Source organism: Urocitellus parryii, chromosome 5 (genome assembly GCF_045843805.1).
Source record: "Urocitellus parryii isolate mUroPar1 chromosome 5, mUroPar1.hap1, whole genome shotgun sequence".
Classification (NCBI taxonomy): Eukaryota; Metazoa; Chordata; class Mammalia; order Rodentia; family Sciuridae; genus Urocitellus; species Urocitellus parryii.
Window position 1 is genome coordinate 74405132 of NC_135535.1, and position 72089 is coordinate 74477220.

Below are 72089 nucleotides of genomic sequence, written 5' to 3' on the forward strand. Positions count from 1 at the left end.
ACTAAAGACACTTCACAGAAGAAGAAATACAATCCATCAACAAATGTGTATAAAAATTTTCAACATCTCTAACAATTAGAAAAATGCAAATCATTTTATCTCACCCCAGTCAGAATGGCAATTATGAAGAATACAAACAATAATAAATGTTGGTAAAAATGTGGGGAAAAGGTACACTCATACACTGCTGGTGGGGCTGCAAATTGGTGCAACCACTGTAGAAAGTAGTATGGAGATTCCTCAAAATTTGGAATGGAACCACCATTTGACCCAGCTATCCCACACCTTGGTTTATACTCAAAGGACTTAAAATCAGCATATTACAGTGATGCAGTCACATCAATGTTTATAGAAGCTCAATTCAAAGTAGCCAAACTATGAAACCAACCTAGATGCCCTTCAACAGATGAATGGATAAAAAGAGAATGTGGTATATATACACAATGAAATATTACTGAGCCTTAAAGAAGAATGAAATTATGACATTTGCTGGTAAATGGATGAAACTGGAGAATATCATGCTAAGCCAAATAAGCCAATTACAAAAAACCAAAGGCTGAATGTTTTATCTTATATGCAGTTGCTAATTCACAATAAGGCAGAGCTAGGGAAAAATAGAGGTACTTTGCCTTAGGCAGAGGGGCGTGAAGGAAGGTGATGGGGAATGAGTCTAGGAAGGATACTAGAATGAATTGGACATTATTACCCTATGTACATATATGATTACATGACAGGTAAATCTACTTACAACCAGAAGAATGCAAAGTTGTGCTCCATTTATGTATATGTGTCAAAATGCATTCTTCTGGCATGTATAACTAATTACAACAAATTTTAAAAATTGCAAAGAAAAAAAGGTAATTGTGATTCTTATACTTCATTTATATGGTGAAGTACATTTATTGATTTTCATATCTTGAATGAACCTTACACATAGTGTACTATCTTTTTCATGTTTTTGAATGTGGCTTGCCAATATTTTATTTAGGATCTTTGCATCTATGCTCATTAGGAATATTGGTCTGAAATTTTCTTTCCTTGATGGGGTTTTGTCTGGTTTTAGTATCAGGGTGATACTGTCTTCGTGGAATAAATTAGACAATGTTCCTGACTTTTCTAGTTCATGGAATAATTTGAGAAGGATTGCCACTAGTTCCTTAAAGGACTGGTAAAACTGGGCTGAGAATCCATTTGATCCTGGAAATTTCTTTGTTGGAAGACTTTTAACTGCTGCTTCAATTTTATTGCTTGATATTTGTCTGCTTAAGTTTTCTATATCCTTATAGTTCAATTTGGGTAGGTTGTATGTGTCTAGAAATTTCTTGATGACTTGAGGGTTTTGTAGCTTATTGAAATGTAAATTTTTGAAAAGTTTCTAATGATCCTCTGGATTTCAGAAGGGTCTGGTGGTATCTCCTTTTTCATCTCTTTTGCTGATTTGGGTCTTCTCTTTTTTTGGTTACTTTAAGAGCTTATCAATTTTGTCTATGCAAAGAACCAACTCAATTTCACTATTCTTTGTATTTTTTATTCAAAATTTTATTAATTCTAGCTCTGATCTTATTTATTTCCTGTATTTTGCTGATTTGGGAATTTATTCTTTTTCTAGGGCCTTGAGGTGCAATGTTAAATTATTTATTTTGTATCTTTCTTTTTTTTCAGGTAGGAACTTGATAGTATAAACTTTCCTCTTAAAACTGCCTTCATGTGTTCCAGAGATTTTGATATGCTGTAAATCTATTTTAATTTGTGTCTAAAATTTTATTTTATTTCTCCTCTGATTTTTCTGTGATACATTTTTTAAGTTTATTATCTGATATTCAGGTTTAAAATTTTTTTAATTGTTAATTTCTGTTTTCATTCCATTGTAATCTGATAAGATACAAGGAATTATCTGTATTTTTTGGTATTTGCTAAGATTTGCTGTCTGCCCAAAATTATAATCTAGTGTAGAAAAAGTTCCATGTACCACTGAGAAGAAAGTAAATTTGGTTTTTGGTAGATGAAATAATCTATCAACATCTGTTAGGTCCATTTGATTAATAGTACTGTTTAGTTCGAAGAGTCTTAGGTTATGTCTTGATATGCTATCTAATTGGTGAGACAGGCATATGGAAATCACCCAGTATTATTGTATCGTGGTCTATTTTTTTCATATTGAAGGGTTTGTTTTAGGTACATGGATGCACCATTGTTTAGGGCATAATATTTACAATCATTATAACTTCTTGTTGGATGATTCCCTTAACCTATATAAAGGGACTTTGTCTCTGATTAATTTTGACTTGAATTCTACTTTATCAGATATTAGTAGCAACCTCTGCTTGCTTTCAGTTTTTATTTGAAAGGCACATCTTTTCTGATTCTTTCACCTTCAATCTGTGGTTTTCTTTCCTGTAAGATGTCTCTTATAAACAACATATGGTTGGATATTGTTTTTTAATCCAATCTGCCAATCTATGTTTGATTGGAGAGTTTAGACCATTGACATTAAATGTTATTATAGAAAAATGATTTTTATTTCCTGCTGTTTTGATTGATTTGAAAATGCTTAATTCAGACTTGATTCTTCTTTAACTAGTCTTCTAGTGCAATTCCTCTCTGTGACAGTTATCATTTTTATTTTTCATTTCTTTTGCATGAAATATTTCATTGTGTATGCTTTGTAGTGCAGTTTTGTGGTTATGAATTCTTTTTGTTCCTATATATCATGGAAGGATCTTATTTTCTCTTCATTTTCAAGTGATAGTTTTCTGGATATGGTAATCTTGGTTGGCATTCACTTTCTTTCAGGGAATGGAATATATTATTCAATGCACCCCTGTATTTCAGGGTCTGGATTAAGAAATCAGTTGAAATACAAATTTACTGACATCTAAATGTGAGCTGTAATTGTTCTCTTGTGGCTTTTAAAATTCTATTCTTATTTTGTATATTAGGCATTTTCATTGCCATGTGTTTTAGAATCTTGCTTGATCTTGCCTCTTTGGGATTTCATATGCCTCTTATATTTGGGTTTCTATCTCATTCCTAAGATTTAGAAATGTGTCTGATATTTCATTTAAAAAGTTGTATCTTCCTTAAGTTTGTATTTGAGTTTTCTCTGACAAAGGTTCTGATATTTGGTCTCTTAAGGTTATGCCACATTTCTTGAATATTCTTTCTCTTAATTATTAACTTTATTCTGAAGATTATATGCTTTCCTTCAAGGTCTGAGAATCTGTCTTAAAAGTGGTCTAATTGGAGATGTTTTCCATTAAATTTTAATTTGATTTATTGAGGTTTTTCATTTCTAGAATTTCCATTTGATTCTTTTTCAGAATTTCTTTGTATTGAAGTGATATTTTACTTCCTGCATTCTAAGTTCATTCCTTAAATCTGTTTTTTTTAGCTCACTGAACATTTTAATTATGAGATTTCCAAATTCTTTAACATTTTCTCCACTGTCATATCAATGGAATAATTTGCTGAAGTATTGTGAGCTCTTCAATGTGATTTTTTTTCTTTGCTTTTTTTATATTGCTTGTATGTCTACCAATCTGCTGGGTTGATTATTGCCTCTTCATTCAAGGAACTATTTAGTAAATTTATTGCTCTTAAGAGCCCTGGGCTGGGGCTGGAGTTGTGGCTCAGTGGTAGAGCACTTGCCTATCATGTGAGAGGCACTGGATTCAATTCTCAGCACCACATACAAATAAATAAAAATAAAGGGCCATTGACACCAATAAATAAATAAAATCCCTGGGCTGGGTGAATATCTGGATATTGCCACTTTCACTCAATGTATCTTCTGCTCTTCCCAGTATCCGCACCACTCTGAGAAAAGACATTAAGCCTTGCTTATTACCATCACTGGAGAGCAAAGCCACATAGTAATCAACCTTAGAAAAAACAAAAACGTGTTGGTAATGTTCTCCCAAGTTTCTCTAATCTAGGTATAAAATTATAGTAATATTCTGGAATACTTTGAGAATTTAGTTATAAAGATAGTAAAATCACTATTATATTATATAAGGACAGAAATGGGGAAGAGAAAAATTGAACAAAAGAAAAAGAAAATAGTACAAACCAAGTTAAAAAGAAGAAAAACGGGCTGGGGATGTGGCTCAAGCGGTAGCGCGCTCGCCTGGCATGCGTGAGGCCCGGGTTCGATCCTCAGCACCACAAGCAAACAAAGATGTTGTGTCCGCCGAAAGCTAAAAAAAATAGATAAATAAATTCATTCTCTCTCTCTCTCTCTCTCTCTCTCTCTCTCTCTCTCTCTCTCTCTCTCTCTCAAAAAAAAAAAAAAAAAAGAAAAAGAAAAAGATGGGGCCTGGGTGCAGTGGTGCACACCTGTAATTCCAGCTGCTCAGGAGGCTGAGACAGGAGGATTGCCAGTTCAAAGGCAGCCTAAGCAACAATGAGGCCCTAAGCAACTCGGTGAGACCCTGTCTAAATAAAATACAAAAAGGGATGGGGATGTGGATCAGTGGTTGAGTGCCCCTGAGTTCAATCCCTAGTACCAAAAGAAAAAGATGGGGGATTTAAGGCAGTAGCAGGTAATGTTAGCAGGAAAAAGGGCTAAGAGGAGCAAGTATAAACCTAAGCTAGGAAAACAAAGATGGAATGACTCCAATTAGTGCCTTAAAACAGCTGAAGAAACCCAATTAAATGGGTGGAGGACACAATATCCAATACTAGTGGAATAACTATCAAATAAAAATGAAGAGTAATACATGTATATTCAAAATTGACATTAGAGCTATTTATAGTAAGCCATGATAAGGTGGATAAAATTCTTATTGTGTTTGCCTGATATGGATCTCATCAGGTTTTGGGAACTTTAGAAAATGTCCATCACTTTTAAGCTCTGGATCCTTCTGGAGGTGCTCTGGTACAGGTGCTACTGATTGCTGTGGATTTCTCAGGAGCCAGTTCTTACTCATTAGCGCAGGGGCCTGAGACTGCCTTCTCAGAGGGTGCTGTGTTACATCTGCTGCCTGTTTCTATTGAGTGCAGAAACACAGGATTCAGGGCTCAGAGCTGTCATTCTGCTGCAGGATGCTGTGTACTTACTCCCTTCCACAGAGTCATCTTTAAAGTGGTAAAGAACCTAGTGGCTCTCTGCAAGCATGGGACCTGTGATTGCCAGCTGTTTGTGGGTGGTCTGTGGTGCAGAAGTATCTCTACTGACTGATATAGATCACCAGGGTACTATACCTGTGACTGGGAAAGAGTCAGTTGGCTTGCCTGTGTCTGCCCAATGTTGTGAATCATGGTTTCCATTCCCCTCTCCTGACTGGTATAGAGACAGTTGGCTTGCTAGCATCTGAGTTCTTACTGCCCCTGGTTGTGAATTGTGGGGACTGTCCATGGCCTGGGATAGGGGCCATTAACCCACTTGTGTCTGAACTCTTGGTGCCCTGGGCTGTGAATTGTGGATGTCCACTCCTGTGTTGCCTGACCTTCTACAGAGGCTGAGTTGATTCCTGTGTCAGAGCTATCATGCCCTGGAGTGATTAATCTTCAGGGACTGCTCCACCTCCACACACTTTGTCTGTGGTTAGGTCTAAGGAGTTTTGGTTAATTTTCAGCTCACAGCAATTCCTCTACATTTCCTTCTTGATGGATTGAGACATCCCATTGCATAAGTATTCCCTCTGGTTCTATCTATCTATCTATCTATCTATCTATCTATCTATCTATCTATCTATGTATCTATGTATCTATGTATCTAATCTATCTATCTATCTATCTATCTATCTATCTATCTATCTATCTATGTATCTATGTATCTAATCTATCTATCTAATCTATCTATCTATCTGGTATATGAAGGTGGGGAGAAGTTATATAGATTCAATTTCTCCTAGTGAGGCTGGTTAGCTGTGGCCTCTATGAAATGACCGCCATGCCGGCCATGGCTTTTAGTTCACAATTTGGGTTAAACTGCTTGATCCACCTCACCATATTTGCTGTTTCACCTGTGTTTTAATTTGGTCTGCTTTTCTTTCCAGCTGTTGTTAAGAAAGTGAGTTTATGTGCTTTTCTTCCTCCTCTGTCTCTGGGTTGGCCCTCACCCATAATTTCACCCTGGTCCAGGTTTGGAGTTAGGGAATTCTGTTCATATTATCTGTTCTGGTAACCAAACTCCAAGCCCCTCCAAGTCTCAGACTGTCCAGTATTGGGTTTTAGAGTTTTTATTCTGTGACCCACTTCTCTAGTTAGCTGTTCTTTCATTGCTTTCTTTCCAGGCTGTGGAAGGTTTGAGGTTTCCTGCCTAGATCTCCTCCACTGTCTTCCTATGTCTCTTTCTGCTTTCCTGGTATAGTCATTGATTGTTACGAACTTCTCTCTGACCACCGCTTTTCTGTATGTCATAGTTTTGAGCAGGCTGTGCGTGTCTCCATGTTCAATCATTTCAAGGAATGTTTTGGTTTCCTTCTTGATTTTCTCAATCTATTGGTTGTTCAAAGTTATTTCAATTTCATGTATTTTTATACTTTGTGACATTTTTCTTATTAATTTTCAGTGTATTGTGTTGTGGCAAAAAATATGCACAGTATGTTTTGTTTTTAAAAATTTGTTGAGACTTATAGCCGGTCACATGAGCTCTCCTGGAGAATGTTACATGTGTTGATGCAAAATATAGGAATTCTGTAGGTATTAGGTGGAATGTACTTTACATACCTACTAGTTCCATTGGGGTTTGGTGAAATTTAACTTTGCTCTTTCTTTGTTGATTTTCTGTCTGAATGATCTGTCCATTCCTAAAAGTGGGGTGTTTAACTTCCCAGTTATATTTTATTGGAAGCAAGGCTGCCTCTCCCTTTAGGTCTTTATGTATTTGGCTGCTCTGATATTGTGTTTAAATAGACTTAGAATTGTTATTTCCTCTTACTGAATTGACCTTATATTATGACCTTCATAGTCACCTTTTATTACTTTAGATTTAGAGTTCAATTTATCCGATATAATTGTGGGTATTCATGCTTTCATTGTATCTTTAGAAATGAAGTAAGTTTCTTATCAGCAACATATAGTGGGATCTTACATTCATTCATTCATTCTTTTTTTTTCCTCCATTCAATAATTCTTTGACTTTTACCTTGAATTAAGTGGATTGAATTCTCCAGTTAACTATAGACAGGTAAAGTCTTAGTACAGTCACTTTGTAACTTGTATTTTTATTGTAGTTTCTTTCTTTCTCCCACTCTTAATTTTCAGTTGTACTTTGATTCCATATTATTTTTGATTTGTCCATGATATATGTTTTCTTTGTGGTACAATGAGGCTCACACAAACCATGTTTTGATTATAGTAAGCTATTTTTATATTATAATAACTTATTATAAAGATGGAAAGAGAAAACTCAAAAATAAAGAGCAAAAGAAAATATACTTAGGAGACTTTATACTTAAACCGCATTGCTCCCTGTATTTTGAGTTGTTTAATATTCCATTTTATATTGCTCTCTATTAACTCTTTCAATATTATTTCACTTATTCTTAATTTTTTCAATCTTGATATTAAATATATGAATGATTATGCATCATGCTTACAATATTAGAGCCTTATTAAATCATTTGAATATCTTTTATCAGTGAGTTTGATACCTTCTGACTTTTTTAACTTATTAATGTTCTGCTTTTATTTTGTAACTGAAGATTATTTTAATAGCTTAGTAACATGTCATTCTAATTCTAGACTTTCTCCCTCTTTCGCCCAACCTCCCACCTGCACTCCAGTCCAACGTTACTGGATCAGTCTTCCCATGTCTCTGTATTTCATTTTGAAGAATGCTCTGTAGCTATTCTGTTAGGATAGGTCTAGCAGAGAATATCAGCTTTTGTTTATGTGTGAATGTTTATGTCTCCATTTCCAAATGATAATTTTGCTGGGTACAGTATTCTTGGTTTGCAGTTTTTTCTTTTCCTTCAGTACTATGGAAATCTCATGCTACTCCCACCTGGCCTGTAGGACTTCTGAGAAGTTTGCTGTGAGGTGAATTGGAACACCCTTGTGTTATTGAAACACCTTTATGTGTTATTGGTGTCTTTTCTCTTCCAGCCCTGAGAAGCTTTATCTTTTACCTTTGAGAGCTTGACTGTAAGATGTATTCAGTAGACTTGATTAAATCTGACTGGTGACCTTTGACCTTCCTGTATCTGGTTATCTATCTCTCTCTGGATTCAGTAAGTTTTCTGTTATCAAGTCTTTGAATAAGCTTTCTACTCCTTTGGCATTTACTAGTTTTTTCTTAATCCCTAAAGCCCCAAATATTTGATTTGTAATACTATCCCCCAATTCTTATCATTTCTATTCATTCTTTATTCTTCATCTTTTATCCCCTTTATTCTTCTGTTTTCTCCTCCAAATGGGCATTTTCAAATAGTCTATCTTTGAATTCACTGATTCTTTCTTTGGTTTGGTATATCTTACTATTGATACCATCTATAGTATTTTGAATTTTGCTGAGTGTATATTTCAACTCAAATATTTCCTATGGATTTTTAAATTTTTTTCTTTCATCTTTTTTTAACTAAGTTCTTCTGTTGTCTGCATTGTTTAATATCCTGTCCTACTCTTCACAAATATTGTTTTACTCCACACTATGCTGAGGTCCAGGTAGTATTGCTGAAAGCAATACCTTGGCCACCAAGGCTGAGGTGCACCCAAGTCTCATAGCTTCAAAAGATTGCAAATTCTCAGGGTTGTATACAGGCCCACAGTGCAGCTGGCAGTAATCCACACTGAAACTCAGGTTCACCCTACTGGCATACAAATCTCCTGATGCCTGGGCAGGTGGGTGTAGATGCTCCCTCTGTGAATACTGGCCTGGGGATAACCGTGCTGCACAAGGTTGGGATATACGTAGTGGAGATAATAGTTTCTTGACCACAAAGGATGACAGCAGGCTGTGTTGTACATGACTTTGACAGCTTCAAGAACCTGCACAATCTTAGAGTAGGGAGTGACCCAAGCCCATTCCAAGACAAAGTGTGTATTCTAGCTTTCATTCCCTGCATTCAATAGGTAGTAGTCTTATTCCCATCTTCTACCTGAGGTGAGAGGAGGGGTGGTGGAGTAGTCCCTTGGCTACCTGGATACCACTGTTCCTGTGTCTCACCCATGGGTTCTGGCCCACCTTCATGGATTGTGGGTTTCTTCCAGGTCCCTGGGTTTCACCATGGCAGGTGTGGTACTGGGTTTCAAGTCTAAGGCCTTGATTCAATTCCTTCTTCATCTCTCAAGTGGGCTGTATCTCTCTAGGCTTCTTGGAATAGGGGAATGGGTGATGCAGGCAATATTTTCCTTCTTAACTTCTTTGTCTTTTTAAATTAATATTATTATTATAAAACCAGGTACTATGGTCTCTCATCTGGTTTCCTTAGCTTTGTGAAGATTGTTTGTAGGTGAATGCCTGTTGAAATTGGTGTTAGTGAAGAGCCATTGCTGGAGGATCTTCAGCCCCATCTTTTGTATTTCCTTTTGTTTACTCAAGGATATAACTTTGTATTTAAGATTAAATGCATACCAATTTCCATGAATAATCTTTGAAGAATAGAACTTTTGTCATTAGGTATAGTTCATTCTTATCTCTGATAAGGATCTGGAGAGTATATATTTCATTGTAAAAATAAGTGTTCAAAGAATAAGATAAGAAATGATAAGAAATGAGTAATGTGTTGTCTTTGTTAGATTTCATCATTTAATACTCAACAAATGTTTATGGATTACCTACTATATACTAGGTCCTCTAATAGTATTAGGGATAGATCTCTTGACTAGAGATACAAACTTATTGCCTTCAGAAAACTTACATGTTAGAATATGAAGACATAGCTGTAATTAACATCATATGTAGGGTTACCAAGTATTCAGATGAAAATAATGAGAAGAAATTATTAATATATGGGAGGGGATGGATTATATGTGGAGAGAAGAAATATTGGAATTGTCAGTTATATTGAGATTTAAAGTTATTCTAACATATACTCAATTTTGAGTATTTTCCTTCCCTTCATTAATTTTATGCAGGATCACTTGTATGAAACTACTAAAATTGTATCCTTGACAAATATGAAACTATCTTTATGACATATAAGAAGTGAACAAATGAGAATGAGAGATGATAGTAGGGGAGGGTTCATCCATGTAGCTCATTTCAAAGCCACCATCAAAGACTTGAAAGACATAAGTAGCCTAATTTCTATATCCGTCCCATTCAATTCTCAGACTCAATTGCTATAGACAGTTGATGGGTTCTAGATAATGCTGCTAAATCTCCAACAATGAAGATTAGGTTTCCTTGGAGCAGACTCTTAGATGGAGATTTACAGGTAGCAAGTTTGTTATGGAATGCTCTTGGAATCCAAATTAATGGAAGGAAGCAAGACCGAGTAGGGTAAGGCAAGGCATTTTGTATCTTCTATGGAAGTCTCTGCCAAACTTGTAGGGAGTTCTTAGGCTCATCCCTCTCACCCCAATCTGAATCTCTCTACTAACCCACACCAATCACTAAATGTTCCTCTTTTCCTCAAGAAGAGGGACCTAACATCTGAGGATGTGGTCCTCTTTAGCTGAGGCAATTCCCTAAGAAAACTTATAGCTAAAAGTACTGTCCTTGCAGAACTCTCAACAGATGAGAAATAAGTTATTTCTTGAGGGATCTGTATAGTGCATACAGTATCCCTCCAAATAATCTAATTTGGTGATGACTTAAATTGCAGGTGCTTATCTGGATGTTTCTTTTACTAAATGAAACAATATGGCCCCTAGAACTTGGTTTGCAAATATTTGTTTGGCTACTGGATTTCTGATCTACTGAACTGGACTTTAAGCATGAAGTCTATAAATCTATAGTTTTACAAAGAATTCCAATGATTACTCTATAACCCATCCAAAGACTTACATTTTATAATCTTAGGTGTTCTATGGACAGCTATGGCTCTATTGTGGCCAGTGAAATGTTAATGGAAGTGTGTGTATAATTTGGGGATTTTCCCTCAAAAGGAAGGAGCATGCACTCCCCTTCTTCCATTCTTCATTCCAACTAACTTGAATAATGATGTTAGGGGATAGAGGGAACCATGAAAGGCCATCAAGATGGAAGATGAGAAATGTGTGTTTAGAATAGAAGAAAAAGAAGCTGCTAGGCATAGCCATACCTTTACTGGATCACCTAACCAGTCATATGTCTGGGAGACAAATTTTTATTTCAGGTTTTCTGTAAATAGCTTATCACCTCCCAGGTGAAGGGCAGGCTATTGTACTGTGTTCATCTACACTGAATTGGATTTTGGAAATATCAAGAAATCTATATGTATTTCTTATTTAAGTCTATTCACTGGATGGCCCAAGAACTGATAACTTTGGAAAGAAACCAAAACAAAACCTGTTCAAATGATCAAGCTTTCATTAAAATCTGATTTAACTTTCAATTTCATAATATATGGTGATCTAATGGTTCTGGAAGAATCTGCAGGAGAAAAATAATAATGGAGATAATGACAAGTTTTAATATAATCACAGCAATAAAGGCTTTGTAGGTTTTGGAGCAGAACCATGCCACTCTTTGGAGCAGCTGTTCTACTTCCCCAAACACTAGCTTTCTGGTAATATTGCAATGACAGAGCACCATGAACCAAAGTACATCTTCCTAGACTGAGCACTAGATTATCTACGTACTTATGAAGTTAAACATTTGGAAGACCAATCCATTAATCATAAGGCATGCATCTAGCATGGGGCCCATTCAGGTCTCAAAGACAAAAATTTGATCCATGAGATGGTTTCTTATTGCCTACAATGTGCTGGCCACCTTTCTCTGAAATTATAACTTTTGCTTGGAGAAGATGCTGTGGGTCAAATATGTTTCTCCATTCTACTCTGATACTAGCTGAGGGATACTACCCAGTGAGTTTGGTCTGCTGAAGGAAGAAGGTAACATTGGTGTGACAAGAAATTAATATGACACTATCTGTCAAGTTCTAACTAACTCCCAGCTAGCCACTTGTAGTTTCTCAAACTTCCTAAGCAGGAGAGGCAGTCATGATTGTCAGAATTGATCATCACAGACACTATCAAGAGAAAATAACTCCCACAGTAAGGACTGAAATGTAGGCATGTTGATGGCCCTATGTTCTACCATTTCCTGATGTAAAAGTTATTGAAAAACTCCTACAACCTCACCAATTTTGATTTTAAAGGGCTGAAACCCTCATAATTCTGCCAACTGATTAACTCTGGTATGTACTGAAAGGGGGAAAAAATCTAATACTTGAGACAAAGATGTGAGATCTGGAATAGCCACTTGTATGGATTTATTATTTGCCTGTGGTGGATACTCTAACAACCAATATTATCCCCAACATTTGATGGATAGATTTACCATTAGTCCAAATGATGTAGAAAGTAGATTTAAAATTATAAATTGGATTTGTATATATGTTGGGAAGGGGATAAATGTGAGTTGCACATTTTTAATATATGTAAAAACTGTTATACAAGATACACTTGGATATGTATGTGCAGAAAGAAGGATGTGTGTGTGAGGCATTAAAGGAGTAGACTATATCGAAGATGACTGTCATGTTAGCCTCAACTTGTTTTATCATGTCACTGGTATACAAACAGAGAAAAGGGTCACAGAAAATAGTTGTTTAGTTTTGGTTTCCAGCAGGAGATGTTAAATTCAAAGTGGTATGATGTGTGTACTCTTGGTGATATAGACTAGAAATCCTCAGTGTATAAACACCTGTATTTTTACTGATGCAATCTGTCAGAGCCTGAGTAAAATAAGAAGAGGAATGGAATACAATTGGAGAAGCAAAGCTATCCACACAAGGGGATTGTTAATTTAAAATGTTGTAAGAAAAGCTAGAGAAACCTTTCAAAAAAGGAAGTATAGAAATTTCAAACCATACAGAGAGAACTTTAAAGAGGTATGGTATCCTAGGGGAGGGAGCCAGGGGAGAAGGAGAAGTGGGAAAAGGCACCAAAAACTACATTTTCAGTAAATAGTGAGAGGAGGCAATCAAGGAGAATGGCCTAAAGAGATAATAGAAGAATCATGATAAGACTCAGTTTCCACTTGACTCACAGAATTCTTATTGCCTCAAAACAAATGCACATGCTCACTAATTGCTTGCAAAGTTATATTTATTCTTCAGACCCAGTCAATAAGAAAAAGATGAGAGTTCTTAGAAAATAAATAGCCTCTTACAACTGTCATGATTATCTGGCCATTGATTGAGCCGAAGTAGTCTTAGCCTGTTCACACATATCTAAACAAGAGCAGGTTGTGGTGTGCCTGTATCTGTAAGATAGTGTGCTTCCATCAGGACAGTCTAGATCAACATCTCTGAACTCATAGTTGTCTTCTCGGCAGCAGTGGCATGAATTTTCCAACTGAAAAAGATTATAATTGTACCTAAAAGAAAATAAAATTCAATAATAAATACATTTGAAATGTCATGACAGAAATTCAACATCAATGCTTAAATTGTAATTAATTGGTTGGAAGGCTTATTAAGTCACTTAAACAAAATACTCTTCTCTTAGACCTTGCATTCCTTATTGCTGTAACTTCTGATAATTGGTACTTAAGAACAAAAGAAAAGAACTCAAAGAGAAGATTTGTAATCATAGTATTAAGGTATAAAAAGCAAACAGATTTTAAATAACCTATTTAGGACCACATTAATCTATATATAAAACTTCACATAAAGGAATGCACTTTATTGCTTAAGGTACTGACTGTAATCACTGCAGAAAGATAAATATATTTGCACAAATGTGTTGAGCCTGTTTAGAAAACTTGAGAATTACTTATTACTATTTAAAAATGTTTGTTTGCTCTCGTGGGGGAAAAAAAAAATCTCCACGTTAATGTTTTAAAATCTCGATTTCCTCCACAAAGTCAATGCACAGTACACAAAGGAAAACTCACTTGAGAGTCCTTTTGCATTCACCCATACATTTTGCCATCTGGATTCTTTTCTTGCAACCATTGTACTTAACAGTCACGTTCACAGGAGAAGTTCTGCAATTATCCTTACCTAAAACAAAGAAGATAACAGGCAGGTGTGACATTTAATATTTTAACAATTGCTTATCTCTATGGTTAAGAAAATGGAGGCTAATTCCATTAGTTAATGGCCTCAAAAATAACTATTACTATCTCAGTAAAATGCAACTGGTTAGTATGAAGATAAATATTACCTCATTATTGCTCTTATCACAGATGAAAGAGAAAGGGACCAGTGGGGGAAAATAGGGAAATGGATTATTAGCAGTGAAACAATAGTTGTCAAAAATAATCCATCTGTGTGCTCTAATTCACCAATTTACAACACAGCTTGCTGATGTTAAGAGCTAATCTTCTATTTAAAATATCTTTCACTGTAAACATAACTGGTGTTCACAGGGAAGAATGTTACAGCCAAGAAGAATGAGTAAATACATTAAGTATAAATATTAATGGATAGTTTAGGTTGGATAATATGTTATTAAAAAACAGGTAACTTTCTATTAATGATCTTTCATTGTATTTTGAAAATCCTATCAACAGCTTATACTTTGTGTTGACGTTAACTTACATGTATAGCAACATTTTCTTGAGTCATAGATTCTGTCTTCCTGTAGGGGTGAGAGAAAAGAAAACAGATTGGAAAACTTTTTTCTCTAATATACAATTCCTAATTAAGGGGGAACAGAAAAGATGAACATGCTGATGGCAGGTCTGGAGCAGGGGCAAGGAAGGAGGTGAGCTTGGGAATAAAAATCAGGCAGTATTTAGACAGAATTCAAACTTTAAAAATAATTTAAAGGTAACAGCATGTAAAAACTTATTTCTTATTTTACATGAAAAATACTTCATCCCCAGACATGAAGCTTCTCAGTCAGGATCTATACCTGATCTTTGTTGTCATTACTACCCTACCAATGTGTCTCCAAATAAGCTCTCAGTTGAAAACCAGTATTGTAGTTTTTAATAAGTTTAAAATTTTGTAACTCCAGAAAGAAAAATGATTCAGAATCTATTCATAGAATACCTTCATTTTTAAATCATAGAAATGAAGATATTATGGCACAAGGGTATAAATAATACACATATATAATTATGGAAAATATTTCTATTTAATAACTGACATATTTTCTGTGTGGCAGAGGGAAGTGATCCTGGAAATTGAACACAGGGGCACTCTACCACTGTGCTTCATCCTCAGTCCTATTTTTTATTTTTGACATAGGGTCTTGCTGAGACTGACATCCAAATCACTATCCTCCTGTCTCGGCCTCCAAGTCACTGGGATTACAGGCAGGCACCACCACACCCAGTTTATGATCTACTTTTTCTAAGATAGCACTAAATTAAGTTTTATAGTGCCTGTAAAAGATAAGGACCTTCCTTGATACATCCACCTTTTTTAAGGACTTTTTATATCTGTAATCATCTGACTCTTGATTCAGTAAATTGTTTAAAGATCTATGCAATTGGGGTTGTGGCTCAGCGGTAGAGGGCTCTCCTAGCACATGCAAGGTGCTGGGTTCAATCCTCAGCACCACATAAAAATAAAGATATTGTGTCTATATTTTAAATAATCTTTTTAAAAAAGAGCTATGCAATTGATGAGATACATGTCTGTTGTCCAGATGCAAATTTATGATAAAGAAGACAGGTCTGTGTTTAACATGAGAAGTCATCTTGCTGATCACTAATTAAGAACAAGACTTACTTCTGCACACCAGCTCTGCTTGGGGCAGTCTTGGACCACCGCAACAAAGCCAGTACTGTTGCAGGAGTAGGAAACACAGGGGTTGCTGGGGTCATCAAATGAGGTACCGATCTGGAAGGAAAGGAGGGGGAGAATTATTATTTGCTTCAAGTTCTTTCTGGAGTTGACAGCTAAGCCAATAAGAACAAAAACAAAAAATTCACTGTTTAGTGACTGTCTAGAGGCACTTTTAGCCATTAGGTTAATAGTGAATAAAGAATGTCTTCTACTTTTGTGAATAAATCAAAATCCTTCATTGAGAGCATAAAGTGTCTCAATTTTTAAGAGAAAATTCACCGAATTTTCAAGAATTTTTCAAGAAAGCTTTTATACAGTGAGCAAGCAGTTCATCACAATTGTTATACTCTAAGTTTGAGGGGAAATAAATAAGATATCCAAGTAAGGGGAAAATGTCACAAAATCAATTTATTAGAACAGATGACAAGTCTCCTAAGATCTCTTCTCTCTTGACTATATTCCTGTATGTTTAAAACCCACTAGAGGTTGTTCTAAAGAGTTTATATTAAACATTCTAACTACAGTATGAGAAACTTTATTTTAGGGCTTCAGACCATAAGAAGAATTTTGATAAACTGAAATTTTATTATTTTGACTATTATGCATATACATGACTAGAAATGTTTCTTAAGTGTCATCTTTTGTTTAAAAACCATTATGGGTTCTAAAGTCAGATCAATGCTGAAAACTAAAAGTTTGAATATGGTAAGTAGGTTGTGAAAGTAAGACTCTCACAAGCTGTTTTATGTATTTCCTACTTTTTTATTTAGGAACTTACTTGTGGCAGAGGGGAGTGATCCTGGAAATTGAACCTTTATTTTTAGATTTTTAAAATATTTGATACCACCAGGTCAAGAATATAATTATCAATTTGAGAATCATCCAATTTTTATGTCTCTTTGACACTAATTTTCAAAAGTTAAATACTGTCCAAAGTATCAAATTAGTTGTCAAAACCAACCAGCCATGAATATAGTGTGTCACTAAGTCTACATCGTGGGGTTCTAGTCCTCTGGGTTTTCTTGTTTGATCTCTGACAGTTTGGCCATCTGATCTTTCTGGTTATAATTACAGTTTAACTCTGCTCGTTGATTTGAATGTTACAAAGTGTGTCTTCTCCATCTGGCAAGACCCATGGGAAATTTTGTTCAGAAGCTCTACTGCTGAGTACTTAATGATGAAGTATATTTTCCCCCTTTGATAAGAACCATGGGGAGTGTTACATTTGATGTTCTTCTGAAAATTAATACAGGGACAAAAGAACTCATTCCACTCCATAATTACCATTTTTTCATATTATAAACTGAAAGATCATTGGTGTAGTTTAGCATTGCATTTAGTTAGTTATTTTAGAGAAGAAAAGGCCTTACCTCATAATCCGTATTGTTAAATAAACACGTTTGGGGTTCTGAAAAAGATACAAGTTATTTCATTCCACAACAAATAATAGATTCTTTATCAACCAATTATGTTTCTCATCATACCAAAATATTCATATAACCAGTAGATGAATGGACAACTGTTAATTTTGGGTTTCCATAAGTTTTACCTATCACAAAATTCAATTCATTAAATGCATTATGTATACACACCACAGTGTCCAATTTCACAGCAGGTATCATTAAACGTTACAAGCTTCTCTCCGGTTCTGCATACAGGTGGAGAAGGGCACTCCTGAGGTTTACAGTCTACAGTCTTTGCATCAGTACAGGTACATTTGTGGCAATTAGAAGTCCATGTGTCTCCAGGCTGCAGGTATAAACCAAGTTTAGACCTCTATTCAAATGCAGGAATGAAAGCCAATTTGGATAAAAGTAGAGCAAAACTGTGCACTTACAGATTTCTCTTCTCCCAGTGGACCATGACACACTGTTAACACAAAATGATAAATGCTAATTAAATTTGGCAAAATACAACCATCTGTTATTTATAGATAACCAGCAGGTGGCCAATACTGTAATTGGCACTAGGATTTTAGAGTCACAGGATTATGTAGTGCCTTGAGGTAGATAAATCATATCTACCTACTTTAAGCAAACATTCCTTAAAAAGCATATATATCCTATTTTTATAATCCTCAGTAAAAAAAATAATCTCAATTTTTATTTTTCTGGCAGTAGTCAATAAATCTCATGGCTACCATCTGGTTTCCTGTTTTATAATCTGACACCTGCCTCCACAATCCTATAAGTCAGCAAGACCTCATAAGGTCACACACAAAGACCCTTTCTCAGCTAAAGTTCCTGATATAGTTGACCTTAACAACTTTCACGTTCATGAAAATGTCCTCCTTTCCTCAAATTTAACACTTGTAAATTCCTGTCTTTACTAGAAGAAGTGCTTATTCTTATTTTATCTCTATTCTGTCTCCTGGAACTTTGTCTCCACCAGGTCCTCTATAACATCAAGGGGAATGCCTGGTCCTCCATTATCCATCTGCAGTTCAGGCCTCTCCTGTGACTCCAGTTCTCATTCCACCTAACAGCATCCCAATGGACCTACAGGAACCTCAAACTTAATGTGCACACAGATTATATCATCTTGTTCCTAAAAATCAACTTTCTGGACTGTCTTTTTCCTATTAAGGACCAAACTATTCTTTCAATCATTCAATCTTAAAACTTATGAGCAATTTTGATTCCCTCCCTTTCTGTCTGTCATCCAAGCTACTGCAAGTCCTGTATCTCTTACCCTACCTTGTCATACTGGCTGCCAATCTACCCCAAGACTTTTCCCCAATACCTTACTATTTTGAATATCCTCCTGATCCAATCAGTTTTCTATACCATAGTTAAAACAATTGCCTTGGGAAAATTCTCCATGCTTCTTTGAAGAGCTTTCTTCTTCCAATTTTACCTTATGGTAAAGAATGATTCTTTTGTTTGTTTTTTGGAATTTTTCCTACTTGCCACAAAGCATACTTTATTATCTCAAGAATAGTGGGAACTTGGGCTGGGGTTGTGTAAATCAGTAGTAGAGTGCTTGCCTAGCACACATGATGCACGGGGTTAATCCTCAGAACCACATTAAAAATTTAAACTAAAAAGAATAATGAGAACTCATTGAAGTCCTTTAAAATTATTGAATCATTTCTTAAGATCAACCCTAAGAAACTTAACCACTCAATACTGGGCATTTAAAATGCCCACTAAGTTAAAAATATATTTCAATCAAAATACATAAAAAGTTGGCCTAGTAGTTATTTCAGGTAATGATGTCATATTTGTTTTGTTTGGCTGCACTAGTAGTGAGGATAAAACCCATTATTCGTGGTTTATTTGGTGATAGGAAGCTACATTCATCCACTTCAAGTTTGCTAATAACATTTCCATGGCTAGGGACTTTTGTTGGCTCTTGTGAATCACGTTTCAAAGCTATTGCCATTACTGCAGAATGATTCTGCAATGGAATTATTCTTACCTGGAGCTGGTGGAAGTGTTGCTGGGCATCCTACGCAAACATAGAAAACTCATTAGTATCTGAAGTTCAGGAATAGTGTTGGGGATAGTTACTTAATTCATTATTCTATTGCTGGGGGTAAATGGCTAGGTAGCTAGTCTTACAGCTGTATTCTCATCTATTCTATCATTACTTTCTGCTCCTCATGGTATTTGAAAGCCCACCATTACAAAGTGTTTCCTTTGCACTCCAAATTTTAATGGGACAGAAATATGAGAACAGAAAGGAGAAAACATGAAGATAAAATTTGCTTCAAAATTTTCTTGGAAAACAGTTCCAATGAATAAGACAATAAAATAAGAAAAATTCAGGTATAGAAAAATCTAATTATTACCTAATTTTAATTCTCTAGGAACTTCTCTTCTGGATCCTCTCTCCCTACCAAATGCTTTCTTTCTTTTCCTCCACCAAATGCTTTAAACTGGTTATATTTCTGTATCCTCTGGACCCTTCACATATCACTTATTTATATTAACCCAACAATCCACTCGTAAATCTTAAATTATATTTCAAAATCACCAAAACATAATTGGTAGGTACAATAAAAATAAGTCTGGACAGAAACAACAGAATACTTTAGAAGAACTTAAAAATGCTACATTTTTAGGTCAAGCAATTCCCACAACTAATAGCTACCAAAAATATAGATATGAGTAAAAGACGTGGAAGTTTCAGGTAGTAAATGTCTCTAGCTCTTTGACAAGGTAGACTATGCTAACTCCTAATCATAAATGTTTAGCAGAATAGAAACCAGTAATAGGAGAGAGATCAACAATTAGGCATAAGTACAGAAGAAAAGAACAATCTTCTAAACTGGGCATGGGGGCACAGGCCTATAATCCCAGCAGCTTGGGAAGCAGAGGCAGAAGGATGGCGAGTTCAAAGCCATCCTCAGAAATTTAGTGATGCTCTAAGCAACTCAGTGAGACCATGTCTCTAAATAAACTATAAAAAGGGATGGGAATGGGGTTCAGTGGTTTAGGGTCCCTGGGTTCAATCCTTAGTACCAAAAAAAAAAACAAAACAATCTTCTAATCTCCACATTGCTCTTAATTTCTCTAAAACCGTCTGATCATATCATTCTCTTGATAAAATTTGGAAAAGGATCTCATTACTTAAATAAGATTCTATCCTTTTAAGATTGAAAATAAAATCTTTCTACTTTCTAATCTCATTTCTTCCTTAGGCCTCCTTCCATCATTGCCAATAACTCCTTGATTTCTGAACTCACCTGTGTGGTGTTATGTCTGTTTTCATAGGCAATTGACAGGAATTCTCTCCCTGACCACCCAGTAAACAATCATCTCCTTTCTGAAGCCTTCATTCACAACTATAATAAGCAGACATGAACACTCTACTCTCACCCTGCTCTTCCGGAACCATGTTTTATACATATTTTAGGTTACCATTAAATAGACTATAATGATAAAGTCTATGCCCATAATAATCTCCCTCTTCCTTGACACACAAAAGATCATAAATGGCAAATACTATAATCTTCCTGATGGTTTTGCTCTTAAGTCTGCTACAGAGTCTAGCACATAGGGGGCACTAAATAAATATTAGCTGGATTAGTAGCACAGTAATTAGGTCTTCTCCCATACTGACCTGTTTTATTTTCAACTTCTTGATTCTCTGTTGCTACAACAGTGGTTTCTGAAGGGAGATAAAAGGATGGTATCATGATTTTTTAAAATTAGAATAAAAATCATACATATCAAATCTGTGTGTGTGCATGCCCAAACAATGGCACAAATTCATAACACAAGGCACAGTGCTTCATATGGAATAGATAATTCCTTCTAGTTCATTCGGGTCAGTCCATTTTACCTGGCTGAGATACTTGTGGGCCTGTTGTGACTCCAGCTGTAACTGAAGTGGAACCTGCCAGAGGAAATAAATAGAAAGTTTCATAACTAACACCCTTCGTAATCCCTTTCTCAGAAATCTCAAGCTTCATGAATGTCTTTAGGACAGGAGCCCTGAGAAAAAAGGCCACCCTAGCTGGACTTCAATGTTATGTCCTAATAGGAAGTTTAACTTCATCTTCCTGGCTCCTCTATCCCCACATTCACCTCCTAAAGTGTCATCAAAGCCATCCCAGTTAAGGAAAGGGTTGTGTAGCCAACATTCACCTGTTTGCACTGCAGTGCTTGAAGTTTCCTCGGCTCCGGTGGAAGCAGTGGCTGCTAATAGAGGAACAAGAGTGAGTGCCGAGGATTGAAGAAATGGGTTCACTTCAGATAATCTATCCTGTCATCAAGACGCCTCCAAGAAAAGTCCATGTGGGTGCATTTTACTTACCTGTGGTAGTAATTCCAGCAGTAGTTGTTTCAGATGATTCCTTGGGGGTACCTAAAATGAGCAAGGGAAGAACATGCAGGTTTTCTGATCTCCAAAGACCAAGTCTATTAAGACACCTCCACATGCAGGAAGAGTCTCCAAGCTGACGGAGTGCACTAATGCATTTCACGCGAGTTCAAGCCTTGGCCACAGAAACGTTAAGAGTTCTCCCTCTTAGTTGCTCACAGAGGTGGATCCAATGTTACTTTGATCCCAATAAGTTTTTTACTTGTAGGTCCCTCTTCTCTAAGTGGCAAGAGCTTTTCTCTCACTTAATTCTTTTACTTCATGTAACTTGGTTTCCTGGTTCTCTTATAGTAGTTTGGGGTGAGGGAGAGAGAAGGTATAAAAGAGTGAGAGAAAATAAAAAAAAAAAAAAAAAAAAAAAAAACCACATCTTGGTAGACCAAGATGACCTCATGTTCCTCTCGGCTTGATTAAACTTTAGGCATGTTTCTTCCTAGCAGCAGGCTCCAGACTTGGAAGAGGAGGGGACAATGCGAGGAATGTCTTTTTTCCCCTCCTTCAACAGAGACTGTAGTTTAGGACAGATCCATGTGTTTTTGTGAAACAAAGTATTCCTTCTCCAGGATTCCTTGTACCAAGCAGTGAAATGATGTGTTTTCCCTGTTTGGTTATATATATTTTTTTTTTGTAGTGAACTTTAGTTCTCTGGGATCCTTCTCTTTGAGTTCTTCCCCTGGAGATGGGAATCTTACCCCCAGCCTTACCTTTTTCAATTCCCCTTGTTGACCTGATTCGCTTCTGAACCTTGGAATCATATTGGTGACACACGAAAACTAAATACTGGGAAGGACTAAGAATCTTGATATTTTAATACTTTCAAGACGGTTTCTCCCTTTCAATTTTACTGCCATGAGACTAAGTACTCTAAAAAATGAATCTTATTTAAAAATGGGTCCTCAGAAAATTTTTATTGATCTTGTTTAATCTGAGATTCTGAAGCTCCAAATTAGAGGCAGCATGGTCTCCTAGTACATGCCAGCACTCCAACACTGTGAGATAATGGCAAAAGCACACTGGCAACTGTTAAGCAGAAACATGCGTGCTCCCCCCCACCCCCGGCACCTTTGCCTTGGCCATGATTTAGGTACTAGTGAACCCAAGAAACTGTTTTAAATAATCACATAGAATGAAAAAACAAAGTCATCAGCACCCATGGTTTCAAATATCATTTGATTCCTGTCCCCCATTGAGTATTTACTTCTGGGAAGCTAAGTCCTAACAAAGATGTGGTTAATGTAATCTTTAGTTCAGGAAATTCCACAGCATTATTATGACTAACCTTAATTGATTCAATAAAAAGTTATGTCCTATCAGATAGGACATGAGATTGAGAAAGTGAAATGGAAGGAAAGAAAGAGATCAATAGATCACAAGTCACAGTAGTGATTGTTTTGCCTTGAATAGCGTGGATTTAGACTAATTCAAATTGTTTCTTATAAGCAGTCTCTTAATGCAAGAGAAACAAACACCATGCTTTTTTTTTTTAAATCCCTCAAACCAATAGAGGGCAAAATTCTCAGCCATTTGCTATAGTTTAATACTTTGGAAATAAGTGCTTTATCTCTGCTCACCTGTGTTACTTCCTGTGACTTGCTTCTCTGGTGCTTCTGTAGAAACTCCTTGGATTTGGGGGAGGTAAAAACTTTTTAATTAAATTTGTTAGGACCTTAGTATTGAGGACAAATCCACAGGAAAGTATAAAAGCCATAAGAGAAGGCTAAATGGGTAACTACTAACCAGGACTGGAATTTTCTGGGCGCCTAGAAACTGTAGTTGAACCTGAAGTAGTACCTACAAAAGCAAGATGGATTAAGAGTAACAAGTTATATTTAGCTTCATATAATCACATTTAAAAGGCTGGTGAAAATCAGTGTAGAGAGCAAAAGAACCAAACCTGATTCACCTGACAGATCATCTTCAAGTGAAATACAAAACACTTCTCCAGCCCCTCACTCATCCATCATCTACCATAGTCTTAGAACCCAAAAGGCTGAAAGAACAAACCACTCACCAGTTTCCAATTTTACTCCAGTGGTAGTGATGACTTCTGTAGAAGTGGTAGCCCCTGAGAAGAAATAGGAGAAAGTGGTATAGAATATGGACATTTTGAGAAATCTGTAACTGTTACTTTATGTAATATGCCTTTGAAGTTCAGAGACAAACTTCTCCCAATTCTTTCATGACTCACGTGTGTTGGAACTCCTGGGAGCAACAGTTGTACCAGTAGTTATCCCGGTGGTGGTAACTGAAATCACAAAAGGAGAAGATCACCTTGTTAATTCCCTTTTACCTAAAATTAGGATTTGTTTCAGAATAAATTTGAGTTTTTCAAGTGAACTAAAACAAACTTTCTTGCCTTAAGTGGTATATCACATGTGGTCTCAATTATGCCACTTTATTTCAAACAGAAAGGGCAATTCACCTGGGGTAATGTCTTAACATTCTGATAATTTTTACTAAAAGACATCTTGAGTATAATACCTGCTGTATTCATTATAGCCAATATAATTCAAGATGAAGAAAATATTTGATGGTTAGTGCTTACCTATACTAACTTCAGCTTCTGTGGTTTTGTCATGTCTTAAAGTTATGGCCTCTAAGAATTGAAAGGAAAATCACAAAACTCAGAAAAGTTTGGTATCTCCAACTAGGAATGTGGATGTTTTAGGGGAGGGGTATCTTATTATTGAAGCTCCTTATATTCCTTGTTAGGTTATTGATTTACCTGTGTTGGAACTTTCAGATGGAATTGTGCCAGAGACCACTTCAGTGGTACCTAAAGTAGAAGAAAGGGAGAGAAGGAAAATCAATTTGGTTTACACTTACCATTCCAAGAATATGACCAACAATGACTAACTCAAAAGCAATAGAAAGCCTTTTTGGGGTTCACCTGTGATGCAAAGTACGTTCTGCATTTTTAAATTCAACGTCACAATGAACACATTAAAATGTGGTCTAGTCTTAAAGTTTTACTTCCCTGGGGTTAAATGTTAGAGGTCTCAGGGTCTTCCCTACATTTACCTGTTTCACTTTCAGAGCTTGGTCTCTCAGAGTTGCCAGTGGTAGCTCCTAATGACAAAAATATTTGTGTCAATGCATACAGCAATATTCAATGAATAAACTTATAACACCAAGAGTCATTCCCATCACCTCTGCTCCTCTAATAGAACTCGATGAATATGGATTGCCGCCATTTGGGACTTGGGTAATAGCTTGAATGTCAAAAGGGAAAATCTTTTTGGACTCTGAACCTCTTCAAAATTATAGTTTATGATCTGCCCCCAAAAGAAATAATTTTCACAAGCTTCATCTAACAAATGTATCCATGAAAAGGCTAAGGCCAAATATAAATCGGTGGGATCTCAAGAGTTGCCAATTCCATTTTCATTGGTTATGCTTCCTTCTACAGGAGTTGTGCCTTTGTGAGAGTCAACAGGAAGAAAGTAGGGAGGGCTAATGGAAAGTGATAAAAAGCTATAGTGCAATACTTGCTCCAGAGCCAGCCCCACAAAATAAATATGGCACCTGTTCTTCATTAACATTCCTGACTAACCTGTGTTGGAATTTCCAGGTGAGGTGTTGCTGCCAGAAACCGCTCCAGTAGTATCTAAATGTAAAATGGAAGGGTATCATTATGTCAATTTCATTCCTATCAGAAGGATGTATGCTAGAATAGGAGGGAAAAATTATAGCAGCTTTTATTATAGGGAAAGACCATTCTCAGGGAATGTTTGTTCCAAAGTTGTTTTGATAATGAAGCTTTAGGCAAAAACTCAAAATGAACTTGGTTGGTGGAGGATGCAGTAGGGGTGGTCTCTGTGTTAGGGAAATAAAGTAATCTTTCTTTCCTCTTCTGGCTGAATACCAATTCCTTGGCTACCAAAACTACTTTCAGTAGAAGCAGCAGCAAAGCAGGAATTGATTACCTACTGAGTTTGGGTATATTTGGGTAATATACTGCTGTTATAGAAATTTTAGCATTCTAGAAAAGTTGAGACAAGAAATATTAATGAGCAAGTTAGTTAATATCTCTGAGCCACAGGTTTTCTCATCTGTAAAACCTGACAAGAATCATATTCACCTCACAGTCAAATAACAATGGTGTAGAATAGTTGCAACTTGCGAATAATTTTGTTGTGCATCACTGTTGAAAGTGGGGAGGTTAAGAAGCTTTTATAATCACCTGTATTCTTTCCAATTCCTGTGGTTTTACTGACTCCTGAGGATGTTGTAACTTATAAGAGAGAAGAAAGGTAGAAAAATATAAGGTGACAAGGCTTTAGTATTTAAAGAATATACTTTTCTTGAGAGCTATACTATGAGAGAGACAGGTCATCCTGTGGAGATTCTTGCTAATTTGTTGGCTCACCTGTATTTGAACTCCCAGGTGCCAGTGTGGTGCCAGAAGTTGTCTTCGTGGGTTCTGCAACAAGAAAGAAAATGGCAAGTTTTTCTCAAGTTGGGGAGGGACAAATGTGGGAGGAAACTGGTTAATCTGGTAAGGTTTTTCAACTGGGAGTGAATTAGTTGTTTACTCATGCATAGCTTTTTTTAACAAGTCAAAGAAATATACAAATTTCTTAACACTGGGACCCACCTTTTCTGGAATTTAATGGCAGTAAAACAAGTGGCCCCTTTTCCTGCCATATTTACCTACTGTGCTTCCAGTTCCTTGGTTTACTGTTTCTTTGGTAGCTCCTGAAAAGATGAATGTGGGAAAACTTTTCAATATAAAGGTAGACTTGAGTTATAACCTCCACATATTTTAGTCACTATGTGCTTAGTGAAGAATCTACCATAATGAGGTAAATTTTTTGTGTTCAACTTGGGTTTCTATTTACCTGAAATAGTACTCTTTGAGACTGTATTTCCTTCAGGTGATACTGTGGTGACACCTGAGCGTACAAATGGAAAAGAAAAATTTCCACATAATTATTTCCACTCACATTTTCAGAGATCTATTTATGTCAGGCTGGGCCATTTCTGCAAAGACTTCAGAAAATCTTCCCAAATTGACTCAAAATCAAGTGACAAAAGAAAGCATCACTGATGTTAGATGAGAGTTCCTAAACATAACTCTTCCCCATGAAATTATTTCACCAAAAAGTAAAGAATAATTCTAATTTATCACCGAAAAATCACACACACATCATTAATTCTCATCTGTTTTCCATCCTAACAAAGTGGTTCTACTGACTCCTGTGGAAGCTATGGCTTCTGGAAGATAGAAGAAATGGGAACCGATAAGAATTTAGGAAGTGAATTACAGTAGATGGGGTAGAGAGAGAAGATGGGAGGGGAGAGCAGGGGGGATAGTAGAGGATAGGAAAGGTAACAGAATACAACAGTTACTAGTATGGCATTATGTGAAAATGTGGATGTGTAACCTAACCGATGTGATTCTGCAATCTTTGTAATGTTTTGAATAACCAATAAAGAAAAAAAGAATTTAGGAAACTGTATTGTTATGCTCTCACATGAGAAAAGCAATGCAAAAGATATTTCTGTGACCTTATTTCCAAAAAGGGAAGTGTCTTCTTGCCTTGTTAACCTACCTGTACTAGAACTTCCAGGTGCAACAGATGTGCTTAGGGTCACACCAGTAGTGCCTGAAACAAAAAGGCCATAAAATCAACATAAGAATCATCCACATTCAGGTAATCTTTTAATAAATGTTTCTTGGGCTGCATCATCCCGCAGTCCTGCACTGGACAGCTCTGGGAGACACCAGTGTTCTCTGAGAACACTTTGTCTATGTGGCAGTTCTAGGGGCATGTCCTTTCACTGATCTTTCTGCTCCTGGATTCAATCATGTATTTTGCCTGCATATCAATTATTCAATTTTTCCAGTAAATATTTACTGAGTCCTGTTTAGTAGTAGGCATCAGTGAACAAAATAAAAAAATAATTTTCTCAGGAACACCATCTTAGCGTAGGCTTGCTTAACATATATAAGGTACAATCCTCAAATGGGAGACAGAAGAATTTGTTTAACAAATTTACCTCTTTGACTTCCAGTGACTTGTTTGTCTGATGCTCCAGAGGTGGTTTCTGATGATTGAAAGAAAATGATTCAAGCATGTTTTGACCCTTAAGCAACATATTTAAAGAAGTCAAATGGGAGGCAATCAATTTTTTTATTTCACTTTAAGTCTCCTGTTTATCGGAGTCTGGACCTTCTAGACTAGCATTCACTCTTGCTAATACTGCAAAATAATACCTATAATTTCCAATGGGTTAACTGTCCAGCAAATCGCTTCTGCTACCCTCTCCAGAAACCTATACCAAAAGGCCAGGCACTGAAAATGACTAGTACAGAAACTGTCTTAGTGGTGTGTGTGTCAGCAGCATGGTTGGCCTGAGTATGGGCTGGGGCACCTGCCCTTCCTGTAAAATAATCTTTTGTATCCAGAAGCAAATTCCTGAATGTTTTCGATGATAGTGCTAACATCTGGGACCTCTAGTTCTCACTGATTTCATCACAGTAGCAATGATGGTTTCTAAGTAAACTTTGGCCTCTGGAGGAGGAAATGAAGAAGGCAGAAAGCGCATTTGGGGATGCATATTTCTCCTTGAGGTTAAATAATTGTTACTATTTTGAAAATATTTGTTTACCTGTAATGGAAGTCCCAGGTGCAACAGTTGTGTCAGAGACTACACCACTGGTACCTGGAATCACAAGGAAGAAGAGATTGTCATTTCCTTTATATTTTTTAATATATACTTTTAAGGCCTATTCTAGGATTCCTCATACGATTTCCAACAAGTGCATTTTTTTTTCACAAATGTAGGAGAGGTGCAAAAATCTAAGCTCTCACAAGAGAGGTCTCCTTATTCTGAAGTTTGGGAAATATTTGTAATTTTTCATGTTTGATTATCAGAAACTTGATCCCCACATACAGAGTTCTTGACTATTGAAGAAAAGATAATATGTTGAATGTTAATGTAAGGATTTGGGAACAGCACTGATATTCTGAAATTTGGAGACCCGAACAAAAGTTCCCTTAGGTTGAAATAAATACAGAATGATTTCTACCTTTAAAATTGTTAGAAGGAATTTACTAACTGCCTATTTTTACCTGGGACTGTTATTGCTTCACTAATTGCTAAGATAGTTGTGGCCTCTGAAAAAGGGAGGAAATAGTAGTGAGGACAAAGATTTGAAGTATCTGAGAAAAGTATGATAGGATCAACTGGTGAGACAACTTGCTGAGAAGCTACCCAAACAGTGGTCCTTCCCAGCTTGTTGACTTACCCGAGTTGGAGCTCTCATGAGCAACTGTTGTAGCAGAGGTTACTACATCAGTGCCTAAATAGGGAAAAAGAGAGAACAAGGTGACATTCTCCTAACTCTTAGGCATATTGTTGAGACATTCTTCTGTGCCTTGGAAGAGCAAAAGATACTTCCTGTACTCATAACTGACATGAGGAGACATCTTCCATGTCCACAAGCTGCTTTTTCAAGACCAAGGGTAATGTAGTGACTAACATCCCTACTGATTATTTCTTTTTCCTAAGCTTGAGGGTTATAGCAAAGGCATTTCCCATGTTTACCTGTCTTACTTCCTGGTGCTTTGGTGGTGGCTCCTAATTTAAAAAGAAAAAAAATGGTAAGAAAATGTATTTTGAATTTTAATTTTGTCTTTTTCTTTATAAACAATAGTATAAATGTCATTTCTGGATTTTTTTTTCCAGTGCTGAGGATCAAACCATTGGCTTTACATGACTGAGCTATACCCCTAGCTGAATTTTTATGATAACCGAATGATCTCTATGCTGAATAGAAGTCAGTAATGTTATATAGATAAAGCTCTTTTTAAAGGGGAAACCATTTCAGAGCCAGGACTATTGTAAATCTTCTCTCCAGTGATCTAGAACCCTGATGAGGTTAGTCTCCAAGAAGGTAAAGACTTTTAGTTATCTGTGCCCAAGTAGGTCCAAATTAAAAAAGAAATCCTGGTTCCCTTGAAATAACAGCCTTAAAAAACTCTTCTCCATGTTAAAGAAATTTTCTGTAATTTAAAATTATTAAAAAGATTTTAAAAAATACCAGCTTTCTCTAATAAATCTATCAATCTGGCATCACACTACAGCAAAATTAATGAAAACCCCATGATTTCACCTGACTTTATTTCTGCTCCAGTGATGTCACTTCTTCCAGAGAAAGTTGTGATCTCTTAAAAAAGTAGAGAATGCCAAATAAACTAGGTACTGAGGAAGAGGAATGAGCTAAGGTGATGTTACCAAAAGTGATGAGCACAATTGAAAATTCCTTGTCATAGGTGAAGTCAGAAAATGAAGCCCTTTTTATTGTAAAAGTGATGTCAAAACTCAATGCACAAGTTTAATTGTCTAAAATTGAGGATTAAATATTTTTGACTTAATAAAAATGTCTTTCAACAAATCATAACCAAAAGCAAATTGATAATTTTTCCAATTTGAGGTATTTCTGCATAGGATTTGATAGAAGGAATACTAAATGCTTTTCTTTAATGTTTCCCCAATTGGTGTAATGATCCTTACTGTACAATAGATAAGTATAAAAAAAGTTTAATAAGTGAGCTGAAAACTTTGAATATCAGAGCAAGTAAATTTTTATATATACACATGCATGTGTACTGGTTCCATGGGGTGTCTCCCCCTCTCTCACACCCACACTGAATTCTACAGTTTTCAGCTAAATACTGCTGATTGAGAGTTGTAGCACCTGCAGAGAAACTATCAGATTTGGAGCAGTCAAGCTTAATGCTTAGATTTTTCAAACTTATTTTGATTTACTTGAAGCAGCTCTAAATATAATACAAACTCTCTCAAGGATTAAGTTTAGAGAGTCCCAATGCCAATGATCTCAAATCACGGGCCATTGTATTCTCACCAGTTTTGAAACTAGTTCCAGTAGTTCCAGTCTCTTCTGTAGATGTTGTAGACTCTGAGGGAAGAAGTAAGAGAATGATAAATCTGGGACTGTGGAACACTAGGAGGAGCTAGTGCCATTTTATCATAGCAGCCCTAAAGGAAGTATCATGGCATCTGAGGTTCAATAAAAGGTATTTTCTTCTTGTTAACCTGTGTTAAAATTGCAGGTATAATCTTTTTTTTTTCCAGAAAATTTTCCAGTGATACTTAAAATGCAAAAAAAAAAAAAAAAGTAAACCATAAGGCATCACTTCTCCAATTAATCTTGGGAGCATCTGTGTGGCCTTAAAGCACCGGATGCCCTTTCCACAGAACAGTTTCTCTCAAAAAATAATGGAAAATAAACAACTGCCTAGTGTTCCATTCCCCAGGCCACCTGAGGGTAGATATACTGCTACTGGGTTTCCCTTTTACTATGCAGCAGGGGGAAGGATAGGACTTTAGATCATTGTTTCACTTCCAGGGATATATAGCCCTAGAATGCCAGAGGAGAAAATAAAGTATGGTTTTAATATTTGTAGGGGGTTTCTAATAGTTCCTTTGTGAAGCATTCTAGTAAGAAAAATAGAAAACAAACACAGAATAAATGAAAAAATGATAATGTGAAAAACTATGGAAGAAAAGTTAAATAGATGAGAACTGGAAGTCAAAGGAATATATACAACATGCTCTCATATTTTTTCAAAAGAAAAAGTCTCTAAGCCAGGATCCTGAGGACAGCCTGGCAGACACTCCCCAGGCCATGGAATTCCCGAGCAGAATAACTGCTCAGATTGTTGGGGCACAATGTGGCCCCAGAGAGAATTCTGGCCCCTCCGGCATACTATTCATTCACTACAACAACCCAAATATAGATGAGGAGAGCCCTAGACCTCAACCTGGAAAGCTTACCAGACAGATCTGCTTGAGTGGTCCTGTGGTCTCCTGCGAAAGTTGTGGCCTCTGAGAGAGAAAACAATGGAAGTTATAAAGACTGCACAGAATGTAATGGGGGTCTAATAGAATACATTCACCAAAAGGTTATGTTCAGGATTCCTGACCTGTGTTGGCACTTCCAGGTTCCAGAGTTTTGCCAGAGATTCCCTTTGTAGTGACTAAAATAAGAAGAGCATTGTGGTTATTTGGTCTATTCACGATCCTTCATAAAATGGGTATAAATTCTTGAAACAAAACTTTGTTTCTTCAAATATAGCAATACATTTTTATATTTGAGCTTTATATATTTAAGATGTAATTATACTTTTGTACACTATTCCCTTCCAAGTTTAGAGAGAAAGTCCTCCGCTACCAGTTCCTTTTGTACAGTTTCGTTATAGGGAGGTGAATTTAGACCCAAATCATATTCATACATGTCAGGAAATGAGCCCTATAATCCCCTTATGAACGGTCCTGAACAAAAGACATGAGAAGGAAATGTTAAACATTTCTGAGCTGTATTTATTGATATACAAATTTCCATTTGCCATATTAAAAATATCAGCCCAACATTTGATGTTTCAGGCAAGACTATTGGAACATCATTAGAAAGTATAGTTTGTGCCTCAACAGAGCTCACCTGTGATTAGTTCCTCTCTTGGTGTTTCACCTTCTCCTACGGAAGTTGTAGCTTCTAAGAAGGGGTAAAATGAGATAGATAATTGGGAAGCCATGGTAGTTCTCCCACACAGGGGAACATGGAAGGAAAAATCTCATTGAAGAGGGACTTGTGGAAGATTCTCTGGCACCTTAATGACTTACCTGTGTTGGAACTGCTAGGGGCTACAGTTGTAACAGGGGTTACCCCAGTGGTGGCTGTAAAACAAAGGGTCTGAAATCATCACACTGGTTCACTGTGTTTGTCTCCTTAAGAACTTTTTCTAGAAAGAAGCTTGGTATAGCGTTTGCAAAGAGCTTTTTCCTTGCCTCCTAGTCAGATGAGAACTCTGTGCATCTCCTATGACCCATATCATTAAAGCAATCAAAATAGGTAAATCTTCCTCCAAGGAATAGAGTATGCTTTAGCTCCCCTAATACCTTTGTAATGCATATATTATGGAAGACAGCCTTCATTCCAACTACACAACCAGCCAAGCTTAAGATACAGGTTTGAGGCTAGATGCTGATAATACGACCTTTTCCAGAATATGTTCTGTATAAGAAAATACCTAATGTAACTGAGAATCATTCTGCAGAAAAGTATATCTCCAAACAAGTGAGCCTATGGAGAGTCATAATTTATACTAAACCCCATACGGTAGTCTGTTCAGCTTCACCTGCTCTGGATCCGTTCTCAGAAGTACTGCTGCTTTCTGTTGAAGTTATTGCTTCTAAGGGATGAAATGATGAAAATGGTAAAGTTTGGGAATTGGGGATCCTGAGATAATAATTATACTAATATATCATCTGAGCAGGTCTACTAACTATGTTATAAAGTTAAATAAATATGATAGCCTTCTCATTAACCAACTTGTGTGGAAACTTACAAATATAAGGATCGGCCTAGAGAACTCCCCTATAGTACCCAACACACACACACACACAAATGGATCACCATAGCATTAAGTTCTTGATCAGTATCCTAAGTAGCTATATGAGCTGATACCATGGGAAGACCTTTCCTGAGAAGGTCTGCCTCTGAGAGAAGAGACACATGAATAACTACGATTTTATTTCCTAGCCTACCCATCAATCACTGTTACTCTCCAGGCTCTCTTTATACAGCCCACTAAACATGGAAGAGTATCTCATCTCCCCCTTACCTGTTTCAGTCCCAGGTTTCCCTGATGTGACTGAGGTAGCTTAAAATAAGAAAAAAGGTAGATGATGGATTCATCTTTCTTATTTTTATTTATCTACTACTTGCAGTATTTTGATATACTGGTATTTCAAAGAGAACTTCTAAACTCTAAAACTTTCAAATGATGATTTTATCTGGTCTAGCTTGGAACTCTGTGTACTACTGATGACTCCAGGTAAAAATCACAGTGGCATCCATTAAATAGATGGAAAAACTTTTAAAACTGTACATTTTTAACCATATCTTCTCTGCACTATTGATGTATCATTAAGCAAAATATTCAAATATCTCTTTCCTAATGTAGTTCACATTTTGCCAACCGGAGACAGCAAAGAACAATCATGCATTAGATGTTAGTAAATTCTGTGGGGGGAAAAGGCAAGTTGCATAAAGATGGGGGTCCTGATAGCCAAGGTATGACTAGCAGGTTGTTCTCCTCCCTGCTGTCCAGCAGATAGCTCTGCAAACTCTGGTTCCTGGAAATCCAGATGGAAAAGGACACTGCTGCTAACCCCAAGTGAAACTATGACAGTACCCATTGAAGTGAACAGTGTCACACTCAAACTAAATTTTTTAAGCATTTCCTTAGTGTCTTCTTGCATGGGGAAGAACAAACAGCTGTGTTTCATGTGATTTGTATTTGCAAAGGAAGGAACACAGAAAATAAACAAGCATAATATATGATAGATGGTAGTACATGATAAGTACACTATTCTGAGGAATCATAATGAGCAGAGTGGAGATAATGGGGAGTAGTGAGCAGCTTCTATAGGTTGGTGAGCCTCACCCAGGTGTCCAAAAAACTAGCTCAAATAGAACACAGAAGAAATACCAACTTGGATAACCATGTTTCTCAAGTTCCTTAGAAGAACTACCTGAGGTTGTCAGATGAAGATATCATGCTTCCTGACCTGATGTAACCCTCTTTCTTTAACCCACCTCCATATTTATTTAAGGACACAAAACAGGGAAATGATAAGCTTTGTTAGTACGAGACCTAAGAGTTCTTACCTGTTGGCCCTTCAGATTGGCTGGTCTCACCTCTTCCTGTGGAAGTTGTGGCCTCTGAAAAAAGAAGCATTATAAAGTCTGGAATATGGGGAAATACATAGTTATAGTACCTTAGGAACACATTACCTGATAAAGCACTTGTGGAACCTCTCACAATTGCTTTTGACTCACCTGTGTTGTCATTCCCAGGTTCCAGAGTTTTTCCAGAGACTACACTAGTAGTAGCTGTTACAGAAAAATATTCATGGGTCATTTCCTTCTCATCATAAGGTAGCAAGCAAATATATGAATAAAAATCTATGTAATTGTTTACTATTTCAATAAACTTGGCTTTAAATGACAGAAGATGATCTGTATGTTCTTCATATAATATTGTTCCCACCAAAAATCTACCAAAGGAATTTTTAATTATTGTATCCACTTCTGTAGTATTCAGTAACAGAGAGAGACACTCTCTGGATCATCTGTGTAACTGTCAAATAGTTGCATGATTTCATTCAGGGGGAGCGGGGAGGAGAGTCTGCTAAAACATCAGAAATAATGAAACTTTTAGTTCATGAACTTTAGTCAATGAACAGTGGTGATATTTTTATAATAAGTTTGAATAGGGGAGAAGTGAGTGATTTGGATACATTTCACCAGTTTTTGAGTATTGTTAGAAATGAATGCAATGTCCTACCAGTACTCACCTATGGCTGTTCCCCCTCTTGTTGCTCCAGTTCTTCCTAAAGAAGTTGTAGCTTCTGAAAGGCAGAAAACAGGGTAAACATTTGGAAAATATTCCAAGCCCATGAAAAAAATGATATTATTCCTATAAAGAATAACACCAGAGGAGAAATCTCATTATGGGAGGATGACTGAAGAGCTCCCTGACAACCTGAGACTCACCTGTACTGGAACTGCCAGGGGCAACAGTTGTGCCAGGAACCACCCCAGTTGTGGCTGAAACACAAAGAGGACCATGGTTACCATGGCACTCAGTGTTTTGTTCCTAAAGCTCTGCCTCTAGAAAGAGGTTAAGCTTGTCTTCATCATGGCTAGTTGGTTTAGTCCTGGGTTCTTGCCTGATATATTTTCTCATTAATCATTATAATAAGAAAAACAATGAGAGTGACAATTTTCTCAACCTTCCAGGCATTCCGAGTCAGGGAGACAAGGAGGGTTTCTCCCACACACCCGTGTTATTCCTAGTGACTTGGCACTCTGATGTCACAGTGGTACTTGCTGTGGCGGGGACACAATGGAAGGTTTCAATGTGCTGAGAACTCCAGACATTGTGAACATATCTGGCTCTTCATTTATGAAAATCAAACATTTGTACAGTGTAGTTGTGTTTCTTGGGTTCTTGTAGCTCCTATATTTCTCAGGAATAGGAAATTTCATCACCCTTTCCCTCTCAAAAGGTTGTGATATTTGTGATTCCACAACATAAATCACTCAGAACAATTAGTGTGACCATCATATCTGATCATAAGAATTATAACTGTTATTCTGGACTCATATTGAAAGCTTTTCAGGAAAATTTTCAAAATAGAAAAGGAATTAGTTGACCAAAATCTTCAGTAATTAGTAAATATATCTCCAGAAACTTCTCTTTGCATGCTCTTCTAGGATTGCTGTGATTCACGATAACCACAAAGACATGAGTTTCTGCCCCTCACCTGTTTTGAATCCAACTCTGGTGGTGCCAATACCTTCTGTGGAGGTTGTGGCCTCTGGAGGAGGAAGTGGGACAACACTAAGTTCTGGGGATTTGGGATAATGGGACAAGTTATTTTATACTATTTTTATTAGAGTAGCCCTACAAAAATACATAATTTCCTGTGAATGTCTGTAGAGATGATTTCTTGTTATTTCAACTCTGTTAGACATTTCTAATTGAACAGATGTCTCAGAGCCTACTCCAGTGATATTTAAAAACAAGACAAAATAAATACAGCAATCTGTCCCAATCCATCATGGAAGCATAATGGCCTTACAATGTAAGATCATCCATGAGGATTTAATGCTCCAAATGACAAATCAAGAATGTCACATTCTCATGTCATCTCAGCTGAAAATTCATAGCTGCCTTTAAAATGAACATCTCTAGACTCTAGATGTTATGCATTTTTTACTTCTTGTTTCATGTTTCTCTGGAGTATCCAGAGTGACTGTAGAGGGAGGAAAATCGGAGATGAATATTTTTTCTAAATATCACTTGTGATACTTTGGATATTTAACATGAAATATACATCTTGGGTTCTTATAACATGCACACATAACACACGACATGCCCAAAACATTCATTGAAGAGTAAAATCCAGATTGGACTTCACTTATGTAACATTACCTGTGTTGGAAACTTCCGAAGTGCTTTTGACTTCAGGAAACACAATGGTGGTATCTGTGAAAAGAAATTTCATGAACTAAGCATAGTGAGAAATTCAACTCTGGCTACCAGGATCGGGACTCAGGAATACTGGGCTGAAGCACCCGAATGCAGGCAGATCCAGAGGGATTAACACTCGAGTTTGGCCTAGCATGGGGTGTCCTTGAGAAAATGTCATCAGTCCCAAATAATGGAACCCACAGTCTCAGAACAATGCTTACCTCCTGGCAGTTCTGTTCTAGTGGTCCCTATGCCAGTTGTGGCCCCTAAGAGATAAAGGAAGGAAAGGAGTTAAGAACTAACATAACTGAGCTACTATATCATTTAAATGACCGCCTCCTGGATTCCTCAGTATGTGGTGATTTACTTGTGATGTAATGTCCAGGTTCCCAAGTTTTACCTGAGACATTACCAGAAGTTACTAAAATAATGAAGAAATGGTACTCATGCCAAGCTTGAGCATTGCTATTTAAAATTCTATATTTCCTACCTGTATTAAGGAGTTCCTTTGAGCTTTTATAAAATTTTATGTGACAGCAGAATGCAATACAATTCATATTACACATATAGAACAACTTTTCATATCTCTGATTATATACAAAGTAGAGTCACACCATTCATGTCTTTGTACATGTACTTAGGATAATGATGTCCATCTCATTCCACTGTCTTTTCTACCCCCATGCTCCCTCCATGACCCTCCCTTCCCTTTGCCCTATCAAGAGTTCATCTATCTTCCCCTCCTAATCACATTATGAATCAACATCCTTATATCAGAGAAAACATTTGGCATTTGGTTTTTTGGGATTGGCTAACTTCACTTAGCATCATATTCTGCAACTCCATCCTTTTACCTGCAAATGCCATAATTTTATTCTCTCAATGCTGAATAACATTCCATTGTGTATATATACCACATTTTCTTTATCCATTCATCTATTGAAGGGCATCTAGGTTGGTTCCACACTTTAGATATTGTGAATTGTGCTACTAAAAACATTGATGTAACTATGTCCCTGTAGTAATGCTGTATTTAAGACCTTTGGGTATAGACCAAGGAGTGGAATACCTGGGTCCAATGGTGGTTCCATTTCCAATTTTACAAAGAAACTCCATACTGCTTTCTATATTGGCTGCACCTGTTTTCAGAATTAATGCATATGTTTCCTATTTAGCATTTCTTTCCCATAGCAAATTTTCTGATAAAGTTCTAGACTCTTGATCTCTTTAAGCTTTAGTTCCAGGAAACAAGTTTCTCAGTGTTGTTTAATAATATTTTGTAGGAGGCCTTGGCTTCTAACTGAGCGCTTTTATTGGGCCCAACAGAGTAAACCAACGAAGAGTTTAATCACAGTAACCAGTAATGAAATTCTGGTTGGTTGCAGAAGCTTGGTAGTCATAAACAGTTGACTGGTTAAAACAGAAAACAAAGTTATTTACTATTTCTTTCATTTTTCCATAAATCTTTCCGATTATGTTGTTAGAGTTCTTAGAGTCTGCTCTGGATCAGGGAGCTGATTGATTCACTAATCATGTCTTTTGTTTTGCTCAAATAAATTTTACTAAGTATATTTGGTCAAGGAACTTTTCCTTTTCACAGTACCCCTGTATCTATCTGTCTGCTAGAGACATCATTGCCTAGTACCTTTATGGATTCTCTGGGGTAGAACAAAATTTCAGGGTCTTAATTCTTGTTAACTATTATTCAGTAGCTGTTTGTCATTTACAAAAGTACTTAAGATGGAGGAATAAGATGGTGTGGCTACATTCTAGAAAATACTATTTAATGGGGAAAAGTGCAGTTAATGACTTTACAGTCTCAGTTGGGACTATTCCATTTCCTTGGAGGGGTGTGGTAGCCTCCGAGACAGGAAAAGAAAGATATGGTTGGAAAAATGTCAAGTATTCTGGATTAGTATAGGTATGATCTGGTCTAGAAATGAAATCTAAGGAAGTATCTCCTTCAGAGAAGTCCCCAAAGAAAAAATCCACCCAGCTTTTCCTCACCTGTGTTCAAACTTCCAGGGGCTAGAGTTGTGCCAGTAACACCTGAAACAAGAGCCCAGTGGTCACTTCAGTGAATCATTCTGCCATGAGAAGAACCCCATCTACATTCCATGTATGTTTTCCTTTGTTACAACAGATAGCCTTTTGGAGGCACTTTGCAGATACATGATCCTCTGAGTTTTTCCCTTTGGACTGTTCCATCCCTCAAACGTATAGAGTGACTTTGTCAGGAGATACAGAAAAGGACATCTAGAACAAAGATTAAAGATGATTTTCTCTCACGTTTACCTGGTTTATTATCAGGCTTATTCTTAGTTCCTTAGCTCTCTGCTTCAAAAGGGATTTTGCATGTGCTGACTACTACTCCTGGTTAGTGGAATCAAGGAATCTGAACAAGATCTTTACTAATGGTTGGGATTTGTCTGTTAGAAATCTAGGAAAAGTCACATCAAGGAGAAGCAAGGTTTGGGTAAATACAGAAAAATGTTGCATAAATATAGAATAAAAATAGCTGTAAAGTTAGCTTGAATTACAAGCTAAATTTGAGAAAATAAATTTCAAATGACTAGTTGGTAAAATAAATTCTTAGAAACTTTATAACACTATCAACAAATAATTCGGTGATGCCAAATATTGGTATGAATATGTGAAAGAACATAATGAGAAATAAGTTTGGGAAGTAGATTAGTACTCAAATGATGGACTAAGGGATTTAGAATTTATTTGAAGGACAGTGGGTAGCTACTAAAATATACTGATGTCGGGAATGACATTAGCAGAGATAATAATATAGAAACACTGAACACTACTGCACCTGACAATAGAGAAAACTTGCCTCAATACTCCAGACTAAAGGTTAGTGTGGGTATGGATGCAGTAACTCCTTCAACCATGGAAACAGCAAATAGAAAGAATTCAGATCTTGAAATCAAGAAGACTTCACTGGTTTAAAGCAGGTTGAAATCTCTGAACCTCAGTTTCTTCACCACAAATTAGGAAAGATAATACCCACATGATTCACACAAGATATTGAAACAAGACACCCAAATGAAATTCAGATATATTGTGTGCTTCTGATCTACAAAGTTCACTTGATTGATACATAATAGATGACGCATGGTCTTTCAACAAAGGCAGAATCCAGTAGATCAAGTGGACAAGTATGACAGCTGAACACCTCATCAGATAAGGTTCATAATTGTAAAAAAAAAAAAAAAAAGACAAAACTCTGCTTTCAAAGAGCTTATATTCTAATGTAAATGCTAAAAGAACTAGGAAGGCATAATAATTAAGAAAAAGTGAGATGTTCTGAAGAATGAACTTCTATTGCTTATCTTTTAAAACTGTTAAGTTTAATAAGAGACATTAGAATGCAGAAAAGGTAAATAATTTTCATGATACTAAAGTGCCAAGGTCTCTAATAGTGCTGCTCTTAAGTTAGGGGGACATTCTTGGTGTTATTTTTGTTTGAACTTGTATACTTATGTACAATAAGTATAGAATTTAATAATTATGTAAGGGAACCAATACACATTTATTATGTTTTAAGACAGAGGAACAGAAAAAGCAAAAGCCCTATGCTACCAAAACCTAAGTTGGTATTCTTGTTTAGTTAATATGATAAATTCAGATTTCTGTTACCATGTTTTCTATTCTAGTTAATGTGACCATTTTTCCCCAAATATACATTTATAATCTCATATTATCTCACCTTCTGTAGCCTGATTCGATGGCTCTAAAATTTAAAAACAAAAATATATTTATAAATGTCCATTTTATCTATTTAAATTCAAAATGATCACTTTATGAGGGAAATACAGAAAAATTTATTATAATCTGTTAATAATGTCATATTCCCTTATATATTTTCAACATTTCAGTTGGCAGAAACTTATTTTTACGTGACTTTCATTTCAGTTTACCTTGAATGTATATACCGGGAATATCACGATCACCTAATTGAAAGATTAGATTCACGTTTCCATTAGAAAATATACTTGAATTTTATATTTAAAATTCACTTCAGTGCTTTAAATGTTATATAAAATTTATATTAAAAAACACATACATTACTTCTCTAGTAGACTATCTTAGAAATTTAAGTAGGAATGAGAGATCTTTGGGGGAGATAAACTGCAAAGTGTTTTAAGGAATCATCTATGATTAGAAATTATCAAACTGAAATAATTGTTTTTTTTCCCAGGTAAAATGCTTGCACACATTTAAATTTTATTTGTTTCAATTCAGCTAAACATTAAATCTTGAATTTAGAAAATGCTTAAAGTGATGAAATACATTCTGTTCCCCAATAGTCACTCACTTGTAGCTATGGCATTGTATTAAGATGACCAATATATAATACAAATCATGCCAATTCATTTACATTGATATAAATATGGCTTGAATAAGGAATTATTATTAATCTAGTTCAAAGTAAATGATCAAATTAACTATTTTCTAGAGATCAGTTAGCAATAAGATCAAATTACCGAAGTGGACTTAATAACAGTAGTTATAAATACAGAATAATTCTTGGCTAGGAAAATGTGTGATCAATCTATTCCTTAAACTAATAATTAAAAAATTAGTCCCTAAAGCTTACCTTCTATTTGATACAAATTGAGAAATGACTATGATACTGAGTATATTATTCTACAAGTTTAGATAATTACTGAAGACTTGCAAAAATAATTTAGTCCATTTATTTAGTGTTAGAAGAAACAAACTGCCCTCTAAGTGTCTGCAATTTTTATGTGAGGTCGAAGTAATGTAAAAAGCTATTTTTGATTTATAAAACAATAGTATTACAGTTTTGTCAAATACAATGCTCCAAATCTTGTTTGCTGAGAAACTGGCATTTGTTATTCTCATATTTTAAAACTTAAATTTCTTTTTATTGCCTGCTTCTGAAGTTCTAGTAGTTAGAAATGGGAAACATTTATGCCTTGCTATTTTAAAAGCTAGATTAATGGATTATTAAAGATAATTGTGCATTTTGCTTTAGAGGATGATGGTATCACACTGAAAAGCCCAGTTTTTGGAGTTAGTACAAAAGTGAAACTATTGTTCCACCATTTTACTTGCTATAGAACCTAAACCAAATTAGGCGATGTCTTTGGTAAGTTCCTCATGATAAAAATTAGGTAACAATTTAAAGAATTAAATGAGGTAATGTCATCAAGGCCATAGGTTATTCAACTAATTTGAATTAGCCAATGAGCATGAAAACAAGTTAAAAAAAATACATCTGACATCCCCTACTGACTTACCAATAGTGGTACTTCCTAGTGCAATTGTTGAGTGAGGGAAATTTCCTGTGGAACCTGAGATTCAGAGTGGAAAGTGGTTAGCAGCACTCTTATTTTACTACAACACCACCCAGATGTTTAGAAACAGAACAACCCTGAATGGAGGTGCTGTGGTTCTAGTACCTGATGTGAAAGGAGTGCTTCTGCCCCTCACACCTATAGAAGTTGTAGCCAACACTCCAGTTGTACCTGAAATTAAAACAAATTAAAAAGGATTTTAGTAGCACAGATAATTTTCCATTTAGACCTCTCCTTGATATCTCAAATTGAATTAATTCAAACCTGAACTTGGGATCGTCCTACCATAAACTGCTATTCCTTTAACACTCCCTATTTCAATAATGATATCATCCTAAAAACTGAATGGGTCAGCTTGAAAATTACTGTTAACCAAATCCCCAATTCAAATCATTACCAAATCCTTTGGCCGGTACCTCCAAATTGTGAGGGTCTTTCCATTTCCTTGCACCAGCCACCTTAGTTTATTTGAAACTAGGGTCTCTATGGTGACTCAGCAGTACCCTCCTAACAAATCTCTGCTTCCGTTCTCACCTTAAGCCATCCTACTTCACACTGTATTCTGATTAAAAAAAAATGTGTTCCTGGAGTCACTCTTCAATCTCAGACCTTTTGATGGCTTCCCTTAGCTCTTAGGAACAAGTCTAAGATCCTTCACTAGGCCTGCAAGGATCTCATGATCAAGTTCCTTCTTTCTTCCATCATCCATCTTTTTCCTGCTTCCTAGATGGCCACATGAGGCATCAACCATCCTGGCTGCCTTCTGCCATCAACTCTCCAACAGCCTGTGGTTTCCACCTGGAACTTCATTTCCATTTCCCTCTCTGCTTAACCTCTTTATCAGACTGGGGCCTACTCATTCTTTGGGACACTAGGTGGAATGCCAATTTTTAACATACTCACCGTATTCTCAGCAATTTTCCTAATTCTAATCCTAGTGCTGATGTACTTCTTTTCTTATTGCTAATCTTTCTCAAGAGAAGGGACCTTATCAAACTCGTTCACCTCTGTATCCACCCACCTATGATGGTACCTGGCACATAGCTGGCAAATAATAATTAAATGAAAAAATATGATGAATGTGATTATTTGAGAGAATACTATTATGAAAAATATCAAATTTTGTCCTTATGTATAGTTCTGGTATGGTAGCCTTTTTCAAATACCAAATTTTCTTTTAGAGTTTGAATTTGGTGTATCTAAGGATCCTCTGGGACTGTCCTTCGGGGAACACCTTTCTCTTCTGCACTAGTTGGCATCCATCACCACAGGAGGGAGTATGGTGCAGTAGGTAAGGAAGAGGTCTGGTGCCAGACCTCGTAGCTTCACTTCTTCCTAACTTGCACCTGGTAAACCACTCCTTGACTTCCTCATTTGAAATGTTAACAAAAGCACTTATTTCACTGGTTGGTGTGAAAATGAATTACATGTTGTATAACTTAGTAATTGATTATGATTTTTACATGGTTAACTTTTATAAAAATAATAAAACTTTCTGGTATTTAATTGTAAATTTAAAAGTTGATGAATCTAGATCATCTCTTGATCATTTTGCCTAAAATTGAAGTCCTTGGTAAAAATACTTATTATCACAGTTTGGGTCTCAGCCACGCTTCTGTTGGGTCACCACCAGAGCACCATGTATGCTTTGTTCCTGAAGTAGTAGCCCCAGAGCTTGGTGCTCCAACTGTGATTCTTGGGGCTGGACCTGTGGTAACACTACCCTGCCCCACAACTTCTGGTTATACCTTTTATTTTAAAGGAGCAGGATGAAAACAAACTTCTCAAGAAGTCTGAGAAATCCATTTAAAATCATAATGTTCTGAAAAGCTCCCATCAATATTCATCAATTTCGGTTCTCAATACCTTTTTAAATGGTTGTCAATATTTATACAGATTCAAGTACTGGGACTCTGACCAAATACTAAGTTATCCAATCTAATCAAACAAAGCCTTACTTTCTGGTTCTCTTGTAGTTCTTCCTGCCTCATAGGTGGTACCAGCTGATGATGCAGTTGTCCCTGTTCCTTCAGATGATGCACCAGTTAGCTCTGTCACTCCAGGTGACAGCGTGATCCTTTCTGTAACTCCAGCAGATGGTGAAATTGTCCCTGATGGACCAGATGTCTCTGTCACTCCAACAGACTGTACTGTTTGCCTAGATGCTGTGACTGATGGGCTACTTCTGACGGATCCTCTAGATGAGGATCCAGTTGTCTCTGATCCTGTAAAGGAAGGTCTGGTTGTTTCTGACCCTATAGTAGATGATTCAGTTGTCTCTAATGGTCCACTTGTTCCTGATCCTGTAGCAGACAATCCTGTGGTCCCAGTCACCCCAAGTGATTGTGCAGTTGTTGGTGTCACTTTAACTGATGTTTCAGTTGTCTCTGTTACTCCTGATGATGATGCAGTTGTCTGTGATCCTTCAGATGATGATGCAGTTGTCTCTGTTACTCCAGTTCTTATCACTCCAGATGACTGTCCAGATGTTCTTGTATGTCCAACTGATGATCCAGTTGTACCAGATTCTTCAACTAATGGTCTTGTTGGACCTGATTCACCAGCTGATGATCTAGTTGTCACTCTTACTCCAGATGATTTTCCAGAACTCACTTCAACTGTGGTTGTTCCTGTCACTCCAGTTGATAGTATAGTTGTTTCTGATTCTCTGACTGATGGTTCAGTTGTCCTTGTCACTTCTGATGATAATCCAGAAGTCCCAGTCACTCTAGCTGATGATACTGTTGTTCCTGTAACTCCAGATGATTGTGAAGAACTCTCTGTCACTTTAGGCGATGGTCTTACTGTCTCTAATCCTGTAACAGATGGTTGAGTTGTCCCCGTCTCTCCAGCTGATGGTAGAGTTGTCTGGGTCACACCTGATGATTGTCCAGAGGTTCCTGTCACTCCAGCTGATGTTCCAATGATCTCTGTAAACAAGTAGTAAAAGTAATATGATGTCAACAGTTTGTTTGGTCTTTGGTGAATCGTAGTAAGGATTCATGTTGCTTTCTTTCATACCTCATCTCCATAGCCACCACCTCCTCTCATACTTTTCATTTTGCTACACTTAACATGTTCCTGTTTGGTTATTCCTTTATCTTAAAGGAATTAATTATTCAATATCTAATGTATATCAAAGAAATTCTCAGAGACTTAGAAATATGCCTTCATTTTATCATCAGCACAATCCTGAGAGGTATGTAAAATTCCTTGTACTGAAATACTAAAATTTATTTCCTAACTTCACTCAAGTACCAGGTCAGTATTCCTCCAAGTTCTGACTGTAGTCTCCATTCAACAGTGTTGCCTTTTGCACACACGTGCATATATAATGTGTACACTGTAAAACATATGCATATATGTACATATACTCCTTTTCATAAGGCTACAAATTATATGCATGACTGTTGCTTGCTTTTTGTCACTTAATAAATTTTAGAAATAGAGCATCATGTAGATTTCTTTCTTACTCTTTTATTAGGATGACCCAATACTACTTTATAACATTTTATTCAGTGTGTCGTCTTTGATTGGAAGTGTTGTCTCTAATCTTTTAAAAAACAATGCTAATATGTATAGCTGGTCCATGTGTCATTTTGTACTTTGGTTGTACAACTTCACCATAGAGCCCTGGAAGTGAGATTTCTGAGTCAAAGTGTAAATGAATCTGTAATTCTGTTAGATTTTGCCAATCGGCCCTCCTTGGGGTTATAACATTTTGTGCTCCCACCTTCATCATACAGAGCACCACCTGTTTCATTCCAGACCTGTCAACAGGGCTATTGTCAAACTTTTGGATTTCTGCCAATCTAAAAAGTAAGAAATGATTTCTCAGTGTAGTTTAAATTCGCACTTTGTATTTATGTAAAGTTGATCATCTATTTCAAATTTCATGGTTATAATTACTATCTAATCCAGCTTCTTCATAACTTCAAAAAATGTTGAACAATGATAGTATCTATCCTTACTCTATGTCTACTATCAGTAGAATGGGAATCATAATTCCGTTCATTCCAATGTTCTTAAGTGGGTATTTTTTTATGCAAATAGTTTCTGAATGTTTTCCAAGTGCCATTTTAGCTTCTGTTTAGATTTTTTTCATTTCTCTTAGGTGTATTAATATGAGCTACATTAATGAATTTCCTAATTTTAAAAAATCTTCACTAATATTAGAAATTACTATTAAACATTATTTTCCTCCTGTTTGCTCATTTTTTCTTGTTTATCTAGTTATTCATTCACTGATGTGTCAATATTACTTTTGTTCTAGCTTTAGAGCTACAGTGAAAAATAGTGCTACAATCTTTTTGTTAAAAGTTTTTGAAACATCTTTTGTTTAACACTCATCCTCCATTGAATTTATTAGGAGGGCCTCATGGGTACACAATTCTCCAAATTCCTTCATGTTTTAACCTTCATGGAAAAGAGTATGGGAGTCCTCAAAAACTAGAAATAGAATTACTTTATGATCCATCAGTTTCATTATTTGCTATATACTTAAGAGATGAAATCATTGTACCTAAAAGATATTTGCACTCCCATGATTATTATAGCACTATTCACAATAGTTAAATATGAAATAAACCCAGATGCCCATCAGTAGGTGAATGTAAATTACATTGTATTTGAGGGAATTTTTGTGTATTTGAATATTTAATGAGCTTATCAAATAATTACAACAGATATAATATTTAAGAGCTTGGATCAAGAAAACTTCTCCACAAATACAGCTGTGAACCCTTTACCCTAACTGCATCATTCCCACAGGTGAATATAGTATGTGCTTCAAGTTGTACTGCGAAGTCCTGTTACTTAAGAGCTATTATTAGTTGCACTGAAAACATGAATGAAAGGGGCTATATCAGCTTGGCTCTACAAGAGTGAGATTCTCTGTTTTTTCTATCCCTTAGCAGGCTGTGATAGCACTTCCTGGTTTATGCTTACCCAATAATAAGCCCATTTTTTATTCTCTTCTTTGTGGAGAGAGTTTCTGGGTTTGGAGATATTTTTAAAAAAAATTCTAATCCCCAACAACGAAAATATTGACAGTCCTTTATTCCACAGAAATTGACTATATCCCTAAAAATTTACCCGGCTTTCCTGGATTGTGAGGTTTTACTCAAAGTTAAGGCATTTTGGTTCATATTACACAAAGCATAATAGGTACTTTTCAAAATACAATTATTCTATTGTTTAAATCCCACCTAATCAGCTCCCTTATTAGAACTGATCTCAGTTGCTATTTCAACACTTGTCATCGAATGATTCCTCGACTTTTGAGTATCTTCTGCTTTGCCTGGTTTCTGTCTTTGGTATATTATAAATATCAATTCCTCCTACTCAGAAATAAAGTTCTGTGAGATTTAGTGTCTTTGTCTATTCCTCTCTGGAGCACCTAGTACCTACACAACAAATATTTCTGATATTCTACAGTTTGACATTGTACAAATTACAATGACTAAACTCCCCAGAAATTTGTCTTGGACAAAATATTAAGAAACCACATTTCCTCTGTCTGAATTTACGCTGATATTGCTCTTTGCCTACCTGATGTTCCAGAAGGGTTGCCACCAGCAGTAGTGGAGATTATACTTTTTCCTCCTGTTGTTACTATTAGAAAAAAAAATGGTACTTAGAAAAGTCCACAGAATTAGCAAATAAAAATACAGACCACCCAGTTAAAAGCAAACCTCAGATAAACAAACCACCATGTTCCAAATATTGCATGGAACATATTTATGTTGAAAAATTATTCCTTACTTAGGTGAAATTCAAATTTAACTGATATCCAGTTTTGTTTTAACACTGGGAATCAAAACTAGGGCATCCAGCTTGCTAAGCACATAATTTACTACTGAACCACATGCTCACCCTATATTTTTTTCTGCCAACCCTAATCTATATAGATGTTTTTGATAAATTGCTCTTGGAAGGAATTTCAGACGTTTTCATTCTAAGGGGGACTCCAGGATTTAACTCTCTATGGTCATCTATTCTAAATCATAGACATGCTTAAATTTGCTTCAATATATGAGAAGTTGGGGTCCCAACTAAACTCACAATATACCGTGACTAAAGTGACAAGAGGGCCTAGGTGTGCCCTGCTGAGTTCCAAGGTGAGCTAGATGCTCTAGCAGTGAGGCCACTGCAGGTTCCAGTGGCATTTCCAAAAGACTCATGTATGACATTATTGAGATAACTCAGCACTGTAGCGTATGTGAAGGGGAGATGTGGAGGAATCAGAAAAATAGAAAATTTCTTAATAATGTTAGTCACTTATATACCATTCTACATCTTTTATTGGATCTCATTTGATAATAAATATCAAGCGAAATCAGCAGGTTTCTGTTGAAAGTATCTTTTTCTGCAAAAGCTATGGCCTCTGATTGGCATCCACTACTCCCCTGAGTTCCCTGCAGGTAGCCTCTCTGGTTGTTTTAATAACTAATGCTCCAGTGCTCTCTTTCAAAGTGAAAAATGAATGTATCATGCTCTTTGATTAAGGGGAATAAATTATACTATTTTCTGCTCTCAAAATATCTTAACACATATTTGTTTAGAATTTGTCATTTCAGGGTCAGTCTTTATAAATGCTGATCTTAAGAATCCTATGATTCTTAGAATCCCTGAGTATTTATTTACTTTTGTTCATTAATAGGATTGTTAATCATCTACTTGTGTAATATTCACATATTTGAAGCTAGGCTAACCCAGCTAAGAGAAAAGCAACATTCAAACCAAACTGCATGTACAAGACCAATGGTGAGGCTTAAAAAATTATGTATGCTTAGGAGCTTCTTCCAGGGGACATATTTGATGGATCTGTGAAGGACTCTTCAACAGTTATATTTAAAAATTCTCTCACTTCTCCTTTGCAGCTAGGATTGAAAACCAAAACCCCACGTTACACTCACACCCTCAGAAGTTAAAGGACAGAAGTTCTGGAACCAGTCTAGTTGTCCAGTAACAGATGAATAAAGAAAATGTAATCTGAATGAAGTTTTATTCAGCTATAAAGAAGAATGAAATGTCACTTTCAGGGAAATGAATGGATCTTGAGAGCATTATTTCAAGTGAAATAAGACTCAGAAATTCAAGGGTTTTATGTTTTCTCTCATATGTGAAAGCTAGAAAGGAAAAAGGAGGGGGAAAGGTTGTGAAGTCAGAAAGGAGACCAGTCAAGTAGAGGGGATGGGAAGAAACTGGGGAGTGAAATTAACCAAATTATATTATGTGCATGTACAAGTATGTCATAATTTATCCCACTATCGTGTGTAATTACAATGAAATAACAATTAATTGGAAAAAAGAGGTTTAAAGGGATTGCTGAAATCATTATAGCCATAAATATACTCAGAGGGTTACTATGAATTATACATGATTATAGATACACCTTCTAATCAAGCTTTCCCATTGCTATCTGTGAACAGTCAGGAATGGATTTTCCTACTCTAATCTTAAACTAGTCCAACATTCTTTACCACATTCCAAATAAAGGGAAAGAGGATAGACAAAATATTCCATTTGCCCTCTCACACTCATGGATTCCTCCCTTTACCTTACCTGATTTGCTGCTAGCAGTTGTTGTGACTGGTCCAACTGAGGTCCCATGGCCAGAAGTAATGGAGCCTGTAGATACTCTTGTTGTCCCTAATAACAAGAATAGGTTTGGAGCGTATATTGAATATGCCTATTACTCTTGAGATTTCCAAACAAAGAAAATGAAGGACACTATCCTTCCAACTTTTCTTAGGCCAACAATATAATTTATTTTTCTTTTTGGTATCAGGATTGGAACCCAAGGGCACTCGACCACTGAGTCACATCCCTAGCCCTTTTTATTTTTTATTTGGAGACAGGGTCTCACTAGGTTGCTTATAGCCTCCCTAAATAGCTAAGGCTGGCTTTGAACCTGCAATCTTCCTACCTCAGCCTCCTGAGCTGCTGGGATTACAGGTGTATACCACCAGACCTGGCTTCTAATTGCATTCGAGTCTGATATTTTAAACCAGCATGTTCTGTGATTGTAGGGCAGGCAAATATTGGAGCTGCTGAGGCATCATGTCCAGTCTGGTTTAGCTTATCAGAAGCTGGAGCTCCAGTGCCTGTTTCTCCAGGGGTACTGTCAGGGGTTGCTTTAGATGATACCCTAGCTATACCTGATATTTATCAGGGATAAAAAGCTATCAGACTAAAAAAATATAAAGCCAGAATGTTCTTTTGAAAATGTCCTGACTTCCATTTGTCATTTTCCTTTAAAAAAAAGTGGATGTACCTATGCTTTAAACTTCACTGACATGTTAAATCCTTGGTCATGGTAAGTTAGTTAAATCAGGAAACTATGTATACTGATGCCATTTTTTAAATAAAATGCAATAATCATACACTTATGATCCAATTCGCATATTTCCCCTACTTTATCTTGTCTTGATGATTATTTTTTTTTCAAAACAAAATTGAGGGTAAAAATGTATATTGCCTTGTTCTTGTCCCGAATTCTACAGAGCAGGAAAGAAAATAATGGGTATATTCAAATGTTTGTTTGGCATATTACTGATTCTTTGAATATTTAGCATCACATAACAAGGTTTAGGTTCCCCCAGAAAACCCTGTCTCTGATTAGCAAACAGCTCATATCTACTGCCTGGATTTCATCTGCTTAAGTTCCATCAGTACCTGTCCTTCCAGATGTGTTTTCACCAGCAGAGACAGTGGTGGCTGTGTCAGTTCCTCCTCTCGTTGCTAAGAAGAAGAATGGTACTTCAGACATATGGATAGTTATGAAGAAAACATTCCTTCAGGACATTTTGTGGTTTAATTCATGTCATTAGGTCCTACAACATTGTATTACCATTCCTTAATCTCACTCAATATTATGCCCTGAAGCTGCTGAAGTTGGTATTGGACCCTAGCACAACCAGTAAGGAGGCTCTGTCTTATCTGCGGGGCTTCCAGCACTGGTGGCCCCTGTGCCTGATGGTCCAGGTGTGCTGCCTCTGACTGCTTCTGAGGTTGCTCCCAGGGACAGTCCTATTGTACCTGACAGACACAGTAGCAGTGCTTGAAACATATGCTAGTTCTTCTGAAGGAGGAGATTGCTTCCAGTCAAGATAAAATTTTAATCTTGTGCATTTTCTAAGCCTACTGTTTTGATATTTGTACACAATAATCAGGACTCAGTGCACATCCTGACTTACTTGAACTTCCTGGGCTCGTTGCTCCAGTGCTGGGTTCTCTGGATGTGCTGCCCTCCTCTTTGCTAGGTGTTGGTGCAGTAGGGCCTCCTGTTCCAACTGATAAAAAATTAACTTTTTTTTCAAATTTCCCTGGAAAAATCAACTTATTTAACTTTACAAAAGCCCTCTGAGATGGGTAATATTATTCTTCCCATTTATCAGACAAGGTTTAATGATTTCTCCAGCTCCATGCAATGGTTGACAGCAATCCTGGTGCCAAACTCAGTCTAGTGCCAGAAAATATTCTCTGCTTCTCAAATAACCTGTGACAAAGATGGATTTGTAAAATTTCCAGTCTGTCCTAGTGCATGCTTTGAAAAATGCAATTAAATTAATTGAGTTATAAAATTTTCAAAAATACGACCATATAAAACACAAACCTTTATTCAATGGACGTAAGATCACTGTGCCAAATTGTTGTTTATAAATGCTTGATCTCTATTTCACTTCTTTCACAAAGGGTACCAAGGTTTGAACCCAGCAGCACTTTGCCACTGAGCAACATCTTTAGTCTCTTATTTTGAGACAAGGGCTTACTAAATTGCTGAGGCTAACTTGCAATCCTCCTTCCTTAGCCTCCTGAGGCTGGGATTACAAGCATGTGCCACCATGCCTGGCTATTTTATTTCACTAGTGATTGAAAATCAAAAGGCAGCTGATTTACTTATCTCCCAAGTACTTCTGATTTGGTAATCAATTCATACTAGATTATTACCCTAACATTTGTATCAGTTTAATGGTCTAATTAAAATTAAGCAGTTTCTTAACTTTGCTGCTTCATGTAGATTTTATCTTTCCACATGGTAATTTTAATGTAAACAATCTTATTCCAAAAATATGTTGTAAATGTTAAATTTAGAAAATTGCTAAGTTTGAAGGTATATCTCAGTGGTAGATGTGTGCTTAACATGAGCACATATTAGCACAAACATAACATGAGCATTCAATCCCCAGAATTAAAAAAAAAAAATTACTAAACAAAAATAAGTATAGGAAAAAAAATCAGTCAGTCCATGGAATACTTAATAAATGTATGAAGAGAAGTTGATGCTTATATTAAAGAAATGGCTTTAATGGTATATAAAGGAATCTCTACCTATATTAAGCAATCAAACTACAGAAAACTTTTAAGTAGAGACAGGATGACTGTTATGGGGTTTTTGTGTTTGTTGTTATTGTTGTTGTTCTGGCATGGTATTAACTAAAGTATAATGGAGGGAAGTTGGGAAAGAGAAGAAATAGTGCTCATTAAAGTAGAGAATCACCCCCAGCAGCCTGCAGCAGGGCCCCGGAGATCCAGGCCAACTGATTCGCGTGGCCTGCCCTGCGGCTACAGAAGGCGTGGCGCCTCAGTGAAGCCATTAATTGGCAAGCAGGGAGGTTAGGGAAGGCCATTAGGTGGAATCCCACCAGCCGAGCCCACACGGACCCTTGGGCCGAGCACGGGATCTCAGAAGGGGTAGGAAGCGGTACAGTCCCATCCCCCACAGCGGACACTCCACCGAGGCAGTCAGCGGCCACCATCCGGGAAAGCTGAAGGATACACCGCCACTCTCCTTCAGAGTGCAACATCAAAACAGCGGACACTCCATCCAGGCAGTCAGCGGCCACCATCCGGGAAAGCTGAAGAATACACCACCACTCTCCAACAGCTTGCAACATCAAAACAGCCAGCAGCAGGACCCCAGAGATCCAGGCCAACTGATTCGCGCGGTCTGCCCCGCAGCTACAGAAGGCGTGGTGCCTCAGAGAAGCCATTAATTAGCAAGCAGGGAGGTTAGAGACTGCCATTAGGTGGAATCCCGCCAGCCAAGCCCACCGCCCACGCCCGGAACAGGCCCAGCGACCTGCCAGCATTGTAGTCACGACACCCCAATTGGAATAGGGACAGAGCAGAGCTGCCTTCCACTCCCGGAACAGGCCCAGAGAGCCGCCAGCGTGGTAGACACGTCACCCCAATTGGAGTAGGGGCACAGCCGCCGCCCGCACCTGCAAGGGAGACTTTTCAAGTATACAAGAGCAACATAAATAAATAGGGGGTAAATTTCAAAACACAACAGTTGCACCAAGCAGAAAGAAACGCGAGCAATATGAAAAGACAAGGAAAGAAAGGACCACAAGCAATGCAGGTCAACTCAACTTTAGAAGAGGTAATAGCTGCAACAGATGGAATATCAGATAAAGAGTTCAGGATATATATGCTTCAGATGATCTGGAGTCTCAAGGAAGACATGAGACAGCAAAATCAGACAATGAAAGATCACATTGACAAACAAATCCAGGAAGTAAAAGATCAATTTCACAGGGAGATAGAGGTAATAAAAAACAAACAAATTGAAATTCTAGAAATGCAGGAAACAATAAACCAACTTAAAAACTCAATTGAGAATACTACCAGCAGAGTAGATCACTTAGAAGAGAGAACATCAGACAATGAAGACAAAGTATTTCAACTGGAAAAGAACATAGACAGCTCAGCAAGTCTGCTAAGAAACCATGAGCAGAACATCCAAGAATTATGGGACAATATCAAAAGACCAAATTTAAGAGTCATTGGGATACAGGAAGGCACAGAGCTCCATTCCAAAGGAATAAACAGTCTATTCAGTGAAATAATATGAGAAAACTTCCCAGAATTGAAGATTGAGACAGAATCCCAAATCCTAGAAGCCTACAGGACGCCGAATGTGCAAAATCATAAGAGATCCACACCTAGACACATTATAATGAAGATGTCCAACATACAGAATAAGGAGAGAATTTTAAAAGCTGCAAGAGAAAGAAAGCAGATTACATTTAGGGGTAAACCAATCAGGATAACAGCTGATCTCTCAACACAGACTCTGAAAGCTAGAAGATCCTGGAATAACATATTTCAAACACTGAAAGACAATGGGCTCCAACCAAGAATCGTGTATCCGGCGAAATTAAGCTTCAGGTTAGAAGATGAAATTAAAACCTTCCACAATAAACAAAAGTTAAAAGAATTCGCAGCTAGAAAACCATCTCTTCAAAAAATCCTTGGCAAAACATTACAGGAAGAGGAAATGGAAAACAACATTGAAAACCAACAATGGGAGGTAGGACAGTAAAGGGGGGAAAGTAGTCAAAGAGGATAACAAATCAGGTTTAGTAACATCAATAAACAAATATGGATAGAAGAACAAACCATATCTCAATAATAACCCTAAATGTTAATGGCTTAAACTCACCAATTAAGAGACACAGGCTAGTAGAATGGATCAAAAAACAAGACCCAACAATATGCTGTCTACAGGAGACGCATTTGATAGGAAAAGATATACATAGACTGAAGGTGAAAGGTTGGGAAAAATCATATCACTCATATGGACCGCGGAAACAAGCAGGAGTGTCCATACTCATATCTAATAAAATAGATTTCAAGCCAAAGCTAATCAAAAGGGATATAGAAGGACACTTCATACTGCTCAAGGGAACCATACACCAACAAGACATAACAATCATAAATATATATGCCCCAAATAATGGTGCAGCTGTATTCATCAAGCAAACTCTTCTCAAGTTCAAGAGTCTAATAGACCAACATACAATAATCATGGGAGACTTCAACACACCTCTCTCACCACTGGACAGATCTTCCAAACAAAAGTTAAATAAGGAAACTATAGAACTCAATAACACAATTAACAACCTAGACTTAATTGACATATATAGACTATACCACCCAACATCAAGTAGCTACACTTTTTTCTCAGCAGCACATGGAACCTTCTCAAAAATAGACCATATACTATGTCACAGGGCAACTCTTAGACAATACAAAGGGGTAGAGATAATACCATGCATCTTATCTGATCATAATGGAATGAAACTGAAAATCAATGATAAAAGAAGAAAGGAAAAAGCAAGCATCACCTGGAGAATGAACAATAGGTTGCTGAGTGATCAATGGGTTTTAGAAGACATCAAGGAGGAAATTAAAAAATTCCTAGAGTTAAATGAAAACACAGACACAACATATCGGAATCTATGGGACACATTGAAAGCAGTTCTAAGAGGAAAATTCATTGCTTGGAGTTCATTCCTCAAAAAAAGAAAAAACCAACAAATAAATGATCTCATACTTCATCTCAAAATCCTAGAAAAAGAAGAGCAAAACAACAGCAAAAGAAGTAGAAGGCAAGAAATAATTAAAATCAGAGCTGAAATTAATGAAATTGAAACAAAAGAAACAATTGAAAAAATTGACAAAACTAAAAGCTGGTTCTTTGAAAAAATAAATAAAATTGACAGACCCTTAGCCATGCTAACGAAGAGAAGAAGAGAGAGAACCCAAATTACTAGCATACGGGATGAAAAAGGCAATATCACAACAGACACTTCAGAAATACAGAAGATAATCAGGAATTACTTTGAATCCTTATACTCCAATAAAATAGAAGATAGTGAAGGCATAGATAAATTCCTTGAGTCCTATGATCTGCCCAGATTGAGCCAGGAGGATATAGACAACCTAAACAGACCAATAACAATAGAGGAAATAGAAGAAACCATCAAAAGACTACCAACTAAGAAAAGCCCAGGACCGGATGGGTATACAGCAGAGTTTTACAAAACCTTTAAAGAGGAACTAACACCAATACTTTTCAAGCTATTTCAGGAAATAGAAAAAGAGGGAGAACTTCCAAATTCATTCTACGAGGCCAACATCACCCTGATTCCAAAACCAGACAAAGACACATCAAAGAAGGAAAACTACAGACCAATATCTCTAATGAACCTTGACGCAAAAATCCTCAATAAAATTCTGGCGAATCGGATTCAAATACATATCAAAAAAATTATACATCATGATCAAGTAGGATTCATCCCTGGGATGCAAGGCTGGTTTAATATACGGAAATCAATAAATGTTATTCACCACATCAATAGACTTAAAAATAAGAACCATATGATCATCTCAATAGATGCAGAAAAAGCATTCGACAAAGTACAGCATCCCTTTATGTTCAAAACGCTAGAAAAATTAGGGATAACAGGATCATACCTCAACATTGTAAAAGCAATCTATGATAAGCCACAGGCCAGCATCATTCTGAATGGAGAAAAATTGAAGGCATTCCCTCTAAGATCTGGAACAAGACAGGGATGCCCTCTCTCACCACTTCTGTTCAACATAGTCCTCGAAACACTGGCCAGAGCAATTAGACAGTCAAAAGAAATTAAAGGCATAAAAATAGGAAAAGAAGAACTTAAATTATCACTATTTGCAGATGATATGATTCTATACCTAGCAGACCCAAAAGGGTCTACAAAGAAGCTATTAGAGCTAATAAATGAATTCAGCAAAGTGGCAGGATATAAGATCAACACGCATAAATCAAAGGCATTCCTGTATATCAGCGACAAATCCTCTGAAACGGAAATGAGGACAACTACTCCATTCACAATATCCCCCCAAAAAATAAAATACTTGGGAATCAACCTAACAAAAGAGGTGAAAGATTTATACAATGAAAATTACAGAACCTTAAAGAAAGATATAGAAGAAGACCTTAGAAGATGGAAAAATATACCCTGCTCATGGATAGGCAGAACTAACATCATCAAAATGGCGATGTTACCAAAAGTTCTCTATAAGTTCAATGCAATGCCAATCAAAATCCCAACAGCATATCTTGTAGAATTAGATAAAAGAATCATGAAATTCATATGGAATAATAAAAGACCCAGAATAGCAAAAACAATACTAAGCAGGAAGTGTGAATCAGGCGGTATAGCGATACCAGACTTCAAACTATACTACAGAGCAATAGTAACAAAAACAGCATGGTACTGGTACCAAAACAGGCGGGTGGACCAATGGTACAGAATAGAGGACACAGTAACCAATCCACAAAACTACAACTATCTTATTTTTGATAAAGGGGCTAAAAGCATGCAATGGAGGAAGGATAGCATCTTCAACAAATGGTGCTGGGAAAACTGGAAATCCATTTGCACCAAAATGAATCTGAATCCCTATCTCTCGCCGTGCACAAAAGTTAACTCAAAATGGATCAAGGAGCTTGATATTAAATCAGAGACACGGCATCTGATAGAAGAAAAAGTTGGTTATGATCTACACGCTGTGGGATCGGGCTCCAAATTCCTCAATAGGACACCCATAGCGCTAGAGTTAACAAATAGAATCAACAAATGGGACTTACTCAAACTAAAAAGTTTTTTCTCAGCAAAAGAAACAATAAGAGAGATAAACAGGGAGCCTACATCCTGGGAACAAATCTTTACTCCACACACTTCAGATAGAGCCCTAATAACCAGAATATACAAAGAACTCAAAAAATTAGACAATAAGATAACAAATAACCCAATCAATAAATGGGCCAAGGACCTGAACAGACACTTCTCAGAGGAGGACATACAATCAATCAACAAGTACATGAAAAAATGCTCACCATCGCTAGCAGTCAGAGAAATGCAAATCAAAACTACCCTAAGATACCATCTCACTCCAGTAAGACTGGCAGCCATTAGGAAGTCAAACAACAATAAGTGCTGGAGAGGATGCGGGGAAAAGGGCACTCTTGTTCATTGCTGGTGGGACTGCAAATTGGTGCAGCCAATTTGGAAAGCAGTATGGAGATTTCTTGGAAAGCTGGGAATGGAACCACCATTTGACCCAGCTATTCCCCTTCTCGGTCTATTCCCTAAAGCCCTAACAAGAGCATGCTACAGGGACACTGCTACATGGATGTTCATAGCAGCTCAATTCACGATAGCAAGACTGTGGAACCAGCCTAGATGCCCTTCAATAGATGAATGGATTAAAAAAAATGTGGCATTTATACACTATGGAGTATTACTCTGCATTAAAAAATGACAAAATTATAGAATTTGGAGGGAAATGGATGGCATTAGAGCAGATTATGCTAAGTGAAGCTAGTCAATCTTTAAAAAACAAATACCAAATGACTCCTTTGATATAAGGGGTGTAAACAAGGACAGGGTAGGGACGAAGAGCTTGAGAAGAATATTTACAGTAAACAGGGATGAGAGGTGGGAGGGAAAGGGAGTGAGAAGGGAAATTGCATGGAAATGGAAGGCGATCCTCAGGGTTATACAAAATGTCATATAAGAGGTAAGGAGGGGTAAGTCAAGAGAATACAAATGGAAGACATGATTTACAGTAGAAGGGGTAGAGAGAGAAAAGGGGAGGGGAGGGGAGGGGAGGGGAGGGGGGATAGTAGACAATAGGACAGACAGCAGAATACATCAGACACTAGAAAGGCAATATGTCAATCAATGGAAGGGTAACTGATGTGATACAGCAATTTGTATATGGGGTAAAAGCGGGAGTTCATAATCCACTTGAATCAAACCATGTAATATGATGTATTAAGAACTATGTAATGTTATGAACGACCAATAAAAAAAAATAAAATAAAATAAAAAATATTTTTTAGTTGTAGGTGGACACAATATCTTTATTTAGTTTTATGTGGTGCTGAAGATCGAACCCAGTGCCTCACAGTGTGAGGCACACACTGTACCACTGATATACAGCCCCAGCTGTATACGAATCATTGTGGCATATAAAATATGAAATTTTCTATGTTTAGATGGAAAGGAATACACATCATATTCTCAAGTGTGAAGTTATAACACAGGAGCAAACAAAGTATATTTATGCAAAATATAAAAGCATTATTTCTACATAGACTTTCAAAAATAGTAATTAAAAATAGAACCAACCTGAAAAAAAAATAAATAAATAAAGTAGAGAATCACTTCTGTACTAATTGCCTGAAAAATTTGTTAGCACACTAACTGCTGGGCTTCACTCCACCAACTTCCACCACTAGGAAGGTGTGGGTCTAAAAATGTGTAGTTCTAACAAGTTCCCAGGAAATGCAGATGCTGCAGGACTAGGAACCACACTTTGAGCATGACTGTATCAATATTAGTGAGCTAAGAAGAGGACTATAGAGAATGGGTAGAAAATGAAAACACTTGAACCAAAGGAGATGAGTTTGAGAAGACAGTTCAGAGGTCATTAAAATTATTGTTTGCCAAAGTGGCAGATTTGAACTAAGGTATGTTTGTTTTCAATCCAATTATCTATGCTGAAGAATGTCAATAATATTTTTTTCATAAACAATAGTTAAAATTTAGTCAATGATGGATGCATTCGGAGAACATCATGTTAAGCAAAATAATCTAGACTCAAAAAGATGAGTTCATATGTTTTCTCTTACATGTACAAGCTACAGCAGGGGAAAGAAAAAAAAAGGATGTCATGAAAGTACAAGTGTAGAGGAAGGAGACAAGCAGAAGAAAGGAAGGGAAACTGACCAAATTAGTTTATATGCATGTAAGACTATGCCACAATAAAATGCAACACTGTATAATATTAACCAGTACGTTTTTAAAAATAAAATAGAAAAAAATTTAGTCAATCATGTATAAGGACAAGCATAATCACCTTGACTTTTGGACATGAGTTCTTATACACCCATCACTACTACAAAAGCCAGAGATTGCCCGTGAGGTTTAGGAGTTGGAGTTCTACTCCTGCTTTTTCCAGTGTGGAGACTTTAATATAATTTCCTCATCTTGTGGGAATGATACATAATCTCCACAGTATTAATGTTGACTAAATTACAGCATACATATTTGAACATGATTTAGAAATGTTAGTGTGCCAGATAAACAATATTTTAATTAATATATTAATCTTGAAATTTTTTTTTCAAACTCATCCAGTTGGCTTAGATAACTGACATTCCGTTCTCTCAGGTTATAGTCAGGGTAAATGTACTGCAGAGCTGAAACAGAAGATTGCTTGTGGAAATATTCTGAGGAAGAGAGAAACTCAGACTGCATGCTTTGCCTTACCATCTCGGAAGACTGCCTCACTTGTATTCCCATTGTTAGTTGTGGCGGTCCCACCTGGTGACACTCCAGCTGTCTCTGATAAAGGTTAAAAAAAGAAAAGAGGACCCAGTAAAAACCATGCATGTATACTAACAATTATGAAGGAAGTGGGAACATATAATTATAACAAGATTCATTAAGAAAGTAACTTGTAAGAAGGCTAAAGATTTTACATTTTAATTACATACAAGGAATAAGCAGCATTGCCTGAAAGAATACTGCTCGGCTAGAGTAGTATTTTTGGCTCTGAACTGGGCTTACCTGATGTGTCCCCAGGACTGGTGAAGCTGGGGCTCGATTGGGCTGTGGTTCCTGCACTTCCAGCTGTGGAGGTGATGGGAACTGAAGTTCCAGTAGAGCCTGAGAAAAACCAAAGGAACTTCTCACCTACAGTCTACCTGGACTTCATTATCAATGAGTAATCTAACTGTCCAATCACTCCTGCTATCGGGAATAGAATAGAGGAATTCATGACTTTCTGCCCAGACTTCACTAACATTTGTTCTAATATTATTTTCTTAAAGATCTTGGTTTAGTCATTAGATAATTGCTCTACAAATACATCTTTCTTCACCTTGTGCCACAGCAGGTCTTCATACATTTGTATCAACTACTTTGCTTTAAATAAGTGCAGTTCTGATAAATGGCTCACCCTCTGACAGAAGCTGGGACCCCTGAACATCACCTTATACTCACCTGAGTGCCCTTCAGGTGATGTCACTTCACTGCTGGGGGCTCTGGTTGTTTTATCCACTGAAGGTCCAGTAGTACCTGTCAAAGGAAATGGTAAATATATGTTATGATCTGTGGTAAAGTGGAATAAGTCAGCTAATCTCTTCTTTAAAAATATCTTGGGGTTGGGAATGTGGCTCAAGTGATAACGCGCTCGCCTGGCATGCGAGGGGCGCTGGGTTCCAACCTCAGCACCACATAAAATAAAGATGTTATGTCCACCGAAAACTGAAAAATATTTAAAAATTCTCTTTCTCTCTCTCTCTCTAACAAATATTTAAAAAGTCTCTCTCTCAAACAAACAAACAAAAAAACACTATGTTCCAAATGCTTACTCTCTTGTTTCACTTATCATATCACAGACCATTAATAAACAATCTGGGAGCCACACATCTGGGCACCAAAATCTATTTCAAACACCTTATTTACTTTTTGATAGCAAAAAAAGATCACTGAATGAGATGTCCTTATTACCCAAGTAATTTTGAGTCAGATTTTCTGAATATAAACAAAATGGTCAACACTTTAAATTTCAATAAGTTTACGGACCCAATGGGAATTACCAAGTTTCTTTCTGTTCCTGCTATGTGTAAACTATATGATTTAGCCTAGTAATTTCAATGTAAACAACAGCTTATTCAAAACAATGTGTCATGAATTTTAAATAAAAACAATAGCTTATCAAGAATATTGTAGAAGAAACAATCATGCAATACATTCATTAATAAATTCAGAAGAAGTCCTATGCACACATGAAACAAATATCTCATAATGCTATATAAAGTTTTTATCTAAGACACTAATTTAAAAAATAAGTAAATAGGAGAAAGTAGAGTAGAAAGAAGGGAACAGGGTAGGGATGGTAAGAAGGGAGAGTAAGGGGAAGTACTGGAGACTGGATTAGAACAAATTATATTCCATGCTTTTATAATTATGTCAAAATAAATTATTTTTATTTGTTCTTAGTTACATATGATAGTAGAATGTATTGACATCTTATACATATATGGAGTACAACTTCCCATTCTTCTGATTGTTGTGGAATTACATTGGTTATGTATTCATACATGCATATAAGAAGTAACATCTGATTCATTCAATTAGCTTTCCTGTTTCCAATCCTCCTTCCTTTTCTTTATTCCCCTTTGTCTAATTCAAAGCACTTCTATTGTCATATATAACTAAAAAGGACCCCCCAAATTAAAAATTTTAAATTAAAAAAAAAGCAATCGTCAGTATTTAATTACTCTAAATAGTACAGACACAGGATGAGAGTTGAACTTTGGGAAAGTCATTCTGACTCCACATTGTTGAAATGTAAACTGAGTAGGTGATGGAAAAAGAGTAGGAATTGTGGAGAAGTGCTTTTCCACCTTGAGCATCGATTCCCTAAAAAGCTTACTAACAGTCCGCTGGGCTCCACCCCAGCACTTGCTGATGATAGTCAGGTAGACCCTTCTAACAAGATCTCACAGGATTTCGATTCTGCTGGTCCGGGAACCACACTGTGAGCACCATGGTGTTAGAGGAGGAAGGTAAGCAAGGCAGAGGACTTCAGGGACTGGGGGAAAAGGTTTAACAGCTGAATGCAAGAGGACACTTCAGAGGTCTTTAAAAATTTACAACGGTCCCACATACCATCAGTTACAAATTTTAGTCATGCTTATTTCCAGTGTAAATCATCAGTATTTAATATTATCAATGATATTGTATTCCTGGTCCTAACACTGACTGAATTTAATGAATAATGCACAAGCACAAGCTTATCTCTTGAGTTTTTGTTGAATATGAGCTCTTATGCAGAGGTTATAGAACTGAGGGGCTAGCCAATGCAAAATGAAGCTTTTCAGTACAGGTTCTAAACCAGAATTTCCAGCTTGGAGTTTTTTATTATTTTTCTTATCTCATGGGAATACTGACATATAATGGTGTAAAGGTTGACTATATTACAAACAATACACTTGAGCATAAGTCAGACAATTTAATGGGCCATAGAACAATGTCATTAATGTTTTATATAACTGCAAATACTGTTAAATTTTCCCCAAAGTCATAGAATTGACAGGAATAATTCTTAATTGGGCAATTTATCTAAGGCTCTACTCAGAGGAGAGTTATTGCTGAAGCAAAACATCATCAGTTGTATAAATATCAGATTTTCCTTATATCTTTGTTTCACCTGCTCAGAAGCTCTGTCACTTGTACATCCCCTACGGGGTCTTAAATTTATATCTGGTAGCACTCTGCCTGTCCTTGATGAAGGTTTATAAAATTGAAACATCTAGCTAAAAAACTGCATGGGGGTTGCCAACTATCAGAGTGGGAACATGTACCTGTAATATGATATCATTTAAGGAAGCAACATGTTGAAAGGCTAATATTAAATTTTAATTATACATGAAGAACAATCACCTAAGTCTGGTATTTGATTTGGAAAAATATTGTCCGAGCAGCATTGTCTGAAACCAGTTTCTTGGCTGAGGCCAACATAATTGCTCAAAATGGGTTTACCTGATGTCACCCCAAGACTGGTGAAACTGGAGCTCAGTCCTGGTGTGGTGCCTGTAGTTCTAGCTGTGGAGGTGATGGAAACTGAAGTACCAGTAGAAGCTGAGAAAAACAACAAAGGAATTTCTCATCTACAGTCTACTTGGACTTTATTCCCAATAGGTAATTAATTGGCCATTCATACCTAAGAGTTAAAATTTCAATAAAGGCATCCAGCAGCATAGTACCCAGAAGTCCTTATGATTTAGTGCTTTAATGTTTTATTAAATGTTTTAAATTAGTAATTGCACTTTTTTACAAAGACATCTTTCTTTGTCTTGAGTTGGGTCAACTAGTTCTTTTTAGATTCATCTCAATTATTTTGTTTCAAAGTAGGACAAAAATCAGAACCTCTGAAATCATTCTCTACTTACCTGAATGCCCTTCAGGTGATGTCACTTCATTCTTTGAGGCTCTGGTTGTTGTGTCAACTGATGGTTCAATGGTACCTTTCAAAACAATGGAAAATATAAAGATTTTTGATTAAGTAGATTATGCTGATCTGTTTTTAAAATACCTTTCACTTTTTTTCTATATACTTCTCTATTTCTGTTCCAATAACTATAAATTTGAACATAAAACTTGTATGAGAGACTCCTTTAGGGAGATTAATAATATTAGCTTACAATTAGGATACCTTATTATCTTTTTGGTTTTTGATACCTGAGATTAAGCTCAGGGACACTCAACCATATCCCCAGCCCTATTGTGTATTTTATTTAGAGACAGGGTCTCACTGAGTTGCTTAGTGCTTCACTTTTGCTGTGGCTGGCTTTGGACTTGCAATCCTTCTGTCTCAGCTTCTGGAGATAATGGGATTACACTCATGGACAACAGCATCAGCTACCTACTTTTATACATTCACTTGTTTGAGTAATGATTCTCACCAAATGCTGAACATTAGAAGCAACCGAGGCTTTAAAAAAAAAAGTTTTTCCAAGATTTCATGTTAAATGGGTCTATGATGAAAAATTTTCTCAACTCAAATGTGATTTTTAAACACCACAGCAAACTATATCTTCTCTACAGACTCACAGCATCAGAAGCTCCAGGTCAAGTGTACCAGGAACACTATAGACTATAGGCACATACAGGGACAATTGTGTGATACTATAGAAAGACCATCTAATCCAGCTGACCCACTGTTACCTGAGAAATTCTTGAAGTGTTTTGACCTCACATGCTTCATTCCCTACTACCTCTTTCTACTCTTCACTACACTCCATAGAAAACAACTGGGACACACTTACTCCATCTTACTCTTTTAAAAGCATGGACTGTACCCTCTACCTACCTGATTTGCTGCTAGCAGAAGTTGTGACTATTCTAGCTGAGTGTCCATGGCTAGTACTAGTGGGGCCTTCAGAAACTCCTATGGATTTTAGAGCCAAGAACAGTATATGGGGTTTGGAGAATACATATTATTCCTGCAAACCCTTTGAGTAATTGAGAATCTCCAGATTTAGAAAATGGAGAAAAAGATCCTCATAACTTTTCTTGCTCCTCCAATGAAATCCAAGTTAGGGCCTGATTTTACAAAAGGAGGGCATGGATGATAAATGCATATGCATCACAACCAGAACAGTGGACCTCACCTGAACCAGTGGATGCAGTATCTGCCTCTCTAGGTGTGCTGCCACCTTGAGCTTCAGGGGTTGCTCCAGAGGATGCTCCAGGGGTGCCTGAGATTTATCAGGGAAAAAAATAAGTCAGCTTAAGGAACCTAAAGGAGGGACTTCTTATCAACAATGATCTGGAATATATTTTAAAATAACAGATGGATTTACCCTATAAAATTCACTGGCATCGGATATTCTTTCTCAGGGTAAATAAGGTAAATCAGTTAATTCTGAAAATGTACTCTTTGAATTAAGTTATTATTGTAAAAAATAGCGTAATTGTATCAATAAATCATGATTAAAGCTTGATATCCTTTTCCTTGTACACTAGAACTCTCTTATGATCCAGTTTTCATCTTTTCCCCTCTTGATTGCTATCTTAACTATCCTCTTAAACGTATTACTTATTGCACCTAGATGGTTGTTAATTTCTGTTTCCCACTTGGCACAGGGTGACATCAGTTAGAATTCTCTAATCTTTCACCATAATCCACAGTGACTCTAAGACGTACTAAGAACAAAACTCAGACTAGATATATTCATGCTTTTCTGGAGAATTGGCTACACCTCGACCATAATGGTCAGATGCCCCAGGTAACACTGTCTCTGAATAGGTTTGGGGCAAAAAGCTCTCACATCTACTGCCTGGATTTCACCTGCTTATGCTCCTTCAGTACCTGTGGTTCCAGATGTGTTCTCACCAGCAGAGACAGTGGTGGTTGCATCAGCTCCTCCTCTTGTTGCTAATGGGAAGAAGAATGGTGCTTAGTCTACACAGAGAGCTAGGAAGAAAACACTCTTTGAAAGACACTGCATACTTTTGATTTTGTCACAATTTCCTTCAATATTCTCCATTGTTACCTTTCCTATATCTCATTCTCACATTTGGGGATCTAATACAACTTGTGTTAAATCCCACCACAAGCCTCTAAGAAGTGTCTCTCATATCAGTTGTTCTTCCAGTGCTGGTGGCCCCAGTGCTGGATTGTCCAGTTGGGTTGCCCCTGCCTGCTCCTGAGGTTGTTCCCAAAGACTCTCCTGTTGTACCTGACAAACACAATAACAGTGCTTGCAATGTATGCTACTTCCTCTGAAGGAGGAGATGAGAAGATCCAGGAAAAATTTTGATCTTTTTGTACATTTTCATGGTTTACCCAACAACCTACATGCTTTGTTACTGTATGCACTTCATAGACACTAAGCACACATCCTGACTTACCTGAAGTTCCTGGGCTTGTAGCTCCAGTGCTGGGTTTGCTGGCTGTGGTGCCCTCCTCCCCAATAGGTGGTGTTGTACTAGGGCTTCTCGTGCCTCCTGATTTTTTAAAAAAGCATTTCATATTGCCTTATGCATAAATCAAACTTAAATCTCATAAACATCCTCTCAAAGCAGCTACATTATTCCTCTCACTTATCAAAAATGGTTAAGTGATATGCTCTCGTCATCCAATTGGAAGCTACAATTTCAGACAGCCAAACTTCAATCACCTATCCCTAATTTCATGCTGTAACCAGTGCTGCTCAAAAGATCTCTGACAACAGGACAAGTTTTATTATTCTAATCTCTGCCAAAAGCATGGTTTTCATGGTGTTATAAAATGAATGCTAATATAAAATCTAAGTCAATAAGATCATATAACATACAAATTTTTATTCAACAATAAAATACTATTATGTTAAAATTCTCTGTTTGCAAATGCTTGCTCTGTGTTTCACTTTTGATCACATCATGGGCTGTTAACAAACACAATAAACCACACATTCATGGACCAATGTTCAGTAGCCTTGTTCAAATATCTTACTGTCTGATAATTGTGAAATATCTCTGAATGAGACAACCTTATTAACCAAGTAATTCTGAGTCAGACTTTTGGAATATAAACAGAATGATCAACACTTTAAATTTCAATAAATTTACTGATCCAGTGGGAATTGCCAAGTTTCTTTTTTATTATTTTTATGCATAAGCTATATCATTTAAATCAGTAATTTCAAAAACTACAGCTCATGCAAAAGACTATTCATCATAAATTTTAAATCAAAACAATAGCTACCCAAAAATGAGTGTGTGAGAAACACAACAGGCCCATAGATTCTTGAATAAATTTATAAGACCTAATATGCATACATGAGACAAAGGCCTCCTAATGCTACATAAGTTTCTGAATTATCTTAAAAAAAATCAGAACTATTTAAGTACTCTAAATAATACAGACACAGGGTGAGAGGTGAGCTTTGGAAAAGTCATTCTGACATGACATTTATGGAGTATAAACTGGGAGTGAAGTTGGGAAAGAGTGGGAACTGTGGAGATGTGTTTCTCTACCTTGAGCATCAAATCCCTAAAAAAACTTGGGTGGCTCCACCCACCCAGTAGACTTTCCAATTCTCTGCTAGTGGACTAGGAAATGTGCACCTTTAATAAGATCCCACAGGATTCCAATGCTGCTGGTACAGGAACCAAACTGTGAGCACCATGGTGTTAGAGGAGGAAGGTAAACAAGGCAGAGGACTGCAGGGACTTGGGGAAGGGGCTTAACATGTGAATAAAACACAGAAAAAAATGGGCTACAAGGGAAGACACTTTAGAGGCCCTGAAAATTTGGAATGGATGGCATCAGAGAGTTTGAAATTGAGTCATGTTTGTTTTCAATCTAAATTATCTATGTCCAATATTGTCAATTGTATTGTATTCCTGGTCCTACACTAACTGGATTTAATCAAAGCACATCCACAGCATATTCTGCTTGGCTTTTGTTGGAAATGAGCTCTATTACACTGGTCACACCATTGAGAAAGCAGCTATTGCCCATCAGGTTCAGAGTTCATGTTCTAACCAGACTTTGTAAGCTTAGGAACTTTTATTTTCTCGTCTCATGACAATAAACACATATAATGTGTTAAGTCTGACTGTTAAAAATATACTTGAAAGCAAATCAGATATTTTAAAGGACAAAAATGTGTATCATTATTGTTTCATATGCAAGTTCAAATACTTACATGATTTATACAAAGTCATGGAATTGACTTGTGCAAATGTTAAATTGGCCCCTTTGTTTTAGACTGTACTCAAGAGTGGTGATTGCTATGGTAAACAGGTGTTGTTTGGAATATTGTGTTTGACTTATATCTTTGTTTCACCTGATTGAAAGCTGTGTCACTTAGACATTCCTATGGGTTCTTAAAGTCACACCTGGTGACAGTCTAATTCTCCCTGATGAAGCTTGAAAATAAATGATACAACTACAAATGGCAAAAAAACAAACAAACCTGTATAAGGACTGCCACAATCAGTGGGAACATGTACTTGTAAAATAATATGGTAAAAGGAAGCAACATGTTGAATGTTTAATGATATCATTAGCTTTAATATATAATTAAAAATTAATATCCAAATGCTAATGATATTAAATTTTAATTATATGAGGAAAATCACCTAAGTCAGGTATTTGTTTAGGAAAAATATTGTCTGAGCAGCACTGCCTGAAATTTTTTGCTTGGCCAAGGCCAATATACTTGCTCTGAACTGGGCTTACCTGATGTACCACCAGGAATGGTAATGCTGGGGCTCAGTCCTCCTGTGGTGCCTGCACTTCCAGCTGTGGAGGTGATGGGAACTGAAGATCCAGTAGAGCCTGGGAAGAATACCAAAGGAACTTCTCACCTACAGTCTACTTGCACTTTATTACCAATGGCTAATCTAACTGTCCATTCACAACAAAGAGTTAAAATTCCAATAAATGCATCCAGTGACTTAGTACCCAGAGTTGCTTATGACTTAGTGCTTCAATGTTTTCTTAAATGTTTCAAATCAGTTTATTGCATTTTTTTTTTTAACAAATACACCTTTCTTTGTCTTGAGATGAATGAACTAGTTCTCCTTAGATTCATCCCAACTACTTTGATCCAAAACAGGACAAAAATCAGGACTACTGAAATCATTCTCTACTAACCTGGGTTCCCTTGAGATGATGTCACTTCATTGTTTAAGGCTCTGGATGTTGTGCCAACTGATGTTCCAGTAGTACCTTTGAAATCAAAAATGAATAATATTAAGGTTTTTGATTAAGTAGATCATGCTGTTCTGTTTTTAAAATACATTTCACTCTTCTATATAATTCTCTTTTTCTGTTCCAAAAATTCTAAATTTGAACATATAATCTGTATGACAGACTCCTTTAGTGAAATTATATTATCCTACAATTAGGATACCTTCTTAGCTAGGTTTTTCTTTTTTTTTTTTTTTCTTGTTGCTGGGGATTGAACTCAGGGGCACTCTGTCTCATCCCCAGTCCTACTGTGAATTTTATTTAGAGACAGGGTTTCATTGAGTTGCTTAGTGCATAAATTTTGCTGGGGCTGACATTGAACTCACAATCTTTTTACCTCAGCCTCCCAAGCTTCTAGGATTACAGGAATGGACCACAGCACCAGCTATCTATTTTATTACTATTCACTTATTTGAGTAGTGGTTCTCACCAAATTCTGAACATTAGAAGGAACTGAAGCTTTAAAATATATGATTATATGAACTTTTTGCCATAGTTTCATGCTCAATGGGTCTATGATGGAAAATTTTCTCTACTCAAATATTATTTTCAACCACCACAGCAAACTATGTTGTTGCTACATGCTCACAGCATCCGAAGCTCCAGGTCAAGGATTCCATGAACATTATGGACCATAGGCACACACAGGGACAATTGTGGGATACTATAGAAAGACCATCTAATCCAGCTGACACACTGCTATCTGAGAAATTCTTGGTAAAGTGTTTTGGCCCCCTCATGCTTCATTCCCTACTACCTCTTTCTACTCTTCACTACACTCCATAGAAAACAACTGGGACACACTTACACACTCCATCTTACTCTGAAACAAACATGGATTACACCCTCTATGTTACCCGATTTGCTGTTAGCAGAAGCTGTGGCTATTCTAGCCGAGTCTCCATGGGTACTACTAGTGGGGCCTTGAGAAACTTCTATGATTTTTAGAGCCAAGACCAGTATATAGGGTTTGGAGAATCATATTATTCCTGCAAACCCCATAAATAATTGAGAGTCTCCAGATTTAGAAAATGAAGAAAAAGATCCTCATAACTTTTCTGGGTCCAATAATGAAATCCAAGTTAGGGCCTGATTTTACAAATCAGCATCTGCTGCAGGAGGGCATGGATGATAAATGTTTATGCATCAAACCAGAACAGTGGACCTCACCTGAACCAGTGGATGCAGTCTCTGCCTCAGGTGTGCTGCCACCTCGAGCTCCAGGGGTGCCTGAGATTTATCAGGGAAAAATAAAAAAGAAGTCAGCTTAAGAAACCTCAAGGAGGGACTTTCTGGAATATGCTTTAAGATAACAGATGGATTTACCCTATAAAATTCACTGGCATCTGACATTGTTTCTCAGGGTAAATAAGGTAAGTCAAGTAATTCTGAAAATTTATTGTTTCAATTAAGTTATTGTTAAAAATAGCATAAGCATATCAATAAATGATTAAACTTTGATGTTTTTCCTGGCACACTAGAACCATCTTATGATCTAGTTTGCATCATTTCCCTCTTGATTGCTATCTTACTTATTGTCTTCATTGCTATCTTATTATCCTGTTAATCTTATTAAGTTGTGCACCTAGATGTTTGTTAATTTTTCTGTTTCCCACTTGGCACTGGGTAAAATCAGTTAGATTTCCCTAGTCTTTCACCATATTCCACAGTGACTCTAAAATGTGTTAACAAAACTCAGACTTGATATATTCATGCTTTTCTGGAGAATTGGCTACACCTCCACCATAATGGTCAGATTCCCCAGGTAACACTGTCTCTGAATAGGTTTGGGGCAAAAAGCTCTCACATCTACTGCCTGGATTTCACCTGCTTATGCTCCTTCAGTACCTGTGTTTCCAGACGTGTTCTCACCAGCAGAGACAGTGGTGGTTGCATCAGCTCCTCCTCTTGTTGCTAATGGGAAGAAGAATGGTGCTTAGTCTACACAGAGAGCTAGAAAGAAAACACTCTTTGAAGGACAATGCATACTTTCAATTTTGTCATAATTTCCTGTTCTCCATTGTTACCTTAACTGTATCTATTCTCACATTTGGAGATCTTACATAACTTGTATTAGATCCCAGCACAAGCCCCTTTGAAGTGTCTCTCATACCTGTTGGGCTTCCAGGGCTGGTGGCCCCAGTGCTGGATTGTCCAGTTGGGTTGCTCCTGACTGCTCCTGAGGTTGTTCCCAGAGACTCTCCTGTTGTACCTGACAAACACAATAACAGTGCTTGCAATGTATGCTACTTCCTCTGAAGGAGGAGATGAGAAGATCCAGGAAAAATTTTGATCTTTTTGTACATTTTCATGGTTTACCCAACAACCTACATGCTTTGTTACTGTATGCACTTCATAGACACTAAGCACACATCCTGACTTACCTGAAGTTCCTGGGCTTGTAGCTCCAGTGCTGGGTTTGCTGGCTGTGGTGCCCTCCTCCCCAATAGGTGGTGTTGTACTAGGGCTTCTCGTGCCTCCTGATTTTTTAAAAAAGCATTTCATATTGCCTTATGCATAAATCAAACTTTTAAATCTCAAACATCCTCTCAAAGCAGCTACATTATTCCTCTCACTTATCAAAAATGGTTAAGTGATATGCTCTCGTCATCCAATTGGAAGCTACAATTTCAGACAGCCAAACTTCAATCACCTATCCCTAATTTCATGCTGTAACCAGTGCTGCTCAAAAGATCTCTGACAACAGGACAAGTTTTATTATTCTAATCTCTGCCAAAAGCATGGTTTTCATAGTGTTATAAAATGAATGCTAATATAAAATCTAAGTCAATAAGATCATATAACATACAAATTTTTATTCAACAATAAAATACTATTATGCTAAATTTCTCTGTTTGCAAATGCTTTCACTTCTTATCACATCATGGGCTGTTAACAAACACAATAAGCCACACATTCATGGACCAATGTTCAGTAGCCTTGTTCGAATTCTTTACTAGCTGATA

At 36.8% G+C, this 72089-nt stretch overlaps 1 protein-coding gene across 1 annotated transcript; it reads right to left on the minus strand.

Moving 5' to 3' along the window:
• Window positions 1-13221: 13221 nt before the first annotated feature.
• On the minus strand, window positions 13222-36719 carry LOC113196556 (uncharacterized). Its single transcript, XM_077799068.1, has 31 exons — window positions 36647-36719; window positions 35976-36059; window positions 35203-35256; window positions 35004-35057; window positions 34486-34539; window positions 34315-34368; window positions 32265-32318; window positions 32083-32136; window positions 30487-30540; window positions 28867-28920; window positions 28227-28280; window positions 27167-27220; window positions 26453-26506; window positions 25981-26034; window positions 25165-25218; window positions 24337-24387; window positions 24157-24207; window positions 23800-23856; window positions 23623-23676; window positions 23349-23402; window positions 21546-21596; window positions 21072-21125; window positions 20850-20897; window positions 19203-19232; window positions 17620-17651; window positions 17375-17531; window positions 17153-17190; window positions 15726-15836; window positions 14586-14625; window positions 13937-14045; window positions 13222-13417 (listed from the first exon to the last, which is right to left on the minus strand). Exons 1-31 carry the CDS (start codon window positions 36717-36719, stop codon window positions 13222-13224), a joined length of 1992 nt encoding a protein of 663 aa, XP_077655194.1.
• Window positions 36720-72089: the final 35370 nt, after the last annotated feature.

Excerpts from the sequence above, each read along its gene's own strand:
- LOC113196556 (XM_077799068.1), bottom strand. The coding sequence starts at position 36,719 with ATGAAATTTCTTTTCACAGATACCACCATTGTGTTTCCTGAAGTCAAA. Across the intron at positions 34,369-34,485 it reads ACCTGGGAATGACAACACAG|AGGCCACAACTTCCACAGGA; the intron begins GTGAGTCAAAAG and ends TTCTTTTTTCAG. Across the intron at positions 14,046-14,585 it reads AAGAAAATGTTGCTATACAT|GTAAGGATAATTGCAGAACT; the intron begins GTAAGTTAACGT and ends TCTTTGTTTTAG.